This window comes from Salvia splendens, chromosome 20, assembly GCF_004379255.2.
Source record: "Salvia splendens isolate huo1 chromosome 20, SspV2, whole genome shotgun sequence".
Lineage (NCBI taxonomy): Eukaryota > Viridiplantae > Streptophyta > Magnoliopsida > Lamiales > Lamiaceae > Salvia > Salvia splendens.
Genome location: NC_056051.1, coordinates 10,162,816 through 10,234,484, shown reverse-complemented (window position 1 = coordinate 10,234,484; position 71,669 = coordinate 10,162,816). Strand labels below are relative to the sequence as shown.

The 71,669-nt window shown below is 49.9% G+C and overlaps 2 protein-coding genes across 2 annotated transcripts; one reads left to right on the top strand and one right to left on the bottom strand.

The window, feature by feature from the left end:
* Positions 1–33,867: 33,867 nt before the first annotated feature.
* LOC121782523 (eukaryotic peptide chain release factor subunit 1-3-like) lies at positions 33,868–35,409 on the top strand. The gene has a single exon (XM_042180396.1). It carries the CDS (start codon positions 33,954–33,956, stop codon positions 35,262–35,264), a length of 1,311 nt encoding a protein of 436 aa, XP_042036330.1. The 5' UTR covers positions 33,868–33,953; the 3' UTR covers positions 35,265–35,409.
* Positions 35,410–40,806: 5,397 nt separating this feature from the next.
* LOC121781446 lies at positions 40,807–41,907 on the bottom strand. The gene is made up of 2 exons (XM_042179183.1): positions 41,158–41,907; positions 40,807–41,016 (listed from the first exon to the last, which is right to left on the bottom strand). Exons 1-2 carry the CDS (start codon positions 41,905–41,907, stop codon positions 40,807–40,809), a joined length of 960 nt encoding a protein of 319 aa, XP_042035117.1.
* Positions 41,908–71,669: the final 29,762 nt, after the last annotated feature.

Sequence of the window (71,669 nt, the reverse complement as noted above, 5' to 3'; positions counted from 1 at the left end):
TGAGTTCGGCTTCTCCATTCTCGGTGTGGATCTTCTCGGCACCTACGTTTCCGTTGTGTGCCCTTCTCGGCTTTTCCATTCTCGGCTTTTCGGCTTTTTCTTTCTCGGTGTGGATCTTCTCGACTTTTTCCTTCTCGGTGAGGATCTGTTCGGCATCATCCATAGGCGTATCGTTGGGTGTTGGTGTGTCTCTTGTCACTGCAACCATCTCGGCACTAGGCGTGGCCTTGTTCGTCGTCTCGATAAAAGGCTTTTCTCGGTAGACGTTAGGGTTCGACTTCGGTCGCGGCTGGCCGAGCTCCGCACTGTAATGTTCCGAACTAGCCTCAAACGTAGCTCGGAGCTTGCTAGTTCGTCCTCGTTCGAGAGGGGGAAAGTCCTCAAGAGAGGGTCCATTCCCATCCCGAGGTGTGTGTGTGACACTTTGCATGCATCCCGAAGAGTTTAGGGGGAACTCCAGTGGTTTGTGACCGGCCGTAATGAGAGGTTGCGCAACCAATGTGTCTAGCATCTCCGCCGAGTCCAAGGCGGCTAAGTGGATGATTTCGGCCTTTGTTGGTTGCGTTGGGGCCTCCACGACAATCGTCTCACGTGAGCTCTTGGGACGGAAAGGTGTTAGCCCACTTTCGGAAGGAGGTTTTGGTCTCCAAGCCAATTCGGGAAAGTTGGGTTGCTGCAAAAAGGAGCTAGATTTTTGTTGTTTTGGGGGCTCAACGGATGCATTGGGGCCAGCATCACGTGGTGTTCCGAAGTGGCAAGGCGCCAAGGAACTTTCGGAAAGTGATTTTGTTGTTGTGCCCATTTCGGGCAAGTTGACTAGCGCGTCCACCAAGGCCTTTTGACCCATGCTAGAGCCATCTCTCTCCGAGCAGCCATCATGTGGGGGGTTGTGCTCTCCTCCGTCACCGGTCCCCGCGTTTGCGCCGGCCGCAAGGTCATCGGCCGGAGCGTTGTCAACAGTTCTGGCGCCGGCAAGTTCTTCATTAATCTTAGCTTCATCTTCACCGTTGGGATTAGGGGAGGGCTCCATCGACGTCGGGAAGATGGGGCCTTTGCATTTTGGACTTCCGACCGGCGAGCTCCCTTCGGCCCCGAAATCAATCTTCTTCCTAAGTTGCTTGTCCTCCGGCATCGGTGAGGGTACGAACCTTTTCCGACCAGTGCCTTTGGTGGGAGGGGCTGGTGTACTTTTTCGTGCCTTCACCTTCATTTTCAAAGTTTTCCTCGCCACTTTCTTGCAGGGAAAAATTATGGAGGGAGACTCCTCCGACGTGAAAGTCATTGGCTGGTCCGAGAGAGGGTCCTCGGCCGGCCGGAGGACCATTAGCTGGTCCGAGATGGTGCGCGGTTCTTCGGACTCCGGGGGGGGATCCGGCAGGAGCTCCGGCATGATCGAGAGAGTGAGTCGAGTCACCAGCCGCTCCGGAGCTTTGTTCGTGCCTTAGCCAAAGGAGTGGGTTGGTTGGTGAGAATCCGAGGTCGGGAGGGTGGTGGGTGGCTGGTGGAGCGGGGGCGTGAGGGGGACCGTCGACAGTGGTGAGCCGAGCGAGAATGGGGTGGGCGGCGATGTGGGAACTCAAAACGTGGTGGGGGATTCTAGAGAGAAGGGAGAGCGTCTCTCTCTAACTTACAATTTCGTAGAGTTGGGGATAGCCTACAGTCTTCCGTTGCCTCCGCAAAATCAACCATCTCGGCTTGCCGGTTAGTATCACTTCCGACTCTGTCTTGGTGTGATAGGATGGTGTTGAAGTCGCCACCGATGATCCAAGGTGTTCCCTCGAGAGGCCCGGCAATCTCTCTCATCTTGTCCCATAGTTGATGTCGTTCAGCCCTTGTACATTTGGCGTACACGGCTGAAATGGCCACCGGCCTAGCAAGGCGGTGGGACTTGAGGTAACCGTGAAGGATTTGTTCCGAGTCGTTCTCAATATCAAAAGTGGACCCCTCTTCCGCGAACATCCAAATCTTCCCGTTCGTGTTCGAACCAATGAAGGGCAGCCCCAAGGCCTTAGAGAATCGGTCCGGGTCCGGGTGTGTGAGCGGTTCCATTATTGCAAGAAATAAAACATTATGACAATCAATAAGTCTTTTAGAACGTTTTGAGTGGGCGCATTCGCAATCCCCCTCACGTTCCAAAACATGAAATTGTACGACATCATTAACAGGAAGGGTGCGTACCCAAAGAGGCTGAAGACCCTCCTTGGTAGTCAGTGCGGTGTTGCTCTTTGTTCGGGGCAACCTCCTCGGCATCGTCGGCCGAACTGTTGCCTCCTAACCTCTCGACCCCCATGTGCAACTCCATGGGGTCTTCGTCCGCATCCCCACAATTCTCAACATCAAATTCTCCGTTCGCCATGAGAGAGTAATATTGGTTAGTACTCATGTGGTTCTTTGCCGAGAAGAACCCACGCCCCCTTGTCAAGGCATGGCGCGCGCCTCCTCTCGGATTCCCTCGACGAGCTGGTGAGGCCGAGCGCCTCGCATTAGGGGAGCCCCACTCCACGTCCATGTTCCCACGTGGTGATGGTGGTTCGGAGGTGGGATGCAATGGGTTCCCCCGGTTCGGTGGGGACTTCCCAACCTCGGTCCCGGCCTTGAGCCCGGCATTTTGAGTTCCGGAGCTCGGTCCGCTCCCCAAAGCAGAGTCCGGCATTTTAGAGTCCGGCCATGAGCCCGGCATTTTCGAGTTCGGTCCCTCCCAGGAAGTACCACCGATATCCTCCCCATTTGTTTTGTTATTGTTTGGTCGATCACCGGCCTTGCCTTGCTTCTTCCCATAACGTTTCCATTCATTGGGGCTGGGGGCATTCTTCCCCGTATCTTGCTTCCCCTTCTCGGTTTGTCTCTCGGGTTGTGACTGTTTAGGCGGGCCGTTGTGGTAGTTTCTCTTTGGCGGCCGTTCCTTCTTGCCCGTCGCATAGCACACCTCACTTGCATGGCCGACGTGTTTACATTCTTGACAATATGATGGTATCTTGTCCCATCGGACCCGCTGCACTGTTTCTCGCCCACCAAGGTCAAGGATTATCTCTTCGGTAGGCGGTTTTGTGATGTCTATCTCGACGCAAATTCGGGCAAATGAAAGCCGAGTCTTGTTTGCCGTGGCTCGATCAATCTGTATAGGAGTGCCGAGAAGCTTGCCGATGGCGAATAAGGCGGATTGGTCGAAAAGATGAATGGGGAGGCCAATTAGGTTGCACCAAATTGCCGCAATGGGGGACTCGCAGTATGCATCAAAGTCCGCGGACCATTTGAAGACCCTCATCGGGTGACGGTCAATGAGCCATACGGGCGTACCCCTTGGGCCTCCAAGGATTCGGGCATAGTCCGCCAAGTCCTCGCATTGAATGAGAATATGTTTAGCATTAATGTACTTCCAACTGAATCCACACCGGAGTTTAATATTATCGAGAGTCTTTTGGATTTGCAGTCCGGTAGGGATAGAATGAGAGAACTTACCCACAATGGCGTGTCCCATGCTCTCAGCAAGCTTTTGAGTTTCCGCTCCGGAGAAGTAGATGGACGGGATGCCGTCGGACACTGAAGCAAATCCAATGTTCTGAAGCTTATCCGGCTCAAAGGCTTGAGGGCCGTTAGGGTCAGTCGAGCCTTTAAGCATGTCCGCCATCGTTTTCGGCCGGCCGGGGTGGCTTGAAGTGTCTTCACCCCCGCCATGTAGTGTGTTACTCGCCGAGCCCAACGGAGTACCCTTAAGCAAGTCCGCCATCGATTTCGGCCACGCCGAGGTCCCCGGGGTAGCTTCTACCCCCCCATGTTGAGTAACTTCATTTGGCCCTTGTGTTGCGGCATTCGCCGAGGGCTTAGGTGTATTTCCTTTTCTCTTCGGGTTGTTGTGTTCGGCTTTTCCATTCTCGGTGTGGATCTTCTCGGCACCATCGTTGTCGTTGTGTACCCTTCTCGGCTTTTCCATTCTCGGCAGTTCGGCTTTTCCTTTCTCGGTGTGGACCTTCTCGGCCTCTTCATTCTCGGTGTGGATCTTCTCGGCATCATCCATTAGCGTATCGTTGGGTGTTGGTGTTTCTCTTGTCAATACGCCCATCTCGGCACTAGGCGTGGCCTTGTTCGTTGTCTCGATAATAAGCTTTTCTCGGTTGGCGTTAGGGTTCGCCTTAGGTCGCGGCTGGCCGAGCTCCACACAATAATGTTCCGGGCTGGCCTCAAACGTAGCTCGGATCTTGCTAGTTCGTCCTCGTTCGAGAGGGGGGAAGTCCTCAAGAGATGCCCCACTCCCATTCCAAGGTGTGTGTGTGACACTTTGCATGCATCCCGAAGAGTTTTGGGGGAACTCCGGTGGTTTGTGACTGGCCGTCGGTAGGTTTCCGGCACGGAGAGGCTGCGCCGCCGCTGCATCGAGCGTTTCCACCGAGTCCAACGCTGCAAGATGAAGGATCTCATCTAGTTTTGGGTTCCTTGGTGGGGATCCAAACGCTGCAACTCGTGCCATGTTAGAGGGGAAAGGGGGGGGGCACTTTCAAGGGGGGCTTTTGTACTTGCTATCATTTTAGGCAAGTTTGCTTTTGTACCTGATGGCTTAGGTAGGAAAGGTGGATTAGTGCTTTCAAAGTCAACTTTTGTCCCAGCCTCCAGATTAGGTAGGTTTGCTTTTCCACTTTCCATTGGGGCAAGGACAGCACATGGTGCAGCTTGTGCTTCACGTGACCTAGCAAGTCTTGGCTGGGGATTGTGGAGGGAGGGGACTTCACCGGAAACGGTCATAAGCTCGACGGCGGGAGCAGCAGTTTCCGGCGAGCCGCCTCCTTCCGGCACGGTTCTACCGTTGGGGCCATCGAACTCTTCTTCACATTCATTCCAATGCTCCACTTCCTCTTCCTTCTTATGAGGCAAGTCGGGGTCCTCCAACCTGAAAGAGACCCCCAAGTCGAGGGACGGAGTCGCCGGGAACAGGGATCCTTTGCATTTGGAACTACCGGCCGAAGGTCCTTCCTCCTCACCGAAGTCTATCTTCTTCCTTAGTTGCTTGTCCTCGGGCATCGGAGACGGGACAAATCTCTTACGACCATTGCCTTTGGTAGGAGGCGCCGGCGTACTTTTCCGGGCTTTGAGCTTTGCTTTAGCCTTTTTTAGTTCCATGGATTTGGTCGGACGTTGAAGGGAAGCGGCCTCACCAGCTCGGAAGACCATTTGCTGATCGGAGAGGACCCGAGCTTCCTCATCCCCGGGAACAATGTCAGGCAAATGATCCGGATTTAGGGCCGGAGTGTCTCTCTTTTCGTCGGGGTCCGGCGGATGCCCCATTGTTTCGGCCAGCCGGGCGGGCTTCGGCAAGGTATAGCCAAGACGTGGAGTAGAGGTTGACGGGAGCCGCGAGCCAAGTCCGACGTTGAAGTGGCTTTCGTCGGGGATGGGCCGGGGGTGACAGGCGGAGTGGGATTGGGAGGTGGCCGACAGGGTGGTGAGGGTGGAGGGGCGGGTGGCGACGTGAGGGATGGGTGGGTGTTTTCCGGCGATGCAATAGGGAGTTATTTTTGAGAGGGTTTAGAGAGGACTGATCAAAATGTTGGTCGATCACCGGCCTTGCCTTGCTTCTTCCCATAACGTTTCCATTCATTGGAGCTGGGGGCATTCTTCCCCGTATCTTGCTTCCCCTTCTCGGTTTGTCTCTCGGGTTGTGACTGTTTAGGCGGGCCGTTGTGGTAGTTTCTCTTTGGCGGCCGTTCCTTCTTGCCCGTCGCATAGCACACCGCACTTGCATGGCCGACGTGTTTACATTCTTGACAATATGATGGTATCTTGTCCCATCGGACCCGCTGCACTGTTTCTCGCCCACCAAGGTCAAGGATTATCTCTTCGGTAGGCGGTTTTTGTGATGTCTATCTCGACGCAAATTTGGGCAAATGAAAGCCGAGTCTTGTTTGCCGTGGCTCGATCAATCTGTATTGGAGTGCCGAGAAGCTTGCCGATGGCGAATAAGGCGGATTGGTCGAAAAGATGAATGGGGAGGCCAATTAGGTTGCACCAAATTGCCGCAATGGGGGACTCGCAGTATGCATCAAAGTCCGGGGACCATTTGAAGACCCTCATCGGGTGACGGTCAATGAGCCATACGGGCGTACCCCTTGGGCCTCCAAGGATTCGGGCATAGTCCGCCAAGTCCTCGCATTGAATGAGAATATGTTTAGCATTAATGTACTTCCAACTGAATCCACACCGGAGTTTAATATTATCGAGAGTCTTTTGGATTTGCAGTCCGGTAGGGATAGAGTGAGAGAACTTACCCACAATGGCGTGTCCCAGCTCTCAGCAAGCTTTTGAGTTTCCGCTCCGGAGAAGTAGATGGCCGGGATGCCGTCGGACACTGAAGCAAATCCAATGTTCTGAAGCTTATCCGGCTCAAAGGCTTGAGGGCCGTTAGGGTCAGTCGAGCCTTTAAGCATGTCCGCCATCGTTTTCGGCCGGCCGGGGTGGCTTGAGGTGCCATCACCCCCGCCATGTAGCGTGTTACTCGCCGAGCCCGACGGAAGTACCCTTAAGCAAGTCCGCCATCGATTTCGGCCACGCCGAGGTCCCCGGGGTAGCTTCTACCCCCCATGTTGAGTAACTTCATTTGGCCCTTGTGTTGCGGCATTCGCCGAGGGCTTAGGTGTATTTCCTTTTCTCTTCGGGTTGTTGTGTTCGGCTTTTCCATTCTCGGTGTGGATCTTCTCGGCACCATCGTTGTCGTTGTGTACCCTTCTCGGCTTTTCCATTCTCGGCAGTTCGGCTTTTCCTTTCTCGGTGTGGACCTTCTCGGCCTCTTCATTCTCGGTGTGGATCTTCTCGGCATCATCCATTGGCGTATCGTTGGGTGTTGGTGTTTCTCTTGTCAATACGCCCATCTCGGCACTAGGCGTGGCCTTGTTCGTTGTCTCGATAATAAGCTTTTCTCGGTTGGCGTTAGGGTTCGCCTTAGGTCGCGGCTGGCCGAGCTCCACACAATAATGTTCCGGGCTGGCCTCAAACGTAGCTCGGATCTTGCTAGTTCGTCCTCGTTCGAGAGGGGGGAAGTCCTCAAGAGATGCCCCACTCCCATTCCAAGGTGTGTGTGTGACACTTTGCATGCATCCCTAAGAGTTTTGGGGGGAACTCCGGTGGTTTGTGACTGGCCGTCGGTAGGTTTCCGGCACGGAGAGGCTGCGCCGCCGCTGCATCGAGCGTTTCCACCGAGTCCAACGCTGCAAGATGAAGGATCTCATCTAGTTTTGGGTTCCTTGGTGGGGATCCAAACGATGCAACTCGTGCCATGTTAGAGGGGAAAGGGGGGGGGGGGGGGCACTTTCAAGGGGGGCTTTTGTACTTGCTATCATTTTAGGCAAGTTTGCTTTTGTACCTGATGGCTTAGGTAGGAAAGGTGGATTAGTGCTTTCAAAGTCAACTTTTGTCCCAGCCTCCAGATTAGGTAGGTTTGCTTTTCCACTTTCCAATGGGGCAAGGATAGCACATGGGGCAGCTTGTGCTTCACGTGACCTAGCAAGTCTTGGCTGGGGATTGTGGAGGGAGGGGACTTCACCGGAAACGGTCATAAGCTCGACGGCGGGAGCAGCAGTTTCCGGCGAGCCGCCTCCTTCCGGCACGGTTCTACCGTTGGGGCCATCGAACTCTTCTTCACATTCATTCCAATGCTCCACTTCCTCTTCCTCCTCACCGAAGGTCCTTCCTCCTCACCGAAGTTTATCTTCTTCCTTAGTTGCTTGTCCTCGGGCATCGGAGACGGGACAAATCTCTTACGACCATTGCCTTTGGTAGGAGGCGCCGGCGTACTTTTCCGGGCTTTGAGCTTTGCTTTAGCCATTTTTAGTTCCATGGATTTGGTCGGACGTTGAAGGGAAGCGGCCTCACCAGCTCGGAAGACCATTTGCTGATCGGAGAGGACCCGAGCTTCCTCATCCCCGGGAACAATGTCAGGCAAATGATCCGGATTTAGGGCCGGAGTGTCTCTCTTTTCGTCGGGGTCCGGCGGTTGCCCCATTGTTTCGGCCAGCCGGGCGGGCTTCGGCAAGGTATAGCCAAGACGTGGAGTAGAGGTTGACGGGAGCCGCGAGCCAAGTCCGACGTTGAAGTGGCTTTCGTCGGGGATGGGCCGGGGGTGACAGGCGGAGTGGGATTGGGAGGTGGCCGACAGGGTGGTGAGGGTGGAGGGGCGGGTGGCGACGTGAGGGATGGGTGGGTGTTTTCCGGCGATGCAATAGGGAGTTATTTTTGAGAGAGCCGACGAGAGCTCAACCTCCGAGTCCTCGACCAAGGAAGAGTGGGCGCCTCTATCGTCAAAACTAAGGGACCGAAGAGTGGAGTCGCCCACCCAAATGTCATCCCAAAAGTAGATTTCTCCTTTGTCCACCACCCATCTAATGTGAGGGTTCGCCTGATGTCTCGCACGCATGAGTCTTTTCCAAGTTGGGCTGTTGTGCCCGGAGGGGTTGGCCGCAAGGGGGGAAGTCTTTTTGCAATATTTCATTTTCATATATCTAGCCCAAAGCGAGCTTTGCTCTCGAAATCGCCACCATAACTTGATGTTGAAGGCTCGGAGTACTTCTTTGGATTTTCGAACCCCGAGCCCCCCTTCGGAAGTCGGGAGGCAGATCTGATCCCATCCGATCCAATGTGTTTTTTTCCTCTCATTTGTTGACCCCCAGAAGAACCGAGCCATCTGTTGATCCAATTGCTTAAGAGCCCCGGAGGTTGTCTCGATGGCTTGGAAGATGTGGAGGGGCACCGCTTCGAGCGTACTCTTGATGAGAGTAAGCCTTCCTCCAAAGGAGTACGTTGGGACAAGATCCCATCCTATTGCCAAGAGTGCAAACATGTTGGCCACAAGAGTGACGTCTGTTATGCGACGGGTAAGAGGGAACGGCCGGCAAAAAAAACTATAACAACGCTCCCCCAAAACAGGCACACCCCAAGGGACAGGGCACGAAAGGCAAGCAAGACACGGCGAAGAATGATCCCAACCCCAATGAATGGAAGCGCCAAGGAAAGAAAAAGAATTACGAAGGAGATCGATCAAACCTCAAAGCAAGTGGACATAAGTCCGGAGAAACATCATGGCAAGGTCCGGACATCTTGGGAGAATTGCATGGACACAACGAGCCCCCTTCGGGGCTCCACCTCGCGGGAGGAGACCAGCACGGTCGAGAGGCCGCACGACACCATAAAGGATTCAAGCCATTCATCTACCCCCGAGAAGATGCGACGTCGGGTGAAGCAAAGCTTGTGTCTACCAACCGGGACGGGAAGCTTGCACCGCCAACCCAAGGCTCAAAAGACTTTGCGTCCTAGCCCTCTGGGACAAAAGGTTTAGACCAAGTAATGGGGAATCACATGAGCACTAACCAATTTTACTCCCTCATGGGAGAAGAAGAGTATGAGGACGGTGGACATGATGATTTTGAATGCGCTGAGATGGGTGCACGGGCCGACATGGATACGGGTGGCGCCACCAACCTTCCCTTGGAGACCGTGACGAACCAAGGAGTGTATGATCATCAAATCATTGAATTCCAAGGGGGGTCTTCACACCCGCCGGGTACGACTCCTCAATGTTAATTATGTCATGTAATTTCATGTTTTGGAACGTTAGGGGTATTGCAAATTCGCCTACCCAAAACGTTCTAAAGAGATTAATTTTTTTTTTTTTTTTTATTTTTTATTTTTTTTTAATAGGAGGATCGACGATGGTTCCCCATCTACCCTCCGATGTGACTCGGACCCCCGACCTAACAGTTGGAGGTGAAGCGTCTTACCCCGTAGGTGCGCTTCGTTGTCATTCTGGGCCCACAGGCCCAAGGAGAAATTAATCCCCAAATCTGCACTTCCTAGGATTCGAACCTGCGACCTCCTAGGAAGTGAAAGCTCCCTGATATCAACTCCCAAGCCACTAATGGGGTTGGCTTTCAAACGCTCATGTTCATGTTCTTGCAATAACGGAGCCACTCACAAGCCCTAACCCGGAGCGATTCTCTAGGGCTTTGGGGTTGGCTTTCAAACGCTCAAATTCTAACGGGAAAATTTGGATTTTTGTTGAGGAGGGTGCAAACTTCGTCGTGGAGGATGACTCGGACCAGGTGCTGCATGGCCGCTTTTCATCCCCACGCCTCGCAAGCCACATCTTGGTCTCAACCGTCTACGCCAAGTGCACAAGGACGGAGAGACAACACCTCTCGGATAAGCTAAGGGTAATCCCGGCCATCTCTGAGGGCACCCCTTGGATCGTCGGAGGGGACTTTAACACTATCTTATCCCCACAAGAAAGGGTCGGCAGCAACACCAACCGACAAGCCGAGATGATTGATTTCGCCGAGGCAATTGAGGACTGTAGACTCCTCGACCCCGGGTTCGACGGGTTGGCTTACACATGGGCGAAGAATGGCCTCTTGGAAAGGCTTGATAGAGTTTTGGTTAGTGAAGCTTGGCCACAAATCTTTGAGGCGACGCGAGTCACCAACCTTCCACGGATTGCGTCGGATTATGGCCCGGTTCTGGCTAGGGGCTGCGGGACACAACGATATACCGGAGGGAAGGCCTTGAGATTCCAAAATATGTGGATCCGTCATGAGGGCTTCTTGGATCTTGTACGAGAAGCTTGGACGCAAACCACTGAGGCTGTGGGGCTGCTCAACCTCCAGCTTAAGCTTGCGAGAACCAAGAAAATACTCAAGCAGTGGAATAAGAAAGTATTCGGGAACATACATTCCAATCTAAGGGAAATGGAGGACAATGTGGTCGCGGCCCAGTGTGAGTTTGAGGCGAACCCCTCGCCCGCGAATAGAGCCTTGGTGAACAAGCATATTGCTCAATATATCCTTCTCCTCAAAATGGAGGAGGACTACTGGCGCCAGAAAGCGACAAGAACACGAGATTCTACCAGAGCTGGGTCAAACAGAAGAGGATACGGTTACGCATACATAAGGTCTCGGTGAATGGGCACGAAGTCACGGGGAAGAAGAGATCAAGAACACGGCGGTTGAATTCTTTAAAAACCTTCTTGCCCCCACGCCCCCGATCCTAGGTGAGCTAGATCTTGACTTGATCCACCAACTCCCATCCTCGGATCTACTTCGGGATCTCCCTAAGCCACCCGAAGGGGACGAAATTAAGCGAGCTGTGTTTGATAAATCCGGAAATAGTGCGCCAGGGCCGGATGGCTTCACGGCCACCTTCTACTAATCGTGTTGGGATATCATGGGACACGATGTGGTGAAAATTCGGTTAGACAATTCTTCCTTGGGGCGTTCCTTCCCATGAGTGTCACGGTAACGAGCATAGTCCTAATCCCCAAGAAGCTCACACCCGAATCGTGGGGGGACTACCGCTCCATCAGCCTGTGTAATGTAATCAACAAGATAATCACAAAGGTCCTCACAAAAAGGTTAACCCCTTTTCTCCCCCGTGTCATTGCTCCAAACCAAAGTGGGTTCGTGAAAGGACGCCTTTTGAACGACAATGTCCTCCTCGCCCAGGAGATGTTCCACGAGTTACCAAGGTGCGCGCCGGCCCCGAATGTAGCCCTTAAAATCGACATGGCTAAAGCATATGACCGCGTTCAGTGGCCGTTTCTCATCAAGGTCCTACGTCGGATGGGTTTTCTGGAGGCCTGGATTTCCCTCATTGAAAGATGTATCGGCACATGCAGGTTCTCGGTGCTAATCAATGGCGCCCCCTTGGGATTTTCAAATCTACCCGTGGCCTCGGACAGGGTGACCCCATATCCCCGGCCCTGTTCGTGATCGCGGTGGAATACCTCTCAAGGGCGCTTGATAAACTCATTTTGGGGCACAAAGAGATGTCTTTCAAGTTGGCTCGGCACTGCATGGAGATAAGTCACCTAGCCTATGCCGACGACATCATCATATTCACCCAAGCGGCTGCGCCCTCTATTAGGCGCCTTAGATCATGCCTCGAAGATTATGCGGTGGTTTCGGGCCAGCAAATCAACCTAGCCAAGAGCAATTTCTATATTGTCGAGATACATGAAGATTGGGCAAGATCAATTCATTTGGAAGGAGGCTTCACTCAAGGTACCTTCCCTTTCCTTTACTTGGGCTTGCCCATATATCGAGGTGTTAAACGCACCGACATGTTCATTAGTAATCTTTTAAATTCAACTGACCTAATATTTAAAACATAGATGATAAGATTGATCTTAGGAGTAAGTTTGGTAAGAGAAACGTTGGAATTCAGCTCTGGTAAGCTTATAAGACGGTTGGAAAGCCTTATGTCTAGGTGTTCCACGCATAGTGTTCCCCTGCGACCAGTTTCTCCCATCTAAACCAATTCCTAATCCATGTCTTTATCCCTTTTTTTATATATGGCCAGTAGATTTAGAAATCTTTTAAGATCCAGTACTAAAAATAAGAATGACAAAAATATTGTTTAAAGTAGCGAGATTCATGCCCCTATTGATTATTCAAATTGGACTATTCCTAAAGAAAAAGTAGAAAATTTTTATGATATAGGTCTCATTGATTTTAAAACTGCCTTTTCCACAAGAACTCATGAAGAAACTAGAAGCATGTTGCAAAAATCGGAAAGTTTTCCCCTCCTTAATAGAGAATCTATAAAAAGATACAGGGAACAAAAGTATAGATATGCCCATTTTGGTCTTGCTCAAATTGCTGTCAAACCCTTGGTTCACATAGGAGTTGATTCTCCCATATATATTACTCTAAGAGATGGAAGACTCAAAAAATATAAAACATCTATTTTAGCGATGGTTCAAACATCTATATTCTCTGTAGACCTTACAGATCGCATGATTCTTGAGTCTCTCATCCTTGATGTCCAAATACAAGGAGATGAGTTTCATGAATGTAAAAATTTTGCAATTATGTTTAGGGTCTATCTTAGACTTATGTCTTCAAACTTAAATCCTAAATTCAGCAAGAATCCTTTCTCAAAAGGAGAAACCATCCTCTTACAGGTTGATGCTGAACAACCTACCACCTATACTCCTAAAAGACTTAAATGGAATGAGATTACAATTCCAAGTTTGTTTATCATAAAAGGCCCACAAGCCCCTAGAAATATAGAGAAAACTGAACCATCAGATATCATTGAAGAACCTGATGGAACTGTAATAGTCAAATTTGATAGAACAAATTCTTTCTCAAATTCCAGAAATAGCAGGAGTTTTATCTATGAAAGTAGTAGAGCCTCTTGCTCTGATATGCATAGCACTTCAGAATGAAATTGGACTTTCAAAACCCCCATACCTCACCTACTAGAAGTACTATGGTCATAACTTGTAATAAAGAATTTAAACCTGATATCATCCACTCTCCCTCCCTCCCCGTTGAGGGAGGTGAAATGTAATCTTCAGCCACGACTATGGTGAAGGCCGGCGGAGAACCGGCGGTTGAGGCTGCTACAGTTTCATCTCACACGATCCAATCACCCCGCTCGCCAGAACGGAGTCTCCCTTTCATCCCACGGCCAAAGACGAAGAGGGCCGGGACTCCTTTCCCTGAGAGAGGCCGACGTGAGCTGAAACGCACAGGCCGTGAGACTATTTCGGGGATTAGTCGAATCAAGAAAAAAATGATCTTCGAAATGGCCGAGGAGCTACTCACCGGGAAAAATAATGAGGAGACGGCGTCGCCGGAAGGAGAGCAGCCTTCCGATGGGTATACGATGAGAACGTTTGCTCAAATGGCGAGGCCGGGCCCCTTCGAAGCAGCTACGGGTCACTTACTCCTTCTCGACCATGAACGGTATTTTGCTGCCGGAATCTCGGACGATGACCTAGTGGACCCACCAGTCAAATCCGGTATCCGGGAGGTAGTTGAGCCGATGAAGGAGTCGACAGCAAAGATGGAAGAAAAGAAGAAGAAGATTGCAATGGAAATGCTCAACTCCGAGGAGGTGGCCGGAATTTCGCCGGCGCCGGCGAGCCGGAGTGAGCTGGACCACCACCCAACCGGTGCAAGTACAATACATCACATGGGTCCTAGGCTAGATGATGGGGTGGCATGTGATGTGTTGGAATCATGTGACTTGCAAAAAGAGGTAGAGACAAAGACCACTTTGCATGGGGAAGAAGGTGTTGCTCCAAATGGGAAAAATGACAATTTGTACTCACAAGCAATACCATGTGCTACATACCTCCACCTTGAGGCTGATGCACGCATGGAAGACCGTGCCCCCGTGGCACAACCACCGGAGCCGTCACCGGAAAAGCTGGCACCGGCGGAATGGGATAGGACGAAGGACCCGTTGGATATATTGATCCAAGAACCCCACGTATAAGGTTTGGCAGCGGACTCCCTTGATTGATAATCTGGTTTGATCCACTTCCAGAGCTTGGAAAACCTCGACCCGTTGGCTATATGATTAGCCAAGAACCTCGGTATGGTTGAACACCACAAGAACTTGCTCAAAGTATCTTGATAAGTTCCAAATAAGTGAAAAACTCTACAAAGAGAATTCAACTCACAAGACAAAGTCTATTTTCGTATTTGATCAATGGTGTCCTCAAATGACATGCTTACAAGCCTATTTATAGGCTAGAATGGACTCTTGAAAGTCTCATATAATTAGTACAACTTAAGACCTTTAGAATGACTCATAATAAGTGAAAAGTAACTCCTAAACTATTGGTGTGACTTTAGGACATCTAAAGTCACTTATTTAACTCAAAAAGTAACTTAAAATGACTCTTCATTTTGGTTGCTCCAACGAGGGCCTCCCTACCAACTAGAGTGGTCATCAATGTACTCTTCACTATTCTATTACAATTAACATGGTGCAACCTTCACATCACAAAATCCAAGGTCCATCACAAAAGTACTTGACAAAGAAGTGGTTAATTCGTTAGTGGTAAACAAAGACTCTTTGTATATTAAGATGAAAACACTCTTTTCTTTAACTATTGCACTCTTTATTTCTTTTGCTCTCACATAGAAATTCTTTTTTTCTTTTCCCTCATTCTTACTTTTCTCTCGACTCTTTTCACTCGACTCTTTTTCAATGCCCTCGCTTTTTTTTCTCTCAACCTCACGAGCTCTCCTTACTTGAGATAATTTCTGTTGATCTTCTTGAACTTGTTGAGGTGCCAAAGAGACAAGCATGATAGACTTGTTGTTGTGCTTGAAGGTGTAGTGGTTGTGAAATCCATCATAAGTCACTCTACGATCAAACTGCCATGGCCTCCCCAAAAGAATGTGACTAGCATGCATTGGAACATCACAAAGAACATCATCTTTATAATTGCCAATTGAAAACGAAATTAGAACTCGCTTAGTCACTCGAATTTCTCCACATTCATTAAGCCATTGTAGCTTGTACGGATTAGGATGTTTTTCCGTTGTTAAGCTCAACTTTACCACCATTTCAGAACTTGCAACATTTGCACAACTACCACCATCAATAATCATTATGCAAAGTTTACCTTGGACCAAACACCTTGTGTGGAAGATGTTCTCCCTTTGTTGATCATCATTTCTGTTTTGCATGTTTAGAGCCCTTCGAACGACCAAAAGTTCTCCATGTTCTGGTCCAATCTTCTCCAATTGTTTATCCTCCTCCTCATCATCATCATCTTCACGTTCACTTTCAGATTCTATCTCTCCATTTGGCTTCAAAATCATCACCCTTTTGTTTGGACATTGAGATGCAATGTGTCCAACACCTTGACAACGAAAACATTTGATATCTCTAAACATTTGATACCTTTACCCTTCTCAAATTCTTTGGACTTGGATGTCGACGCTTCATTTTGGGGTTTAGAACCTGCCCCAAAATTGGATTTGGATGAAGTCCACTCTTTTGTCCTTGAAGAATGAGAACTTGTTGAAAAATTCTTTTGGATTGTTCCCTTCTTCTTCAATTGTCCCTCCACCTTCATGGCCATATGAACCATGTCCTCCAACTCCACATAGTGTTGAAGCTCTACAATATTTGCAATCTCCCTATTCAGCCCACATAAGAATCCAGCCATAGTTGCTTCTCTATCTTCTTCAACATTTGCCCTAATCATGGCAATCTCCATTTTTTTTTTTTTTTTTTTTTTTTTTTTTTTTTTTTTTTTTTAATCAAACACCTCTACGGTGGAGGGTTCGTGGGTCCCTCATCCCTATATTTCCACAAGAGATAATTACAAGGCGTGGCCACACCCAAAAGTGGTGTGCCGTAACAAAATCAAGAGTAGTATGCGGTCCGATCCCACAAGGTTCGGACCTCATCATACTCCTTTCCAAAATACAATTAACCACAAAGCTAGTCACTATTGTCTCCCATCGTCTCATGATCAACTTTGATGCCCGTCCCCGTCTAGGTTTCGGATGTGCGACACTCCCATCTCGTCCAATCTAACCAAGTCCAATAGTTCTCTCGGTGCTGAGTTGTAGTGCATTCGTAGGCCACTGTCTTGGACTAGCCCCATTTTCGCAAGGAAGTCCGCCGCTTTGTTCCCCTCCCTGTGTATGAAGGTGGCTCGGAATTTGAGTTGGCGTTTGAGAATGGTTAGTTGCGCCACCGCTTGCCGAGCGAGTGCCGGCCCCCATCCCGTCCCATTGACCAATTTGATTGCTTGCTCTGCATCTGACTCAATCCAGATTGGTAGGCCGTATTCCTTGGCTATATTTAGCCCGTGAATCATGGCCAACAGCTCCGCTTCAAACGCCGAGTGGGCTTCAAGGGGTGTGCTGACGGCGACGAGCATCTTACCCGAGTGGTCTCGAATAATCCCGCCAGCCCCTGTACTGCCGTTCGCTTCATTATAGGAGCCATCCGTGTTGAGCTTTATCCACGGCTGATCCGGGGGGTTCCATTTGATTGCCATGGCTAGGGGTAGCGCCCTGATTGCCGCCGCTTGTTGAGGAATATTGATTCCAAGTTTAACTCCCTTCCAATGTTTCGGCTTCAAGCTTCCATTAGACATAGCATTCGAATGAACATGTGGAACCTGCCATACCACGTTTTGTGGTTTAAACTGTGTGCCTTGGTGGCGGGCTCCTGTTTCTCTCCGACCATATAAACCAAAGGATGAGGTATGGAGTGGCTCGGCTAAGATGTTTCTTGTTCGGGCTGTTGGCACCTTCGCGCCCACACTTCGATTCTCGTAGGGATTGTGTCATTGATATGGATGCGTGGGAACGGGCCTGTGAACCAGCCGTCGAACTCACTCCATACTCTGCGAGCTCCATATCCCTGGATGAAGAGGTGTTGGAGTGACTCAGTGTTCGGTCTGTGGGGGCAGCATTGGCACTTAGAGGCTAGCTCAATCTCCCGCCACTGAAGTTTCGTGTCAACCGGCACCCGATTGGAGAGAAGCCTCCAGATAAAGATGGCTATTGAGTTGGTGAGGCCTACCTTCCAAACGTCCCCCAAACCATGGATGATCGGGTTTCGTCCTCGAAGTGTGTCCCATGTCGAAGCCACCGTGAATTCCCCATGCTTAGAGAGGTTCCACCTCGGGATATCCTGTTCGTCATGGAGGATCGGTGTATTAATGATGCCATCGATAACATGCTGAGGGAGGCCGGCCTGATTGTGAAGGAGTTGAAGCTTGGGCACATCCCAACCACCATTTGTAATGAACTCCGAGACCCGGGTGGTTGGTCTTCCCCTATCATCAAGACTAAGTTCCCTCAGAGGGCTATTGCCAAGCCAAATGTCATCCCAGAAGTAGATGTCCCCTTGTCCCACTAGCCATCTCATGTGCGGTTGCGCGAGGGGCCATGCTCTTGAGAGCCTTCTCCACGTAGGGCTACTCCTGCTCGGCAATCTCAAGGTGAGCGGTGTGGAGTTGGAGCAATATTTTGCCATCATGTATCTTGCCCAAAGGGAGTTTTGCTCCCGAAAGCGCCACCAAAGTTTGATATTGAAGGCGTGGAGGACCTCCAAAGTTTTTCGGATCCCAAGGCCTCCTTCATCAGTGGGCCGGCACATTTGTTCCCATCCAATCCAATGGGTCCGCTTCTTTTCATTCGTAGACCCCCAAAAGAATCGGGCCATTTGTTGATCAAGTTGCTTGAGGGTACCGGCCGTGGGCTCGACGGCTTGAAAGATGTGCAAGGGGATCGCTTCAAGAGTGCTCTTAATCAACGTAAGCCTTCCTCCAAAGGATAGGTGACGGTGTTCCCATCCTGAGATCCTTCTTGCAATCTTTTCCCGTAGAAAGAGGAACATGTCCGTGCGTTTGGCACCACGATAGATAGGGACTCCGAGATAGAGAAAAGGAAAGGCCCCTCTAGAGAAGCCTCCTTCCGCCTGGATCGAGTTTGCCCAATGTTCATGGGCCTCGGCAATATAGAAATTACTCTTGGCGAGGCTGACTTGTTGGCCGGAGACTCTTTCATATTTTTCGAGACAGGCTCTTAGCCGGCGCATAGGATTTGCCGCCGCTTGAGTGAAGATGATAATGTCGTCCGCATAGGCTAGATGGCTGATCTCCATGCATCTCCGGGAGGCTTTGAACGTCATGTCCTTTTGGCCGAGGATGAGCTTATCTAATGCTCGGGACAGGTAGTCCGCAGCGATTACGAACAGAGCGGGGGAGATCGGGTCTCCTTGCCGAAGTCCTCGAGTTGATCTAAAGAAGCCCGAGGGTGCCCCGTTAACAAGGACCGAGAACCAGCAACACCCAATACACCTCTCCATAAGTGAAATCCATGAATCCGGGAAACCCATACGGCGTAAAACTTTGAAGAGGAATGGCCATTGGACCCTATCATAGGCTTTAGCCATGTCAATCTTTACTGCCACATTAGGCGCTGGGGAGCATCTAGCAAGCTCATGGAACATCTCTTGAGCCAGAAGTGCGTTGTCGTTAAGGAGCCGACCTTTGACAAATCCACTTTGGTTTGGGGAGATGACCTGTGGGAGGAAAGGAGAGAGTCGAGAGGTGAGTACCTTGGTAATGATCTTGTTTAAAACATTGCAGAGACTGATGGGTCGGTAGTCGGTCCATGACTCCGGCGATGCCTTCTTTGGGATAAGGACTATGCTTGTGGCCGTGATGCTCCTCGGCAGGAAGGCCCCTCTGAAGAACTGTCTGATTGCTTCCACTACCTCCGGCCCCACAATGGGCCAGCAGGCTTGATAGAAGGTGGCCGAGAAGCCGTCGGGTCCGGGTGCACTATCTCCGGAAATGCAAAAGGTGGCACTCCTGACCTCGTCCGCACTTGGAGCATCTGCGATGTCAGCGAACTGCTCGGCTGAGTGGACCTGCTGGATTAGGTCGAGGTCTGGATCTTCAAGTGTCGGATTGTTGGGGGCAAGGAGTTGTTGGAAGAACTCCACTGCGGACTTTTTAATCTCGGCTTCCTCGGTGAGCTCCTGCCCATTGACACGTATTGAATGGATGCGGAGACGAACCCTCTTTTGTTTCACCCAGCTTTGGTAGAACCGGGTATTTTTGTCTCCCTCGGCAAGCCACCTCAAAGCTGCCTTCTGTCGCCAAAAATCTTCTTCCATTCTCAGCAAAAGGATGTACTCGGCAATGTGTTTGTTGATCGCTGTCCTGTGATCCGGAGTCGGCCTTGCTTCGAAACAAGATTGGGCCAGAGCAATTTCTTCCTCCTTTTCTTTTAGATTAGCATGGATGTTTCCAAAAACCTCTTTGTTCCACTCCTTAAGGGCCTTTTTAACTCTGGCCTGCTTGATTTGAATGTTTAGGATTCCACCCGCCCCCGTGGGCTCCTCCCATGCTTTTTGCACTACGGCCATGAATCCTTCATGTCGGATCCACATGTTCTGGAACCTGAAAGCCTTGGCTCCAGCGGATGTGTTCATCTTCGTGCACCTGACAAGAATTGGTCCATGGTCCGAGGCAATCCGGGGGAGGTTCGTAACCCGAGTAGCCTCGAAGGTCTTAGTCCAATCCTCGCTGACAAGCACTCTATCCAACCTTTCAAAAAGGCCATTCTTGGCCCAAGTGAATGCCGCTCCATCAAAACCAGGGTCAAGCAGCCTACAATCTTCCGTTGCCTCCGCAAAATCTACCATCTCGGCTTGCCGGTTGGTATCACTTCCGACTCTGTCTTGGTGAGATAGCATGGTGTTGAAATCGCCACCGATGATCCAAGGTGTTCCCTCAAGAGGCCCGGCAATCTCTCTCAACTTGTCCCATAAGTGATGTCTTTCAGCCCTTGTACATTTGGCGTACACGGCTGAGATGGCCACCGGCCTAGCAAGGCGGTGGGATTTGAGGTACCCGTGGAGAATTTGTTCCGAGTCAACCTCAATATCAAAAGTGGACCCCTCTTCCGCAAACATCCAAATCTTCTCGTTCGTGTTCGAACCAATGAAGGACAGCCCCAAGGCCTTAGAGAAACGGTCCGGGTCCGGTTGTGTGAGCGGTTCCATTATTGCAAGAAATAAAACATTATGACAACCAATTAGTCTTTTCAGAACGTTTTGAGTGGGCGCATTCGCGATCCCCCTCACGTTCCAAAACATGAGATTGTACGACATTATTAACAAGAAGGGTGCGTACCCAAAGAGGTTGAAGGCCCTCCTTGATAGTCAGTACGGTGTTGCTCTTTGTTCGGAGCGACCTCCTCGGCGTCCTCGGCCGAACTGTTGCCTCCTAACTTCTCGGCCCCCACGTGCAATTCCATAAGGTCTTCGTCCGCATCCCCACAATTCTCAACATCAAATTCTCCGTTCTCCATGAGAGTATAATATTGGTTAGTGCTCATGTGGTTCTTTGCCGAGAAGAACCCACGCCCCCTTGTCAAAGCATGGCGCGCGCCTCCTCTCGGATTCCCTCGCCGAACTGGTGAGACCAAGCTCCTCGCATTGGGGGAGCCCCACTCCACGTCCATGTTCCCACGTGGTGTTGGTGGTTCGGTGGTGGGATGCAATGGATTCCCCCGGTTCGGTGGGGACTTCCCAATCTCGATCCCGGCAATGAGCCCGGCATTCTGAGTTCCGGAGCTCGGTCCGCTCCCCAAAGTAGAGTCACCCTTGGAGTTCGGTCCCTCCCAGGAAGTATCACCGGAGTCCTCCCCATTTGTTTTGTTATTGTTTGGTCGATCACCGGCCTTGCCTTGCTTCTTCCCCTGATGTTTCCATTCGTTGGAGCTGGAGGCATTCTTCCCCATATCTTGCTTCCCCTTCTCGGTCTGTCTCTCGGGTTGTGGCTGTTTTGGCGGGCCGTTGTGATAGTTTCTCTTTGGCGGCCGTTCCTTCTTGCCCGTCGCATAGCACACCTCACTTGCATGGCCGACATGTTTGCATTCTCGGCAATATGATGGTATCTTGTCCCATCGGACTCGCTGCACCGTTTCTCGCCCACCAAGATCGAGGATTATCTCTTCGGTAGGTGGTTTTGTGATGTCTATCTCGACGCAAATTCGGGCAAATGAAAGCCGAGTCTTGTTTGCCGTGGCTCGATCAATTTGTATTGGATTGCCGAGAAGCTTGCCGATGGCGAATAAGGCGGATTGGTCGAAAAGATGAATGGGGAGGCCAATTAGGTTGCACCAAATTGCCGCAATGGGGGACTCGCAGTAAGCATCAAAGTCCGGGGACCATTTGAAGACCCTCATCGGGTGTCGGTCAATGAGCCAAACGGGCGTACCCCTTGGGCCTCCAAGGATTCGGGCATAGTCCGCCAAGTCCTCGCATTGAATGAGAATATGTTTAGCATTAATGTACTTCCAACTAAATCCACACCGAAGTTTAATATTATCGAGGGTCTTTTGGATTTGCAGTCCCGTAGGGATAGAGTGAGAGAACTTACCCACAATGGCGTGTCCCATGCTCTCAGCAAGCTTTTGAGTTTCCGCTCCGGAGAAGTAAATGGCCGGGATGCCGTCGGACACTGAAGCAAATCCAATGTTCTGGAGCTTATCCGGTTCAAAGGCTTGGGGGCCGGTAGGGTCAGTCGAGCCTTTGAGCATGTCCGCCATCGTTTTCGGCCGACCGGGGTGGCTTGCGGCGCCTTCACCCCGGCCTTGTAGAGTGTTACTCGCCGAGCCCGACGGGGTACCCCTAAGCAAGTCCACCATCGATTTCGGCCACGACGAGGGCCCCGGTGTAGCTTCTACCCCCCCAAGTTGATTAACTACATTCGGCCCTTGTGTTGCGGCATCCGTCGCGGACTTAGGTGTGTTTCCATTTCTCTTCGGATTGTTGAGTTCGGCTTCTCCATTCTCGGTGTGGATCTTCTCGGCACCTACGTTGCCGTTGTGTGCCCTTCTCGGCTTTTCCATTCTCGGCTTTTCGGCTTTTTCTTTCTCGGTGTGGATCTTCTCGACTTTTTCCTTCTCGGTGAGGATCTGTTCGGCATCATCCATAGGCGTATCGTTGGGTGTTGGTGTGTCTCTTGTCACTGCAACCATCTCGGCACTAGGCGTGGCCTTGTTCGTCGTCTCGATAAAAGGCTTTTCTCGGTAGACGTTAGGGTTCGACTTCGGTCGCGGCTGGCCGAGCTCCGCACTGTAATGTTCCGAACTAGCCTCAAACGTAGCTCGGAGCTTGCTAGTTCGTCCTCGTTCGAGAGGGGGAAAGTCCTCAAGAGAGGGTCCATTCCCATCCCGAGGTGTGTGTGTGACACTTTGCATGCATCCCGAAGAGTTTAGGGGGAACTCCAGTGGTTTGTGACCGGCCGTAATGAGAGGTTGCGCAACCAATGTGTCTAGCATCTCCGCCGAGTCCAAGGCGGCTAAGTGGATGATTTCGGCCTTTGTTGGTTGCGTTGGGGCCTCCACGACAATCGTCTCACGTGAGCTCTTGGGACGGAAAGGAGTTAGCCCACTTTCGGAAGGAGGTTTTGGTCTCCAAGCCAATTCGGGAAAGTTGGGTTGCTGCAAAAAGGAGCTAGATTTTTGTTGTTTTGGGGGCTCAACGGATGCATTGGGGCCAGCATCACGTGGTGTTCCGAAGTGGCAAGGCGCCAAGGAACTTTCGGAAAGTGATTTTGTTGTTGTGCCCATTTCGGGCAAGTTGACTAGCGCGTCCACCAAGGCCTTTTGACCCATGCTAGAGCCATCTCTCTCCGAGCAGCCATTATGTGGGGGGTTGTGCTCTCCTCCGTCACCGGTCCCCGCGTTTGCGCCGGCCGCAAGGTCATCGGCCGGAGCGTTGTCAACAGTTCTGGCGCCGGCAAGTTCTTCATTAATCTTAGCTTCATCTTCACCGTTGGGATTAGGGGAGGGCTCCATCGACGTCGGGAAGATGGGGCCTTTGCATTTTGGACTTCCGACCGGCGAGCTCCCTTCGGCCCCGAAATCAATCTTCTTCCTAAGTTGCTTGTCCTCCGGCATCGGTGAGGGTACGAACCTTTTCCGACCAGTGCCTTTGGTGGGAGGGGCTGGTGTACTTTTCCGTGCCTTCACCTTCATTTTCATTTTCAAAGTTTTCCTCGCCACTTTCTTGCAGGGAAAAATTATGGAGGGAGACTCCTCCGACGTGAAAGTCATTGGCTGGTCCGAGAGAGGGTCCTCGGCCGGCCGGAGGACCATTAGCTGGTCCGAGATGGTGCGCGGTTCTTCGGACTCCGGGGGGGGATCCGGCAGGAGCTCCGGCATGATCGAGAGAGTGAGTCGAGTCACCAGCCGCTCCGGAGCTTTGTTTGTGCCTTAGCCAAAGGAGTGGGTTGGTTGGTGAGAATCCGAGGTCGGGAGGGTGGTGGGTGGCTGGTGGAGCGGGGGCGTGAGGGGGACCGTCGACAGTGGTGAGCCGAGCGAGAATGGGGTGGGCGGCGATGTGGGAACTCAAAACGTGGTGGGGGATTCTAGAGAGAAGGGAGAGCGTCTCTCTCTAACTTACAATTCGTTCAAAGTGATGGACACTTCGATTATAAGCAAACTCATGGCAATCTCCATGTCTTTGTAGTACTCATCAACAGATTTAGTACCTTGTTTCATAGATTGTAATTTTTGATACAATTCACGAAAATAATGAGAAGGTACAAATCTCTTACGCATTATGCTTTTCATTTCTTCCCAAGTCGAAACCGGTCTTCCTCCATATCGCCTTGTACTAGTTGTCAATTGATCCCACCAAACTATAGCATAGTCAGCGAATTCAATAGCAGCAAGTCTAACCTTTTTCTCCTCGGATTTGTGGTTTCCGAGCCCGTCTCGGCACCATTGGCCGACAAAGTGCCGTTTGACCCAGCCCCAACTCCCACTTCTCTACTATGTTGTGGCCCATTCGTTGTGGCTGATGGATTGGACTTAAAGAGGTCGGCCATTACCCCGGATTTAGGGGCCGACGGACTCACCCCATTTTTCGGGACCTCAGGCATGCTGGCTGAAGCCGTGGTGGCTTCTCCCACACCCGGCTTGAAATGGGTGTTAGGGAGTGCGTGCTGACTCGAACATGAACTCGGCGCCATCCCCGCACCTTTCAGCCGGCCGCTCTCGAAGGAATCACGGATCTTTAGAGTCCGGCCATTCTCCAAGGGTGGGAACTCCATTTGATAAGATTGGTAGAAGATTGGTAGAAACCGGCTGCAAATAGTCTCCAACGGCTAGTGCATCATGTGACTCTCCATTGTGGCAAGGAATCAAACTACTTTCCAAAAGCATTTTTGTTCCCATATCCATATCAAGCATGTTGACTCTCTCCTCCCCCAAGGCTCCTTGTAATTTTGCAGCACCAAGTACAATGGTTTTTTCATGGCTCGGTTGAGAGGACTTCATGTCGTGGTCCGCCGTCCCCTCTCCGGCATCTTGGACGGAATCTTGGCCGGATAAAGGCACCAAGTCGGAAGTTCCATCTCGGACCTCAAGTGGGATTACCATTTCATCATGCTCATTCTCCTCCACTTGAGAAGTGTCCTCCATGTCGGGGCTCACAAACGCCGGAAAGATGGCATTTCTACATTTAGGGCTCTCAACCGGGGAGCCATCATCCTCCCCAAAGTCGATTCTTTTCCTTAATTGCTTGTCTTCGGGAAGTGGAAAGAGAACATATATTTTCCGACCGTCCCCTTTAGTAGCCGGGGCCGGAGTGCTCTTACGAACCTTGATTTTTGCTTTGGCAGCCTTCAACACCATTTTCTTAGAAGGCTTCTTTGGAGAGTTTGATTCCTTCGAGGTAAACTTCATTTGATGATCTGAGGGGTTCGCTCTCCCTCGCAAGGGGGTGGTTCACTCGGCGGGTCGTCCGGTATGGCCGGAAGGACGAAAGGTTGCTCGGGAGATAGTTTGGGATCGGAACGGATGTTGAGGAATGATGAGACGGGAGCCGGTGGGGGTGATGGTGGTTAGCGTGGGGCAAGGTGACGGTCGGCCGCCGCCTACGAGTGGTGGGTTGGCGGAAGAAGGAATAAAGTGAGACAAAATTACTTGGTGCATTAGTTAAACCAAAAGGCATTACTAACCACTCATATAGACCAACTTTTGTTTTAAAGGCTGTTTTCCATTCGTCTTCTTCTCTAATTCGAATTTGATGATAACCACTTTTCAAATCGATCTTACTAAACACAACAGATCCATGCAATTCATCAAGCATATCATCTAGCCTAGGAATAGGATAGCGATATTTTACCGTGATTTTGTTGATTGCTCGGCAATCGATGCACATCCTCCATGATCCATCTTTCTTAGAAACAACAATTACCGGAACAGCACATGGACTCATGCTCTCACAGATTTTTTCTTTCTCCAACAACTCTTGCACTTGCAGTTGTAAGTTTTTCTTTAAGGCGATTAAAAGCATAAGTGACTTCTAGAGAGAGATGCTCTCCCTTCTCTCTAGCAATTCTCCCTTTTGAACGATAATCCACCTTTCGACCACCCCCCCCACGCCGACCTTCCATCCATCTCCGACCACCATCCTTGTTCGTCCAAGGCCACAACCACAACCCCGGCTCGCTCCACCAGTCTCGAGCCACACCTCACCAACCCCCGCTCAACTCCCCGGTGCGGCTGGTGTCTTGACTCTCCTTCAGCCATGCCGGAACACCCGCCGGATCCTCCACCGGGGTCCGAGGAACCCCGCACCATCTCGGATCAGCAAATGGTCCTCCGGGCGGCCGAGGACCCTCCCTTGGTCCAACAAATGACGTTCACGTCGGAAGAGGCTTCCTCCACAAGCCTTCCCTCCAAGAAAATGGCGAGGAAATCCTTGAAAACAAACGTGAAAGAGAGGAAAAGTACCCCGGCCCCTTCCACCAAAGGCGATGGTCGGAAAAGGTTTGTACTCTCACCTATGCCGGAAGACAAGCAACTCCGGAAGAAGATTGATTTCGGTGAAGAAGATAGCCCCACCATCGGATCTCCAAAATGCAAGGGTCCCATCTTTCCGGTGAGCCAACACATGGATGAAGTGGGGAACTCCTCCCCTAAGGGCACCATGAATTCCAACACTAATGAAGAAGGCCTCTTGGAGGATGGGTATTCCACCGATGACGGAACAGCCACGGCGGCCGCGGCGGCGCCGGATTCCGACCAGCAAACGGCCGGCGACGGGGTGTGCATTGGTAAAGATAGGGCCAACCAACCACTAGGTCCAAGATGCATGAGAGATAGTCCAAAGGAGGTACAATTGTCCTTGGTGGATGTGAAAGTCAAATTACCCGAAAAGGAGCCAACAACAAACCTACTTTCCGAAAGTTGTTTGGTGGCTTGCCGAACCGAGCCATCACGTGAACTACTAGCCGTTGAAGCCCATGTGCAGCCAAAGAAAGATTCCATCATGCAACTAGCAAACCTTGACATGCCGGAGATGCTAGACGCCATGGTGGTGCAGCCCCTCCTAGGAGACAAGTGGCCGGCGGACCTTGTTGAAAGGGCCGGACCGGACCTCGCCCTCCCATGGTCCTCTGAACCAAACCCCGAACCATCCCTGGTTGCAAATGGCCCATCACTTGAGGATTTCCCCCCCCCCTTGAACGAGGCCGGTTTCGCAAAATCCGAGATGCCTTCGAGAGCGGTCGGCTACGCCCGAGCCAATCCCCACAACCGGACGCCACACCACTTCGAGCCACGACTGGGCCCTCGGCCCCCGACAAGGCTGCTGAGCCAACCGAGAACAAGACCTCGGATGCGGACGGGAGGTCGGCCAATGATGACACGACGATGGCCGACGTGTGCGTGCACCGTGGACCACAAGCCTTGGCTGGATCAGAGCCACTAGGCAACGCGTGGGCGGCGCGACACAAGGCCTCATTGAGTAACTCCCGACCCGAAGGAAATGAAGAAGGCGCGCGGAACACAAGCGCTCCCAAGAGCATGGCGGATATGGTTCGGATGTCGCGGAACACCGAAGGGCCGAAAGTGTTCGAGCCGGATAACATTCCAAATATAGGCTTTGCGTCCACTTCCAATGGCATTCCGGCAATCTACTTCTCCGGAGCGGAAGTTCAAAAGCTGGCCTCGAGTATTGGGCACGCCATTGTGGGTAAGTTCTCCCACTCTATACCCACTTCATACCAAATACAAAAGGCCCTAGATAATATCAAATTTAATAGAGGATTTACATGGAAGTATATTAATGCTAAGCATATATTTGTTCAATTCGAGGATATGGCGGATTATGCCCGTTTGCTAAGTGGACCGAAAGGGACTCCGGTGTGGTTTATTGATCGGCACCCCATGAGGGTTTTCAAGTGGTCCCCGGATTTTGATGCGTATTGTGAATCCCCGATCGCGGCAGTTTGGTGTAACATCATTGGCCTCCCAATCCACCTCTTTGATCACGCCGCCCTCTTTGCAATCGGTAAATTGCTTGGAAACCCGATACAAGTGGATCGCGCTACGGCCAACAAGTCGAGACTCTCGTTTACTCGCATTTTCATTGAAATTGACATTACGACGCCACCTCCCGAGGAGTTCATTCTAGATATTTGTGGCCGTGAGACGGTACTAAAAGTGAAATGGGACAAGATCCCGGCATATTGCATGGAATGTAGGCATGTTGGACATAAACGTGAGGTGTGTTATGCGGCGGGTAACGTTGAACGCCCCCCGAAGAGGAACTACAATAATGTAACGCCGAGACAGCCACACCATGAGAGTCAAGGGGGAAGGGACAAAACGGAACAACCAAAGGAAATGGCTAGCTCTAAAGAATGGAAAAATCAAAAGAAAAACAAAGGGCCGAAAGGGCTGCCAAAAGCCGGATCCTCGGCCATTGGTCCCGAGCCGAGGGAGTGGTCAGGCCCGGACATCATGGGCGAAATGCATGGTAATTCTGACGCGGCTCCGGTGGCAAGTGTCCATGAAAGGGGCGAGAGCTCCTATGGCCGAGATACCTTCGACAAAACCGTCGGAGTGGTGGCTAGTTCTACCCATCATGGAGGTGAATCCCATGGGGCTACGAATGGGTACACGCCCTCCCGACGAGGAGCGTTTTCTAGTTGGAGAGGGGGAACACGGGGAGCGGCACAGGGCCGAGGGTCCCAAGCAGCCCGAAATGTCCTAAGCTCCAACCAATACTTTTCCCTCATGGAGAAGGAAGATTTCCTAGAAGATGATGATGACGTGGAGGGGGATGGAGATAAAGAGGGGAGCCCCCGAACCATCCTTTATGCCGGTGGGGATGATCCCATGATCATGCATGAGGAGGGATACATTGGAGAGGAACGGCTTCAAATGGTGGAATATCAGGGGGACCTCGCACGGTCACCGGGTAAGACTCTTCCCCATTAATCATGTCTGTCAACTTTTTGTTTTGGAACGTTAGGGGAGTTGCTAACGCGCCTACCCAAAATGTTCTTAAAAGACTAATTAAGACTCATAATATTCATTTTCTTGCAATAATGGAGCCGCTCACAAGCCCCAACGCGGAGAAGTTCTCAAAGGCTTTGGGGCTGGTTTTCCAAGGATCGAATAGAAATGGGAAGATTTGGGTGTTTGTTGAGGAAGGGGCCAGCTTCCTGGTCGAGAGAGACACGGATCAGGCCCTATCCGGCCGCTTTGGATCCCCCCGCCTAGCTAGTCACTTGTGTGTCTCGGCGGTGTATGCAAAATGTACAAGAACCGAACGGATTCATTTATGGGATGAATTGAGGGAGTGCTCCATACTTTGGGAGGGCTCACCATGGTTGATCGGAGGGGACTTCAACACCATTCTCCATCCACGAGACAGAGTAGGGAGTGAAACAAACCGCCAAGCTGAAATGGTGGACTTTGCGGAGGCTATTGAGGATTGCAGGATACTAGACCCGGGCTATGATGGGTCGGAGTTCACATGGGCCAAGAATGGTCTCTTCGAAAGATTGGATAGAATTCTTGTGAATGAACGTTGGGCACAAATTTTGGAAACTACCCGGGTGACGAACCTGCCCCGGATTGCCTCGGACCATGGGCCTGTGTTGGTAAGATGCAAAGGGACAGATCATAACAGCGGGGGTAGGCCGTTCAGGTTCCAAAACATGTGGGTTAGACACGAGGGATTCATGGATCTCGTTCGGGGAGATTGGATGCAACCGACGGAATCCGGAGGCCTACTCAATTTCCAAATCAAACTTGCACGGCTTAAGAGAACCCTAAAGGTATGGAACAAGGAGACCTTTGTGAACATCCATCTAAACCTCAGGGATATGGAAGTGAAAATCGCAACGGCCCAAAGTAATTTCGAGGAAAGGCCAACCCCGGAGAACAGGACAGAGATCAATAGATGCATCGCCGAGTACATTCGACTGCTCAAAATGGAGGAGGACTTCTGGCGCCAAAAGGCTACTCTAAGATGGCTAGGGGAGGGCGACAAGAACACGAAATTCTACCAAAGTTGGGTGAAACAAAGAGGATCCGCACGCGCATCCACAAGATCAATGTGGGTGGCCGGGAGATCTCGGACGAAATGGAGATTAGAAGTTCGGCAGTGGAGTTCTTCCAAGATCTACTGGCCCCGGGGCCTATCATTTTGTCCGAGCCAGACCTTGATTTGATTCATCAACTCCCACCCTTGGCTGAAGTGGCGGCACTACCCGAGACACCATCCGCTGAGGAAGTCAAAAATGCTGTTTTTGATATCTACGGGGACAGTGCCCCAGGGCCGGATGGTTTCACGGCCTTGTTCTACCAGGCTTGTTGGGCTACGGTTGGGCCGGACGTGGTGGCGGCTATCGGCCAAGTTTTCGGGGGCGCCTACCTCCCACGTAGCGTCACGGCCACAAGCATTGTTCTCATTCCAAAAAAGCCTGTGCCGGAATTGTGGAGCGACTACCGCCCTATTAGCTTGTGCAACGTCGTCAACAAGATTATCACAAAGATTATGTCGAAGAGAATGACTGGGCTCCTCCCTATGATTATCTCACCAAACCAGAGTGGATTTGTGAAGGGACGGCTCCTTAACGATAATGTCCTTTTGGCACAGGAGATGTTCCACGAGCTCTCGAGATGTGGGCCGGCTCCTAATGTCGCGGTTAAAATCGATATGGCCAAGGCCTATGACCGGGTCCAATGGACATTCCTCCTGAAAGTGTTACACCGGATGGGTTTCCCGGCCCCGTGGGTCTCCCTGATTGAGAGATGTGTGGGATCCTGCTGGTTCTCGGTGCTGGTCAATGGTGCCCCCTCCGGTTTCTTTAAGTCCACCCGAGGCCTCAGACAGGGAGATCCAATTTCTCCGACCCTTTTTGTGATTGCAGCTGACTACCTCTCAAGGGAACTAGACAGGCTCATTTTGAGAAAGAAAGAGATGATTTTCAGAGCCTCTCGCCACTGCATGGAAATAAGCCACCTTGCCTACGCCGACGACATTGTGATTTTCACACAAGCAGCGGAGGGCCCTCTTAGGCGTTTGCGGACTTGCCTGGAGAATTATGCCAGGGTCTCCGGGCAGCAGATCAACTTGGCAAAAAGCAACTTTTACATTGCCGAACAACATGAAGGATGCGCCATCACTATTCAAAATGAAGGAGGCTTCACACGAGGTACTTTCCCGTTCCTTTACCTTGGGGTTCCTATTTACCGTGGTGTCAAACGTACAGATATGTTTATGTTTCTTCGGGAAAAGATTGCTGCCCGAATCTCGGGGTGGGCCCACCGACATCTCTCCTTCGGAGGTAGGCTTACCCTACTCCAAAGCACCCTTGAAGCGGTGCCGCTGCACATCTTCCAGGCCATTGAACCAACCTCCGGGGGCCCTTAAGCAATTGGATCAGCAGATGGCCCGTTTCTTCTGGGGATCGTCAACAGAGAGAAAAAAGACGCATTGGATTGGGTGGGATCAGATCTGCCTCCCCACCTCTGAAGGGGGGTCTCGGCATCCGTAAGACCAAAGAAGTCCTCCGGGCCTTCAGTATCAAACTTTGGTGGAGGTTCCGGGAGCAAAATTCCCTTTGGGCTAGGTACATGAAGGCCAAGTATTGCCACAAAAACTCTCCCCTTGCGGCCTCTCCTTCGGGGAGAAACAGCCCGACATGGAAGCGGCTAATGAAAGTGAGAAATCAAGCGAACCCGAATATTAGATGGGTGATCGGCCAGGACGATGCCTACTTTTGGGATGACATTTGGCTTGGGGATTACCCCCTTCGCGAGCTCTGCCTTGACGATAGAGGCACCCCTTCGACCAAGGTTTCGGAATACATTGGGGGTGAAACATGGGATGAGATTAAGCTACGGCAACTTCACAACCAGGCTGGAATGCCTCAAGAGATTATCACACAAATCCTTGATACCCCAATAGTTGCGGGAGAACCGGATGTCCCCCGATGGAAACTTTCTCGGCTCGGGGAGTTCTCGCTCGCGACGACTTGGGAGACAATACGCTCACAAAGACCAAGCATTCAAGGCCTCGATGACATTTGGAAGGCTGGACTTACAAAATCTATTGCGATCTTCAATTGGCGACTTTTGTCAAACAGGATACCGGTTGATTCCAAGCTCCAGTGGAGGAAAATTGAGCTTGCGTCGAAATGCCAATGCTGCCCACGGAGGCCTAATACCGAGTCCCTCCAACATCTCTTCATTCGGGGGTGGGGAGCAACATGTGTTTGGAAGGAGTTCAACGGCTGGTTCGAAGGCTCGGCCCCACCCCTTAGGGTGAACGACACCATCCCGGACAGGTTGCAAGTATGGTCCGCTAGGACCCAACAACAGGATAGAAGACATCTTAGCCGAGTCATTCCTTACCTCATTTTGTGGTTCCTTTGGGCGGAGAGAAATAGGAGTCGACATGAGCAAATTCAGTTCAAACCGTACAATGTTGTTTGGCAGGTTCACATGTTCATCTACAACAACATGGCCAACGGACACATCAAGCCGAAACATTGGAAGGGGGTAAAAATCGGAATGAGCCTTCCGAACCACCCCGAGACAAGGGGGCCGAGACCGTTTGTTATGCCGGTTAAGTGGCATCCCCCGGAACGCACATGGATCAAGCTTAACACGGATGGGGCGTTCTCTGAGGCAACAAACATGGGCGGCGGAGGGGGTCTGGTTCGGGACCACAATGGGAAGCTGCTTGTAGCTTTTGCAACCCCACTCGCCGCTCACTCGGCTCTTGAGGCCGAGCTTATGGCCATTCACCATGGGTTGGAGGTAGCAAAGGGGTTCAACCTACCCATTTGGGTTGAAGCAGATGCGGAACAAGCCATTAAGTTGCTCAATGGCTCGGCTTGGGGCCCGGCACAAGTTCGCCGCGTAATGGCCCGGCTACATGGCTTTAAGCGTAGACATACCGTCAGGGCCACTTTCATCCCTAGGGAGGGCAACAAGGCGGCCGATTTGCTCGCCAAAATGGGAGCGGAACAAGATCATTTCCAACAAATGTCCTCACAAAATGTTCCAGCAACAATTAGAGCCATCATCCGGATGGACGAAATGGGAGTCCCCAATCTTCGGGTGAGAGATGATGAGCGAGAGTAGCACGAGGCCCGTAAAGTGGCCATCGATCCTGATTCGTACCGGATGTCGTAGAGGTAGAAGTAATGGGCTTTTGTATGTGTTCAATTGTATTTTGGTTTTGAAAGGGAGTAGGATGAGGTCCAGGTCCGGGTATGTGGAACCGGACCGCACACTACTCCTGAGTTTGATCTGGCACATCACTTTTGGGTGTGGCCATGTTCTGTTACCTTTCGTTGTTGATATATAGGGATGAGGGACCCCCGAACCCTCCACCATAAAGGTGTTTGATTAAAAAAAAAAAAAAACGTAGGATCAACTGGAATATGATCGTCAGTAGAATCCATCCTCACAGTTCACTCGTGTATCACACAAAAAATAAACCTCACAAAACACTCGTGTATATCACTCGTTGGCTTTTACCTCCCCTCAAATAACCTCACCTCTCAAGCCTTTTACCACTCTTTCTCTTTTGCAAAGAAAACACAAGTATAAAACAAATCAAGAGCAAATAAGAACAAATAGCAATCAACCAACTTTAGCCCTTGAACGAAGGATGAAAGGAAATGGTCGAGAAAATGATGTGAAAAATGTATTTGGGTTTTTTTTTCTGGTTTTTTTTGTTTGCTTCTTTTTGTAAAGCAAAAAAAATAATGGATAAAAGAAGGTAGAGATGTTTACCAGATGGCTCGTGATACCAAATGATATGAATGGGATTGGGATAGGACGAAGGACCCGTTGGATATATTGATCCAAGAACCCCACGTATAAGGTTTGGCAGCGGACTCCCTTGATTGATAATCTGGTTTGATCCACTTCCAGAGCTTGGAAAACCTCGACCCGTTGGCTATATGATCAGCCAAGAACCTCGGTATGGTTGAACGCCACAAGAACTTGCTCAAAGTATCTTGATAAGTTCCAAACAAGTGAAAAACTCTACAAAGAGAATTCAACTCACAAGACAAAGTCTATTTTCGTATTTGATCAATGGTGTCCTCAAATGACATGCTTACAAGCCTATTTATAGGCTAGATTGGACTCTTGAAAGTCTCATATCATTAGTACAACTTAAGACCTTTAGAATGACTCATAATAAGTGAAAAGTAACTCCTAAACTATTGGTGTGACTTTAGGACATCTAAAGTCACTTATTTAACTCAGAAGACACAAGGACGGTCCCAGTCTGTGTCTGTGTCTGTGTCTATCTTCGTTCCCAAAGGTTTTTGGTGAATATCTGATTATACAAGTCACATGGCAGACGGCCAGGAAAATGATAAGAATATCGAAATATGGAAAATAAAGAAATTGATTAAGGCTCTGGAAGCTGCTAAAGGAAATGGTACCAGCATGATATCCCTTATAATTCCCCCAGGTGATCAAATAGCCCGGGTCACCAAAATGCTTGCAGAAGAGTATGGAACAGCTTCAAATATTAAAAGCAGGGTGAATCGTCAATCAGTGCTAGGTGCAATCACCTCTGCGCAGCAGAGGCTCAAGTTGTACAACAAAGTCCCACCGAATGGCCTCGTGCTCTATACTGGAACTATAATAACAGATGATGGAAAAGAGAAAAAGGTCACCTTCGACTTTGCACCTTTTAAGGCCATAAATGCTTCTCTTTACCTTTGTGACAATAAATTTCATACTGAGCCCTTGTCTCAACTCCTGGAATCTGATGAAAAGTTTGGGTTTATTGTCATGGATGGTAATGGGACCCTTTTTGGAACCTTAAGTGGTAATACAAGAGAAGTGCTTCACAAGTTCTCGGTTGATCTTCCAAAGAAACATGGAAGAGGAGGACAATCAGCTCTTCGTTTTGCTCGTCTTCGAATGGAGAAGCGTCACAACTATGTGAGGAAGACTGCAGAGCTTGCCACTCAATTCTACATTAATCCTGTTACCAGTCAGCCGAATGTATCAGGGTTGATACTTGCTGGGTCAGCTGATTTCAAGACTGAGCTGAGTCAGTCTGATATGTTTGATCCTTGCCTTCAAGCCAAGATACTGAATGTGGTAGATGTATCCTATGGTGGGGAAAATGGTTTCAATCAAGCCATTGAATTATCTGCTGAGATTTTGTCCAATGTTAAGTTCATACAAGAAAAACGCTTGATTGGGAAATTCTTTGAAGAAATCAGTCAAGATACCGGAAAATATGTATTTTCTGTGGATGATACAATAAAAGCTTTGGAGATGGGAGCTGTTGAAACATTGATAGTGTGGGAAAACCTGGATATAAATCGTTTTACACTAAAAAATTCTGTGACCAATGAGATTGTCATCAAATACTTGAACAAGGAGCAAGAGCATGACCAGAGCAACTTCAAGGATGCTGCATCATCCGGAGAATTGGAGGTTCAAGAGAAAATGCCATTACTGGAGTGGTTTGCTAATGAATATAGAAACTTTGGCTGTTCACTTGAGTTTGTGACAAATCGATCCCAGGAAGGATCACAGTTCTGCCGAGGGTTTGGTGGCATTGGTGGAATTCTTCGTTACCAGCTTGACATTCGATCCTTTGATGAGCCATCCGACGAAGGAGAGTTTTATGAGTCAGACTAAGATGGGCCGTTCTGCCTGCTTCTATCAAGTGGAATGATTCCAAATATACCTGACTGCTTGTAAGTCACTGTGGCTCAGAGCCCTCTTTTGTGTCTGTACTTGTTATTTTCACTTGTTGGCTTCTAGTTACCTGTTTTGGATTTAATTTATGCTTTCACCTGAGTCTCTGGGATAGTTCTACGAGTCTGATTGTGCTTGACATTGCTGCTGGCTATTTGTTTGAATCAGAAACACTATGAGATTTATTAAAAAAAAAAAAAAAAAAAAAAAAAGTCACTTATTTAACTCAAAAAGTAACTTAAAATGACTCTTCATTTTGGTTGCTCCGACTTGGACGAAAATGCATCATGTATCTTCAATTTGGGCCTCCAAAATGTGATATATAGTGACTCAAAACTTCATGCATTAGGCTGCCCACTAACTTGAATAATATTCACCATTTGGCCAAATGTAGATTGGTCTTGGAATTGGGCTTTTACTTCATCAACTAAAAGCATCATGGACTCCTTTATCTTCTTAGCTCTAGCTCTTGTAATTGGTCCACTTTCAATGATCAATGGATCCATCTTCTTGTCCTTGTAGATCAGCTTGGGTGTAGCTCCATCATCTTTGCCAGAAACGCTGGCACCGCCGGCGAATGTGTGGAAGGCGGCAACGAATCATTCCAACCGCGGGGGGACCGGGGCCGTGGAGGGTTCATCGGCCCCAAATCGAAAGTCCGAGCCTATCCCCTTGGATGACGGCAAGACCAAGCCTTTGGGTACAGCCGGCTCTTTTGAAGGTACGCCATCGCTCTCCTTTTCCGATTTTGAAACGGATTTTCTCTCGGAGAAGCTAGGGCTAGCTATTGTCGGGAAGTTCTCCCATTCACTCCCGTCCACAACCCAAATTCAAAAAAGTCTTAGTGGCATGGGGCTAGTTGGAGCATTCACATGGAAATACTTGAATGCTAAGCATATTTTACTCCAATTTCAAAAGGTGGCCGATTATGCTAAGGTGCTAAATGGCCCTAATGGGAGTCCCAATTGGTATGTTGATTGCCATCCGATGAGGTGTTCAAGTGGGCGCCGGATTTTGACACGTTCTTTGAGTCGCCAATTGTTGCCGTGTGGTGTAACATATTAGGTATACCAGCTCATCTCAATGAGGAATCGGCCCTCTTGGCAATCGGTAAGCTCCTTGGCAAGCCACTACAAGCCGATCATGCCACAATTCATCAAAGCCGACTCTCCTTCGCAAGGATTTGCGTAGAGATTGACATCTCTACTCCCCCGACGGAAGAGATCATCCTTAATATCCGAGGCAGAGACTCGAGGTACAAAGTGGCATGTGACCGTATTCCATTGTTTTGTGATAATTGTAAACATGTTGGGCATGAGAAAGAGGATTGCCATGCAGCGGGAAGGAAATCTCGGGGTAGAGACAAGGGTCGCCGAGCATCCTTTCAAGCCATGCCGCCAAGATCATCCACCGTGAGTGGCGCCCAAAGATGAATGGCACTCCATCGTCCATTGGACAGTTGGAGAAGTCCAAAGATTGTAACAACTACGCGAAGTACATCGAGGGTACATTGGGTGCGGGATCGTCGAAGTCAAGAGTGGCTAGTAGGAGTCACCCAAATGTGGATGAGGATGGCTTCCAATTGGTGTCGAGGAGGAGGAAAGGAAAAGTGCATGAGGGCGATATGCACACCAAGGCTCCACACGTGGATGATTGGCATTTGAAGGAGAATGTTGCTACGGTGATATTTGGGAGTGTCCCATCGGGTGCGAATGACGCGAGCTTTAGCTCCATGAGTGTCGCTTGTGGGCGCCCCAACCGGGAGATGGAGGGCCACATCGAGGACCTTGATCTAGGAGGGCATGTACCTAGCGGAGGTATCCCTATTGCGGGCCTTAGCTAGGTGATGGACAGAAGTGTTGGGGATACAAAGGTTGTATCAAATGGTAATTGGATTTTGAGAGTATATTGATGACCACCTCTAGTTGTTAGGGAGGCCCTCGTTGTACTCTAATTTGTCATGCCTTGGCGAGTCGTCACTTTTGGGCGACTCGGTGTTGTTTGTTTGTAACCAATGGTTTTGGTAATGCACAGGTGTGGGTCCGCCTCAACCCTCCGCCCTTTGGGGTGTATTTGAAAAAAAAAAGAATTTAAACCTGATATGGTTTATTTGAACGAAGAATTAAACAATCCTGTCTATAAAGAAAAAGAAGAATGGTTCAATAAGTTAAACGATGAAGTTAAAGATAAAATAAAAGATGAGTGGATGAAAGAAATGATGAGAATTAAAACAAATTTCCTTTTCTATGATTTCATGGCAATATACCTATCTTCGGAAGGATGGTATAATAGTTTTAAAAAACCGGCTATTAAAGTCGGCTCAAACCTTATGAGAAAATGGTGTTCTTCTGAAAATAATGATATTTTTACAGTAATTCATCCCCCTCTTCAATCCTTAAAAATACAAACTTCCAAAGGGGAAATTATTGCTGACCCTTTCAAACGAACTAAAGTGAATGACCCTGATGAAAATAGAGAATTCCGAAAAATCATTCAACAAAATAATTATGCAAACCAGATTCTTCATACTATTGCAAATCAATTAGATACTATTTCTTCAAATAACTTTCCTGCTAACAGGCAAAGCATCCTTAATGATACTTCCAAACCTTTTTTCAAAAATAATGAAATTTTAAAAAATAAGAATATTTCTTTTAATTAAAAAATAGAGAACATTCTTAAAAAACTCTCTGAAAATCTTGGTGAATCAATCAAGTCAACTACAAATGTTATTCATAAAAACCATGAGTCAAGTACTGAGCAATCAAGTTACTCTTCCTATGAAAAGGAAGATAATTTTGTTGAAAAATTAGAAGATATTTTCAAAGATTCTAATAACTCTCCTCTCAAAATAAATAAAATTTTCAAAGGGAAAAAATTTAACAACAGTAAACCTTATTATAATAGACCTTCGCCGGCAGACTTACTCTACGAAGAAAGAGGTCAATTTCAAAAATCCAGTTATGACGGAACTTCAATTACCGAGTGGAATATTGATGGAAAACCTGAATATGAAATTCTTAATACTTTACAAGCAATGGGAATGGCAAAGATGGCGTATAGATACGCAGGTATTTCTGAAAAAGAAGCTTGTGTCCTCCTTGTTAATGGCTTTACAGGTCAACTTAAAAATTGGTGGGATAACGCTTTACGTTTGGAAAGCAAAGAGGAAATACTTAATCATGTTGTTAATATTGAAGATCAAGATGGTGATATACAAGAGGCAAGCGATGCTTGTGACTTTCTTGTTGTCACCATTTCTATGTATTTCGTAGGAAATTCTAGGGAAGAGTATAATAGCTCTTCTATGGTTTTAAACAACCTTAGGTGTCCTTCCTTATCTGATTACAGATAGTACAAAGATGTCTTTTTAACTCGTGTCCTCAAAAGAAGTGATTGTAACCAAGCCTTCTGGAAAGAAAGATTCATAGCAGGATTACCTAAACTTTTTAGCGAAAGAATAATACAAAAACTCAAAAATGATATTAACTCTGAAAACATCCCTTTCGAAAATATAACGTTTGGCCAATTATTTGCTTTTGTCAAAAAAGAAGGGCTAGCCCTTTGTATGGAAATAAAAATACAAAACAAATATAGAAAAGACAAACAAAAGGAGAAAAATGAATTAGGATGTTTCTGTGAAATATTCGGGATCGAAAAAATTGAAGCCCCTTCTTCTAAGATCAAAAGGAAAACTAGAAAATTCAAAAAAGAATCGCAAAGGCTAGATAATTACAAACCGCCCCAAGGTAATTTTAGAAGAACAAGGCCTATAAGAAAATTCAAACCAACTAATAATAAAGATAGGAATGAAATAAAATGTTGGTATTGCAAAAAATCGGGCCACACTGAAGACCAATGTTGGAAGAAAAAGAAGAAAAACATCAGGTTATTAAGTAAACAAATTAATAACATGTTAAGAGAAGAAAATAATTCCTCAAACTCAGGAAGTGAGTCTGAGATTGAAGAAATTCAAAACATTTCTGAAAGTAGTAATTACCATAGTAGTGTTGAAAATGAAAATGATATTTGCAAAATTTGCATCAATGTCGTTTCCAAAGAAAATAAAGAAGCTATTCTTGATCTCGTCCACCAAATACCTGACACTGAAACGAGGGATGAATATCTTAATAAGTTAAAAGACTTAATTCTTGGGTAGGCATACCTGGTCCCATCTAATCCAGTGCGTCCTTTTCTTCTCATTACTCGACCCCCAAAAGAAGCGAGCCACTTGCTGGTCGAGTTGCTTGAGGGCGCCACCGGTTGGCTCGATAGCTTGAAAAATATGTAAGGGGATCGCCTCTAGTGTGCTTTTTATCAAGGTAAGTCTCCCCCCAAAGGAGAGGTGCCGATGTGCCCACCCAGATATCCTAGCCGAGATTTTCTCTCGGAGGAACAAAAACATATCCGTGCGCTTCACCCCCCGGTAAATAGGGACACCAAGGTAAAGGAACGGGAACGTACCTCGGGAGAAGCCTCCTTCACTTTGGATTGTGTTTGTCCAACCTTCATGAGCCTCAGAAATATAGAAGTTGCTCTTGCCGAGATTGATTTGTTGTCCGGAGACCTCGGCATAATGATCCAGACATACACGGAGCCTCCGGAGGGGGCTTGCGGCCGCTTGCGTGAAGATGATGATGTCGTCCGCATACGCGAGGTGGCTGATCTGCATGCTGCCTCGGGTAGCGTTGTATGTCATGTCTTTGTTTCCAAGTATGAGTTTATCAAGTGATCTCGAGAGATAGTCCGCGGCAAGGACAAAGAGGGCGGGGGAGATGGGGTCCCCTTGCCTAAGCCCACGAGTGGATTTGAAGAAACCCATCGGGGCCCCATTAATAAGAATCGAGAACCAACATGTCCCAATGCATCTTTCGATGAGCGCCACCCATTGCTCGGGAAATCCCATTTGCTTGAGGACTTTTAAGAGGAACGGCCATTGAACCCGATCGTAGGCCTTGGCCATGTCAATCTTGATAGCAACATTAGGTGCTGGTTTGCTTCTTTGGAGCTCATGAAACATCTCCTGTGCAAGAAGTACATTGTCGTTGAGTAGCCTCCCTTTGACAAACCCGCTTTGGTTAGGTGCAACAACACATGGAAGGAATGGGGCGAGTCGCCTCGTGAGTACTTTAGTAATCACCTTATTGATCACGTTACATAAGCTAATGGGCCTATAGTCTCCCCAAGTCTCGGGTATAGGCTTCTTGGGGATGAGTACGATACTCGTGGCCGTGAAGCTTCGGGGGAGGAAGGCCCCACCAAAGAATTGCCTAACCGCCGTCACCACATCTGGTCCCACAATGCCCCAACTTGATTGGAAGAATAAAGCCGAGAAGCCATCCGGGCCGGGCGCACTATTGGCCGAGATATCAAACACTGCTCGCTTCACCTCCTCCGCATCCGGGGGATTAGGGAGGGCCGCCAATTGCTCCGAGGGAGGGAGTTGGTGTAAGAGGTTAAAGTTCGGTTCCGCGAGCTCCGGTTAGCTTGGGGCAAGGAGGTTTTGAAAGAACTCGACCGCCGAATCTTTGATGGCCTTGTCGTCCGTGAGTTCACATCCATTAGTGGTGATCTTGTGGATACGCAGCCGAATCTTCTTCTGCTTCACCCAACTTTGGTAAAACCTTGTGTTCTTATCCCCATCGTCTAGCCAACGGAGGGCAGCCTTCTGACGCCAAAAGTCTTCCTCCATCTTAAGAAGGAGGATGTACTCAGCAATTTGTTTGTTGACCTCCATTCTATTCCGGGCCGAGGGATCTTCTTCAAAATCTGCTTGGGCCACTGCAATGTTCTCTTCACAATTTTTGAGATTGGCGTGTATATTTCCAAAAACCTCTTTGTTCCACCTCTTAAACGTTTGTTTGATCCTAGCCAGCTTGATCTTCAAGTTGAGGAGGCCCTCCGCCTCCGAGGGAGCTATCCAATCTTCACGCACCAACTCGCCAAATCCCTCGTGCCGGACCCACATGTTTTGGAACCGAAATGCTCTACCACCCCCGTGGGTGTTGGGCAGCCTGCTTCTGACCAGGAGCGGGCCATGATCCGAAGCAATGCGGGGGAGGTTCGTGACTCTTATTGCATCAAACATTTGGGACGTCGTCTCGCTAATCAGCACCCTATCCAACCTTTCCATGAGGCCATTCTTAGCCCAAGTGAATTCTGACCCATCATAGCCTGGGTCCAATAGTCTGCAGTCCTCAATGGCCTCGGCAAAATCCACCATTTCAGCCTGTCGGTTCGTGTCACTCCCCAACCTATCTCGAGAGGAGAGGATTGTGTTGAAGTCCCCTCCAATAAACCAAGGCAATCCTTCCAATACTTGGGTAGTGTCCCTCATCTTCTCCCAGAGTGCATGCCGCTCCCCTCTCGTGCATTTAGCATATACGGCCGAGATCAAAATAGGGGCTGGGATCCGAGGGCAGGTGAACCTCCCATGCAACAGCTGTTCCGAGTCATCCACCACGTCAAAATCCATCCCTTCCTCCACGAAGATCCATATTTTCCCATTGATGTTCGACCCCTTGAAAGATAGCCCCAGCATTCTCGAGAATTTGTCCGGGTTAGGGGTGGTAAGCGGCTCCATTATTGCAAGAAAGCAAATATTATGAGATTTAATTAGTCTTTTTAGGACGTTTTGGGTTGACGCGTTCGCGATTCCCCTAAATTTCCAAAATAGAAAATTTAATGACATGATTAACAAGAGGGTTTCGTACCCGGTGGGATTGACGTCCCCCCTTGGAATTCTATGATTTGAAGATCATTCCCTCCATGGGATGCCCCGGCCTCCAGAAGGGCTGGATTGGCTCCATTATCATTTTCATTGTGAGAATTGGAATCTTCCCAATGTTCTTCGTCTTCACTATCATTCTCCATGAAGTTCTCTCGAGCCATGAGGGAGAAATAACGATTGGTGCTCATGTGGCTTGATGAGCCATGTGCCTCGGGTTTCTCAAGATCAAAGGGTTTAAAATGGCCTGTGGGTTGCACAAGGTCATCCGAGGCCGGGATCACATCACGCCGCGCCATGTCCGCTCCAATTGGCTTACCCCCGCGCCCACGTCCATAAAATGGGGGCTTAGCGGGTGTCCCTTTTGGTTGATTGAAGTTTTGCGCATCATGTGCAATGGTCATGTCCTTACTCCCCACATCTTGCAAATCTCCCAAAAAGTCCGGGCCCGACCACCCCGCCCCCGAATGCACGTTGGCTTTCGGGTTCTTTCGGGTGTTGCTTTCCTTTCCCTTATGCTTCCCTTGTTGTTTCCATTCCATGTTATTATCGGTTTGCCTCGGTTCAGCATTGTTCTTCTTAGGTCCAGTCCCTCCATGTTGTGGCTGTTTTGGTGTTGCTATGTTGTAGTTTCGTTTTGGAGGTCGATCCACCTTCCCGGATGCATAGCAAACTTCACTCTTGTGTCCCACATGTTTACATTCTCCACAGTAGGACGGGATCTTATCCCACTTTACTTGCTGCACCAAAGGTCGCCCACAAATGTCAAGGATGATCTCGTCGGGCGGTGGCTTTGTGATGTCGATTTCGATGCAAAGCCGCGCAAAGGAGAGTCTCGATTTGTTGGCCGTAGCTTTATCTACTTGGATCGGATTACCAAGGAGTTTCCCAATGGCGTAGAGGGCCGAATGGTCATATAGGTGGATCGGGAGACCAATTAGGTTGCACCATATCGCCGCAATTGGGGACTCACAATATGCGTCAAAATCCGGAGACCATTTGAAGACTCTCATCGGATGCCGATCAATGAACCACACCGGTGTCCCTTTGGGACCCACTAAGGAGCCGAGCATAATCCGCCATGTCCTCAAATTGAACAAGAATATGTTTGGCGTTAATATATTTCCAAGAATAACCGCGCCTAAATTTAATATTGTCAAGAGCCTTTTGGATTTGGGAGGAAGCCGGGATTGAGTGTGAGAACTTACCAACAATAGCGTGGCCGAGAGATGAGGCCAACCGTTGGATTTCCAACCCGGAGAAGTAGATGGCTGGCACTCCGTTTGACATGGAAGCAAAGCCGATGTTTTGGATGTTCTCCGGGACAAAGACTTGCGGGCCTTCTTCAGCCGACGTCTCCCGCACCATCTCGGCCATGGATTTTTGCTTAGTGGGGCTACGTACACCCGTCACCCCTTCACCTCCTAAGAAGTTGTTTATCGGATTGCCTCTCGGTTTAGCCCCAAGGTTTGTTTCGGTTTGGGATCTTTCTACCGGTTCCCTCTCGTACATGGGTTCATCGGGTGGCCTCGGTGTTTCCATCTCCATCTCGGTCCGCTTCGGGTCCATCACATTCATATCCGAGGCCGAGGTCGCGGGCGTGTCTCGGGGGGGCTTCAGTCCCCCCGGTCTCTCAAACGTCGAGCCGGTCTCGAATGATGCTCGGATCTTCTGAGTCCTTCCTTTTTCGAGGGGTGGGAAATCTTCAAGGGATGAGTCATTTTCAATACGAGGTACATTTGACTCGATCTCTTTGTCTCCCCTATTTAGGAGGAGGTTATCCTTCAACGTGTAGACCATGGCCGGAGGTGGACCGGCGAGGAGAGGCTGCGCCGCCGTTGCATCGAGTGTCTCCGCGGCAGCCAAATCGATGATATGGAGGATATCATTCTTTTTTGGCTCCATGTGCTGCATTGGGTGAGATGAGCAAGGCTCCACATGTGCCTTCCGGTTTTGGAAAGGAACAAAAGCACTTTCCGAAAGGTGGTTTGTTCTTGAAGCCATTTCGGGAAAGTTGACTAGCTCATTCCCCAAAGTACTTTTTGGCTTGCATGCAGCGGTCAAATCCTCTTGGGATACGCCTAGGGTTCCACCAACATCACCTTCAACGGTCATCTCGTCCATGGCGGTTCCATGGTCGAGGGGTGGCGCCGCCTCTGCTGCCGGAGCGTCTCCGTGAACCACCACCTCCATGTGGGCTTCATCCTCGGGGTTAGAGACCTTAGGAATGGTTCCCGAGCCTTGTGCATCATGGCTATCGATAGGGCATGTAGGAAATAATGTTACCTTGCATTTGGGGTTATCTATGGCGGAGCTCGTGCCGGGGCCGTCAGCCTCGGAAGTCTCTTCGTCTCCAAAGTCAAGCTTCTTCCTAAGTTGTTTGTCCTCCGGAAGAGGGGAGGTACAAATCTTTTCCGGCCAAGACCTTTGGTGAGAGGTGCCGGCGTGCCCTTCCTAGCCATCCTCCTATTCTTCTTGTTTTGCAATTTCACTCCTTTGGCCGGATGCCTCGGTGTTGGGTCTTCGCTTGAGTGAAAGACCATGAGGTGGTCCGAGATATGCCTAGCCTCCTCGGGGTCCGGTGGGGCCGGAGTGGGGTTCGGGGGGGATCCGGCATGGCCGATCTAGAGAGTGACCGGCCAAAGGCTGACCTTGAGGGCCGGTCGTGGGGGCTCACGATTGAGAGCGCCAACCAGGTCTGGTGGAGGGTTGACGACGCCGTACAAGGATTGAGAGTCGTCGGGGTTGGCAGCGGGTGGGGCGCCGACCGGCGTGGGAAGGGTCTCGGCGGGCTGTGGGGTGGGGGGCGAGTTGTGGTGGTCGGCGGGCAAGAGTAGCGGCAGTTCGGGTGTGTATGAGGGGTGGCGGGCAATCAAGATGGGGGTATTGCTAGAGAGAAGTGAGAGCGTCTCTCTCTAGAATCAACAAAATCCATCCCTTCCTTCGACACGAGCCCTACTTACTCTTGTGGTGACTTCTTTTTTGATAGTTCTTGTTTTCTGGTTGTAATAGTTATTTGTATCCGTTAGTCTTGTGCTAGGGCAAATGTAACCGAGAACTATTTTTTGATATATAGGGATGAGGGAACCACGAACCCTCCATCGTGAAGGTGTTTGATAAAAAAAAAGTACTTTCATGAGATTGATGCACCATGTTTTGAGAAAATTCATTGGAAAATTTGTGGTTGTTTATTTTGATGATATTCTTGTCTATAGCAAAAATATGGATGAACATCTTAACCATGTGCGTGCAGTTTTGGATACCTTACGAAAAGAATCATTGTATGCAAATCTCAAAAAGTGTTCTTTTTGCATGGATAAAGTTGTTTTTCTGGGTTTTGTTATAAGTGCTAATGGGATTGAAATGGAAAAGGAGAAGGTGAGAGCTATTTTAGAATGGCCAATTCCTCAAAATGTAGCACAAGTTAGAAGTTTTCACGGTCTTGCAAGTTTTTATAGGAGGTTTTTTTTTTTTAAAAAAAAGCACCACGAGGGTGGAGGGTTAAGGAGGACCCACTCCTGTGCATTACCAAAGTCAATTGCAACGGACAATCAAAACACCGAATAGCCCGAAAGTGACAATTCGTAACAACCAATTAGAGTACAACGAGGGCCTCCCTATCAACTAGAGTGGTCATCAATGTACTCTTAGCAATCCTATTACAATTAACATGACGGAACCTTCCCATGACAAAACATAACTTCATCCCTCAATTGAGACCCGCAATAGGGATACCCCCGCGATGGATAATCCCTCCCGGATCAAGTTCCTCGATGAAGCCTTCCTTCTCCCGGTCGGGGAGCCCACATGAGACACTCATTGAGAAAGTTCTTGGCTCGTTCGCGCTAGATTCATTTCGATCAAATGAAACCATAGCCACATTGTCCTTTGAGCGCCAATGATCAATGTGTTGAGCCTTGGAGTGCGTTTCTCCCTTACGATCCTTGCCTTTCCTTTTCCGTGACACCAATTGGAACCCATCCTCATCCACACTTGGTTGACTCCCAAAGGACGCTCTTGAGCTCCGCGGATCAGCATCCATTGTGGCCTCCTTGCTCTCCTCTTGGTTGTCACTTTCGTTCTCCTTTTTCGTGTGGTCACTATTCGGTAAGGTGCCAACCCTAGTCGCCGCTTTTGGACGCCACTCTCAGCGAATGGTCTTGGGGACATGGCTAGGATGGAACACCTTTGTTGATGCTCGGTGGACCTTGCCTCCTGCTCGTCCCTTCCTTCCCAATGCAAAACATTCATCAATGACGTGCCCAACATGCTTACAATTCTCGCAAAACAATGGGATACGATCCCATGCCACTTTGTGTCTTGATTCTTTGCCTAGGATGTTTAGAATGATCTCCTCCGTCGGGGGGTTGGAGATATCAATCTCCACACATATCCTAGCAAAGGAGAGCCGGGTTTGATTGATTGTGGCATGATCCGCTTGCAACGGCTTGCCTAGGAGCTTGCCGATCGCCATGAGGGCCGATTCCTCAAATAGGTGGGCCGGGACTCCCATGATATTACACCACACTGCAACGATCGACGACTCGAAGAACGTATCAAAATTCGGTGCCCATTTGAACACCCTCATCGGATGAATATCAATATACCATACCGGATTTCCATTAGGACCGTTTACCACCTTGGCATAATCAGCCACATCTTGGAATTGGAGTAAGATATGTTTAGCATTCAAGTATTTCCAAATGAAAGAGCCAACTAACCCCATGCCCCCGACACTCTTTTGAATTTGAGGCGTAGTAGGGAGCGAATGGGAGAACTTCCCGACTATGGCTAATCCTAGTTTTTCCGAGAGATATTCCGTTTCTAAATCGGTAAAGGAGAGAGATGGGATATTCCAAATAAAAGAGACTTACTTAATAGGCTTTATTCAAATTGTAAGTTAGAGAGAGACGCTCTCCCTTCTCTCTAGAATCCCCCACCACGTTTTGAGTTCCCACATCGCCGCCTACCCCATTCTCACTCGGCTCACCACTGTCGACGGTCCCCCTCACGCCCCCGCTCCACCAGCCACCCACCACCCTCCCGACCTCGGATTCTCACCAACCAACCCACTCCTTTGGCTAAGGCACGAACAAAGCTCCGGAGCGGCTGGTGACTCGACTCACTCTCTCGATCATGCCGGAGCTCCTGCCGGATCCCCCCCCGGAGTCCGAAGAACCGCGCACCATCTCGGACCAGCTAATGGTCCTCCGGTCGGCCGAGGACCCTCTCTCGGACCAGCCAATGACTTTCACGTCGGAGGAGTCTCCCTCCATAATTTTTCCCTGCAAGAAAGTGGCGAGGAAAACTTTGAAAATGAAGGTGAAGGCACGGAAAAGTACACCAGCCCCTCCCACCAAAGGCACTGGTCGGAAAAGGTTCGTACCCTCACCGATGCCGGAGGACAAGCAACTTAGGAAGAAGATTGATTTCGGGGCCGAAGGGAGCTCGCCGGTCGGAAGTCCAAAATGCAAAGGCCCCATCTTCCCGACGTCGATGGAGCCCTCCCCTAATCCCAACGGTGAAGATGAAGCTAAGATTAATGAAGAACTTGCCGGCGCCAGAACTGTTGGCAACGCTCCGGCCGATGACCTTGCGGCCGGCGCAAACGCGGGGACCGGTGACGGAGGAGAGCACAACCCCCCACATGATGGCTGCTCGGAGAGAGATGGCTCTAGCATGGGTCAAAAGGCCTTGGTGGACGCGATAGTCAACTTGCCCGAAATGGGCACAACAACAAAATCACTTTCCGAAAGTTCCTTGGCGCCTTGCCACTTCGGAACACCACGTGATGCTGGCCCCAATGCATCCGTTGAGCCCCCAAAACAACAAAAATCTAGCTCCTTTTTGCAGCAACCCAACTTTCCCGAATTGGCTTGGAGACCAAAACCTCCTTCCGAAAGTGGGCTAACTCCTTTCCGTCCCAAGAGCTCACGTGAGACGATTGTCGTGGAGGCCCCAACGCAACCAACAAAGGCCGAAATCATCCACTTAGCCGCCTTGGACTCGGCGGAGATGCTAGACACATTGGTTGCGCAACCTCTCATTACGGCCGGTCACAAACCACTGGAGTTCCCCCTAAACTCTTCGGGATGCATGCAAAGTGTCACACACACACCTCGGGATGGGAATGAACCCTCTCTTGAGGACTTTCCCCATCTCGAACGAGGACGAACTAGCAAGCTCCGAGCTACGTTTGAGGCTAGTTCGGAACATTACAGTGCGGAGCTCGGCCAGCCGCGACCGAAGTCGAACCCTAACGTCTACCGAGAAAAGCCTTTTATCGAGACGACGAACAAGGCCACGCCTAGTGCCGAGATGGTTGCAGTGACAAGAGACACACCAACACCCAACGATACGCCTATGGATGATGCCGAACAGATCCTCACCGAGAAGGAAAAAGCCGAGAAGATCCACACCGAGAAAGAAAAAGCCGAAAAGCCGAGAATGGAAAAGCCGAGAAGGGCACACAACGGCAACGTAGGTGCCGAGAAGATCCACACCGAGAATGGAGAAGCCGAACTCAACAATCCGAAGAGAAATGGAAACACACCTAAGTCCGCGACGGATGCCGCAACACAAGGGCCGAATGTAGTTAATCAACTTGGGGGGGTAGAAGCTACACCGGGGCCCTCGCCGTGGCCGAAATCGATGGCGGACTTGCTTAAGGGTACCCCGTCGGGCTTGGCGAGTAACACTCTACAAGGCCGGGGTGAAGGCGCCGCAAGCCACCCCGGTCGGCCGAAAACGATGGCGGACATGCTCAAAGGCTCGACTGACCCTACCGGCCCCCAAGCCTTTGAACCGGATAAGCTCCAGAACATTGGATTTGCTTCAGTGTCCGACGGCATCCCGGCCATTTACTTCTCCGGAGCGGAAACTCAAAAGCTTGCTGAGAGCATGGGACACGCCATTGTGGGTAAGTTCTCTCACTCTATCCCTACGGGACTGCAAATCCAAAAGACCCTCGATAATATTAAACTTCGGTGTGGATTTAGTTGGAAGTACATTAATGCTAAACATATTCTCATTCAATGCGAGGACTTGGCGGACTATGCCCGAATCCTTGGAGGCCCAAGGGGTACGCCCGTTTGGCTCATTGACCGACACCCGATGAGGGTCTTCAAATGGTCCCCGGACTTTGATGCTTACTGCGAGTCCCCCATTGCGGCAATTTGGTGCAACCTAATTGGCCTCCCCATTCATCTTTTCGACCAATCCGCCTTATTCGCCATCGGCAAGCTTCTCGGCAATCCAATACAAATTGATCGTGCCACGGCAAACAAGACTCGGCTTTCATTTGCCCGAATTTGCGTCGAGATAGACATCACAAAACCACCTACCGAAGAGATAATCCTCGACCTTGGTGGGCGAGAAACGGTGCAGCGAGTCCGATGGGATAAGATACCATCATATTGCCGAGAATGCAAACATGTCGGCCATGCAAGTGAGGTGTGCTATGCGACGGGCAAGAAGGAACGGCCGCCAAAGAGAAACTACCACAACGGCCCGCCAAAACAGCCACAACCCGAGAGACAGACCGAGAAGGGGAAGCAAGATATGGGGAAGAATGCCTCCAGCTCCAACGAATGGAAACATCAGGGGAAGAAGCAAGGCAAGGCCGGTGATCGACCAAACAATAACAAAACAAATGGGGAGGACTCCGGTGATACTTCCTGGGAGGGACCGAACTCCAAGGGTGACTCTACTTTGGGGAGCGGACCGAGCTCCGGAACTCAGATTGCCGGGCTCATTGCCGGGATCGAGATTGGGAAGTCCCCACCGAACCGGGGGAATCCATTGCATTCCACCACCGAACCACCAACACCACGTGGGAACATGGACGTGGAGTGGGGCTCCCCCAATGCGAGGAGCTTGGTCTCACCAGTTCGGCGAGGGAATCCGAGAGGAGGCGCGCGCCATGCTTTGACAAGGGGGCGTGGGTTCTTCTCGGCAAAGAACCACATGAGCACTAGCCAATATTATACTCTCATGGAGAACGGAGAATTTGATGTTGAGAATTGTGGGGATGCGGACGAAGACCTTATGGAATTGCACGTGGGGGCCGAGAAGTTAGGAGGCAGCAGTTCGGCCGAGGACGCCGAGGAGGTCGCTCCGAACAATGAGCAACACCGTACTGACTATCAAGGAGGGCCTTCAACCTCTTTGGGTACGCACCCTTCTTGTTAATAATGTCGTACAATCTCATGTTTTGGAACGTGAGGGGGATCGCGAATGCGCCCACTCAAAACGTTCTGAAAAGACTAATTGGTTGTCATAATGTTTTATTTCTTGCAATAATGGAACCGCTCACACAACCGGACCCGGACCGTTTCTCTAAGGCCTTGGGGCTGTCCTTCATTGGTTCGAACACGAACGAGAAGATTTGGATGTTTGCGGAAGAGGGGTCCACTTTTGATATTGAGGTTGACTCGGAACAAATTCTTCACGGGTACCTCAAATCCCACCGCCTTGCTAGGCCGGTGGCCATCTCAGCCGTGTACGCCAAATGTACAAGGGCTGAAAGACATCACTTATGGGACAAGATGAGAGAGATTGCCGGGCCTCTTGAGGGAACACCTTGGATCATCGGTGGCGATTTCAACACCATGCTATCTCACCAAGACAGAGTCGGAAGTGATACCAACCGGCAAGCCGAGATGGTAGATTTTGCGGAGGCAACGGAAGATTGTAGGCTGCTTGACCCTGGTTTTGATGGAGCGGCATTCACTTGGGCCAAGAATGGCCTTTTTGAAAGGTTGGATAGAGTGCTTGTCAGCGAGGATTGGACTAAGACCTTCGAGGCTACTCGGGTTACGAACCTCCCCCGGATTGCCTCGGACCATGGACCAATTCTTGTCAGGTGCACGAAGATGAACACATCCGCTGGAGCCAAGGCTTTCAGGTTCCAGAACATGTGGATCCGACATGAAGGATTCATGGCCGTAGTGCAAAAAGCATGGGAGGAGCCCACGGGGGCGGGTGGAATCCTAAACATTCAAATCAAGCAGGCCAGAGTTAAAAAGGCCCTTAAGAAGTGGAACAAAGAGGTTTTTGGAAACATCCATGCTAATCTAAAAGAAAAGGAGGAAGAAATTGCTCTGGCCCAATCTTGTTTCGAAGCAAGGCCGACTCCGGATCACAGGACAGCGATCAACAAACACATTGCCGAGTACATCCTTTTGCTGAGAATGGAAGAAGATTTTTGGCGACAGAAGGCAGCTTTGAGGTGGCTTGCCGAGGGAGACAAAAATACCCGGTTCTACCAAAGCTGGGTGAAACAAAAGAGGGTTCGTCTCCGCATCCATTCAATACGTGTCAATGGGCAGGAGCTCACCGAGGAAGCCGAGATTAAAAAGTCCGCAGTGGAGTTCTTCCAACAACTCCTTGCCCCCAACAATCCGACACTTTAAGATCCAGACCTCGACCTAATCCAGCAGGTCCACTCAGCCGAGCAGTTCGCTGACATCGCAGATGCTCCAAGTGCGGACGAGGTCAGGAGTGCCACCTTTTGCATTTCCGGAGATAGTGCACCCGGACCCGACGGCTTCTCGGCCACCTTCTATCAAGCCTGCTGGCCCATTGTGGGGCCGGAGGTAGTGGAAGCAATCAGACAGTTCTTCAGAGGGGCCTTCCTGCCGAGGAGCATCACGGCCACAAGCATAGTCCTTATCCCAAAGAAGGCATCGCCGGAGTCATGGACCGACTACCGACCCATCAGTCTCTGCAATGTTTTAAACAAGATCATTACCAAGGTACTCACCTCTCGACTCTCTCCTTTCCTCCCACAGGTCATCTCCCCAAACCAAAGTGGATTTGTCAAAGGTCGGCTCCTTAACGACAACGCACTTCTGGCCCAAGAGATGTTCCATGAGCTTGCTAGATGCTCCCCAGCACCTAATGTGGCAGTAAAGATTGACATGGCTAAAGCCTATGATAGGGTCCAATGGCCATTCCTCTTCAAAGTTTTACGCCGTATGGGTTTCCCGGATTCATGGATTTCACTTATGGAGAGGTGTATTGGGTATTGCTGGTTCTCGGTCCTTGTTAACGGGGTACCCTCGGGCTTCTTTAGATCAACTCGAGGACTTCGGCAAGGAGACCCGATCTCCCCCGCTCTGTTCGTAATCGCTGCGGACTACTTGTCCCGAGCATTAGATAAGCTCATCCTCGGTCAAAAGGACATGACGTTCAAAGCCTCCCGGAGATGCATGGAGATCAGCCACCTAGCCTATGCGGACGACATTATCATCTTCACTCAAGCGGCGGCAAATCCTATGCGCCGGCTAAGAGCCTGTCTCGAAAAATATGAAAGAGTCTCCGGCCAACAAGTCAGCCTCGCCAAGAGTAATTTCTATATTGCCGAGGCCCATGAACATTGGGCAAACTCGATCCAGGCGGAAGGAGGCTTCTCTAGAGGGGCCTTTCCTTTTCTCTATCTCGGAGTCCCTATCTATCGTGGTGCCAAACGCACGGACATGTTCCTCTTTCTACGGGAAAAGATTGCAAGAAGGATCTCAGGATGGGCACACCGTCACCTATCCTTTGGAGGAAGGCTTACGTTGATTAAGAGCACTCTTGAAGCGATCCCCTTGCACATCTTTCAAGCCGTCGAGCCCACGGCCGGTACCCTCAAGCAACTTGATCAACAAATGGCCCGATTCTTTTGGGGGTCTACGAATGAAAAGAAGCGGACCCATTGGATTGGATGGGAACAAATGTGCCGGCCCACTGATGAAGGAGGCCTTGGGATCCGAAAAACTATGGAGGTCCTCCGCGCCTTCAATATCAAACTTTGGTGGCGATTTCGGGAGCAAAACTCCCTTTGGGCAAGATATATGATGGCAAAATATTGCTCCAACTCCACACCGCTCACCTTGAGATTGCCGAGCAGGAGTAGCCCTACGTGGAGAAGGCTCTCAAGAGCATGGCCCCTCGCGCAACCGCACATGAGATGGCTAGTGGGACAAGGGGACATCTACTTCTGGGATGACATTTGGCTTGGCAATAGCCCTCTGAGGGAACTTAGTCTTGATGATAGGGGAAGACCAACCACCCGGGTCTCGGAGTTCATTACAAATGGTGGTTGGGATGTGCCCAAGCTTCAACTCCTTCACAATCAGGCCGGCCTCCCTCAGCATGTTATCGATGGCATCATTAATACACCGATCCTCCATGACGAACAGGATATCCCGAGGTGGAACCTCTCTAAGCATGGGGAATTCACGGTGGCTTCGACATGGGACACACTTCGAGGACGAAACCCGATCATCCATGGTTTGGGGGACGTTTGGAAGGTAGGCCTCACCAACTCAATAGCCATCTTTATCTGGAGGCTTCTCTCCAATCGGGTGCCGGTTGACACGAAACTTCAGTGGCGGGAGATTGAGCTAGCCTCTAAGTGCCAATGCTGCCCCCACAGACCGAACACTGAGTCACTCCAACACCTCTTCATCCAGGGATATGGAGCTCGCAGAGTATGGAGTGAGTTCGACGGCTGGTTCACAGGCCCGTTCCCATGCATCCATATCAATGACACAATCCCTACGAGAATCGAAGTGTGGGCGCGAAGGTGCCAACAGCCGAACAAGAAACATCTTAGCCGAGCCACTCCATACCTCATCCTTTGGTTTATTTGGTCGGAGAGAAACAGGAGCCGCCACCAAGGCACACAGTTTAAACCACAAAACGTGGTATGGCAGGTCCACATGTTCATTCGAAATGCTATGTCTAATGGAAGCTTGAAGCCGAAACATTGGAAGGGAGTTAAACTTGGAATCAATATTCCTCAACAAGCGGCGGCAATCAGGGCGCTACCCCTAGCCATGGCAATCAAATGGAACCCCCCGGATCAGCCGTGGATAAAGCTCAACACGGATGGCTCCTATAATGAAGCGAACGGTAGTACAGGGGCTGGCGGGATTATTCGAGACCACTCGGGTAAGATGCTCGTCGCCGTCAGCACACCCCTTGAAGCCCACTCGGCGTTAGAAGCGGAGCTGTTGGCCATGATTCACGGGCTAAATATAGCCAAGGAATTCGGCCTACCAATCTGGATTGAGTCAGATGCAGAGCAAGCAATCAAATTGGTCAATGGGACGGGATGGGGGCCGGCACTCGCTCGGCAAGCGGTGGCGCAACTAACCATTCTCAAACGCCAACTCAAATTCCGAGCCACCTTCATACACAGGGAGGGGAACAAAGCGGCGGACTTCCTTGCGAAAATGGGGCTAGTCCAAAACAGTGGCCTACGAATGCACTACAACTCAGCACCGAGAGAACTATTGGACTTGGTTAGATTGGACGAGATGGGAGTGTCGCACATCCGAAACCTAGACGGGGACGGGCATCAAAGTTGATCATGAGACGATGGGAGATAATAGTGACTAGCTTTGTGGTTAATTGCATTTTGGAAAGGAGTATGATGAGGTCCGAACCTTGTGGGATCGGACCGCATACTACTCTTGATTTTGTTACGGCACACCACTTTTGGGTGTGGCCACGCCTTGTAATTATCTCTTTTGGAAATATAGGGATGAGGGACCCACGAACCCTCCACCGTAGAGGTGTTTGATTAAAAAAAAAAAAAAAAAAAAAAAAAAAAGGAGAGAGATGGGATACCTTCTTGGCAGCTAGCCGTCCCCATAGGCTTGGCCTTGCCGGCGTCAAGAGTGATTGGCTTGGCCTTACAAGAAATGTGTGGGTTTGGAGCCCCCACCATGGACCCCGTCCCCCCATGTGAGAAGAGGTCTTTGGCCTCCTTCCAAGCGTTCGCCGGCGAGACCAGGTTTTCCGGCGAGAACTCCGGCGGCCATGTGTCGGGGGTGCGATCCCCCTTGCCTCCATCGTTGCCAAAAGGGAGATGGATAGCACAAGGTGCTGATTTTGAATTCAAAATGGCACCTTCCACAAATGGACCATCATATTCTTTCCCATATAAAGTGGCCTTTCTCTTTTTCTCCTTGTGTGAGTCACATGCATCCAAACCATCACATGCCAACCCATCCCAAGCCTCTTCACGTGGGAGATTGTACTTGCAATGTCCACATTGTTGACCAACTCACACTCCAAGCGTGGATCCTCATGACTCCGACCAGCCGGCGCCGGTGACATTCCCGGCCACCCCCTCGCCGGCAGTTCTATCCCTTCCACCCGCCGGCGCACTCCCATCCTTTGCCATTTGAGCTAAAGAGCTCAACATCTCCCCAATGAGGGCTTGCTCATTTTCCGGCGGCCTCTTATCTTCTCCATGGTGTTTGGCGAAGAGACAATCAGCCATTTCAAAGACCATCGTTTTCTTAGCCCTACTAACCACCGAACTAACTTCTAGCCCGGCGCGTATGAGAGCGCGTCGTGACTTCTCCGGGTGCGGTGTGCCAACCCGTTTTGTTTTTGGCCGTGCAAGTGAGTGGAAATTCCATTCCGGCTAGTTGAGGGGCTGCGCCGTGTGAACCAAGGCCGCGGCATCCCCTTCCGTTGACTTATCACCGGACTTCATCATTTGTGGGATGCAACAATCACATTTCACCTCCCTCGAAGGGGAGGGAGAAAGAGAGGGCGAATTCTAGAGAGAAGGGAGAGCTTCTCTCTCTAAGCAACTTAGAGAATTTACCTACGATGGCGTGCCCAACGTTCTCAGCTGCACAACTGGGAGGTGACACCCCTACGGCTAAATTTGTATAGGAGGTTTGTCAAGGATTTTAGTACAATTGCTGCATCTTTGAATGAAATTGTGAAAAAGGATATTTGTTTTTATTGGGGAGAAAAACAAGAGCATGCTTTTAATCGCCTTAAAGAAAAACTTACAACTGCACCAATTCTTTCTTTGCCTAACTTTGATAACATGTTTGAGCTTGAATGTGATGCATCTGGAGTAGGCATAGGAGCTGTTTTGTTGCAGGATGGAAAGCCAATCGGCGGAGGGTTGAGGCGGACCCACACCTGTGCATTACCAAAACCATTGGTTACAAACAAACATACACCGAGTCCCCCAAAAGTGACGACTCGCCAAGGCATGACAAATTAGAGTACAACGAGGGCCTCCCTAACAACTAGAGGTGGTCATCTATATACTCTCAAAATCCAATTACCATTTGATACAACCTTTGTATCCCCAACACTTCCGTCCATCACCTAGCTAAGGCCCGCAATAGGGATACCTCCGCTAGGTACATGCCCTCTTGGATCAAGGTCCTCGATGTGGCCCTCTATCTCCCGGTTGGGGCGCCCACAAGCGACACTCATGGAGCTAAAGCTCACTGTAGCAACATTCTCCTTCAAATGCCAATCATCCACGTGTGGAGCCTTGGTGTGCATATCGCCCTCATGCACTTTTCCTTTCCTCTTCCTTGACACCAATTGGAAGCCATCCTTATTTACACTTGGGTGACTCCTACTAGCCACTCTTGACTTCGACGATCCCGCACCCAATGTACCCTCGATGTAATCCGCATGGTTGTTACAATCTTTGGGCTTCTAACTGTCCAATGGACGATGGAGTGCCAGGCCGAGCATTCGCCTTTGGGCGTCACTCATGGTGGATGATCTTGGCGGCATGGCTTGAGAGGTTCTCCTTGTATGGTGCTCGGCGACCCTTGTCTCTACCCCGATTCCTCATAGAGATGAGCCGGTATACCCAATATGTTACACCACATGGCAACAATTGGCGACTCAAAGAACGTGTCAAAATCCGGCGCCCACTTGAACACCCTCATCGGATGGCTATCAACATACCAATTCGGACTCCCATTAGGGGCATTTAGCACCTTAGCATAATCGGTCACCTCTTGAAATTGGAGTAAAATATGCTTAGCATTCAAGTATTTCCATGTGAATGCTCCAACTAGCCCCATGCCACTAAGGCTTTTTTGAATTTGGGTTGTGGACGGGAGTGAATGGGAGAACTTCCCGACAATAGCTAGCCCTAGCTTCTCCGAAAGAAAATCCGTTTCAAAATCGGAAAAGGAGAGCGATGGCGTACCTTCATAAGAGCTGGCTGTCCCCAAAGGCTTGGTCTTGCCGTCGTCCAAGGGGATTGGCTCGGGCTTTCGATTTGGGGCCGATGAACTCTCCATGGCCCCGGTCACCCCGCGGTTGGAGTGATTCATTGCTGCCTTCCACACATTCGCCGGCGGTGCCAGCGTTTCCGGCGAATATTCCGGCGTGCCAGCTTTTCCGGCGACGGCTCCGGCGGTTGTGCAATAGGGGCACGGTCTTCCATGAGTGCATCAGCCTCAAGGTGGAGGAAAGTAGCACATGGTGTTGCTTGTGAGTACAACTTGTCATTTTCCCCATTTGGAGCAACACCTTCTTCCCCATGCAAAGTGGTCTTTGTTTCTACCTCTTTTTGCAAGTCACATGATTCCAACACATCACATGCCACCCTATCATCTAGCCTAGGACCCATGTGATGCATTGTACTTGCACCGGTTGGGTGTTGGTCCAGCTCACTCCGGCTCGCCGGCGCCGGCGAAATTCCGGCCACCTCCTCGGTGTTGGGCATCTCCATTGCAATATTGGGAGGCATGGCAGCATTACTTGTGTCCTAGATAGTTTGTAATTCATACGGATCATGAATCTCTCAAGTACTTGAAAGGTCAAGGTAAGCTTAGTAAGAGACATGTTAAGTGGGTGGAATTCATTGAATCATTTCCCTATGTAATCAAATACAAAAAGGGAAAAGAAAACATTGTAGCTGATGCATTGTCTCGGAGGTACCTTTTGATCACTACTTTGAGTTCTAAGTTGCTTGGTTTTGAGTTGATTAAGGAAATGTATGATAATGACCCGGACTTTTCTTCTATCTATTTAGCTTGTGAGCATGCTGCATTTGACAAGTTCTATAGGCATGATGGCTATTTGTTTAGAGAAAATAAACTGTGCATTCCTAAAGGTTCTATGCGTGAATGGATGGTGGTGGTTTAATGGGGCATTTTGGAGTCCATAAGACAATGGATGTTTTGCATGAACATTTCTTTTGGCCTAAAATGCGCGTGGATGTTGAAAGAATTTGTAAAATATGCATAACTTGCATGCAAGCCAAGTCTAAATCACACCCACATGGTTTGTACAAACCGTTACCAATTCCTAGTGCACCTTGGGAGGATATTTCAATGGACTTTGTCGTTGGTTTGCCAAGAACAAAAAGAGGTAGAGATAGAGTACGAGGAGAAAGTGAGAGAAACTCTCCCTTCTCTCTACTAATTGTCCCGTCGGAATTGCTACCCCCGCCACCCAACACCTCACTCCGCACCACCAGCCGACGTTGATGCCCATCTCGAACCACCCCTTCACCACTCCTCACTCCGATTGAATTTCTCGGTCTTCCACCACATCATCCCGTTGCCTCCACCGCTCTCAACACTCCGCCTCCCGAGCCACACCTCACCAACCTCCGTACAACTCCCCGGTGCGGCTGGTATCTTGACTCTCCATCAGCCATGCCGGAACACCCGCCGGACCCTCCACCGGGGTCCGAGGAACCCCGCACCATCTCGGACCAGCAAATGGTTCTCCGGGAGGCCGAGGACCCTCCCTCGGTCCAGCAAATGACGTTCACATCGGAAGAGGATTACTCCACAAACCTTCCCTCCAAGAAAATAGCGAGGAAAACCTTGAATACGAATGTGAAAGAGAGGAAAAGCACCCCAGCCCCTTTCACCAAAGTCGATGGTCGGAAAAGGTTTGTACTCTCACCTATGCCGGTAGACAAGCAACTCCGGAAGAAGATTGACTTCGGGGCCGAAGGTAGCTCACCGGCCGGAAGCCTAAAATGCAAAACTACCATTTTCCGGCGAGTCCCGGCCGCGACACGAAGGTGGCTCCACCCGAGAATGAGGTCGCTACCGTCACCTATGATGAAGGGGATGAGAGAATCACCATTGTTCTAGATTCTAGCGACAATGCCGGCGAGATTCCGTCCTCCGGCCTCCCCGGCGTCGGCCGATCGATCGTCGGAGCAAGTGACGAGCCAGCCGCTCACGCATCTTGTTGGACCACGTGATGCACAACTCTCCAAGATGGTTGGTGTAATCAACTTGCCAAATATGGATAAAGGAACAAAATCACCTTTGAAAAGCTTCGTTGTCCCTTACCATCCTAATAAAGGTGTCACATGTGCTGCAAAGAACACCTTGGTAGAAGGTGTAGTCAACTTGCCCGATATGGAGTTAGGAACAAAATCACCTTTTGAAAGTATTTTGGTGGCTTACCACAATGGGGGCTCACGTGATTTGCTAGCCGTTGAGGCTCTAATGCAGCCACAAACCCATGAACTCATCCACCTCGCCACTTTGGACTCGGCGGAGACTCTCGACACAATGGCAGCCCAACCCCTCCTCATTGCCGGACCACCGGAGACCGAAAGTAAGCTATACGAGGCGCGCGCCACCCGGGTGGCGAGACTCGAGCCACCGAGGCCCTCACCCTCGACGAACTTTACCGCCTCACTTGAGGAGTTTCCCCCCCTTGAGAAAGGAAGAATACTCAAAATTCGGGACACTTTTGAAAGTGGAGCGCCGAATCGGAAGGGGGACTTGGCCATGACGAGACCAAAGTGGTGTAGTCGTGTGTACCAAGGGGCGCAAGCAAAGTCGCCCCACCCCCTATGAATGGGGGAGTTGGAGTCTAGCATGGATGCGATCATCTCGATGGTAATAGAAGAAAATGAGTCGGAGCCGAGCATCAATGGCAAGCCGCCGGACACGATGGGGCCGAACCATCTCCACTCCGGCTCGGGGGATGGCACTAGCTCGGACCCTTCCTTCGCTAGCCAGCCCAAGAATACCGAGATTCCCCCGGGCCATGCCGGGAAACCGATAACGATGGCCAACATGCTTAAAGGCAACCCCAACCCCAACGGACCGGAAGCATTCGAGCCGGAGAAGATAGCCAACATTGGTTTTACTTCGGCTTCAAATGGCATTCCGGCCATATACTTTCTCCGGCGCGGAGACACAAAAGCTGGTCAAGAGCATCGGACATGCAATTGGGTAAGTTTTCTCACTCCATCCCAACGGGGCACCAAATCCAAAAGGCCCTTGATAACATCAAATTTAATTGTGGCTTTACTTGGAAGTATATTAATGCGAAACATATCTTAATTCAATGTGAGGACCTTGCGGATTACGCACGTCTTCTCGGTGGTCCGAAGGGCACTCCCGTGTGGTTCGTGGATCGACATCCTATGAGGGTTTTCAAATGGTCCCCGGAATTTGATGCTTTTTGCGAATCTCCGATCGCAGCAATTTGGTGCAACTTAATTGGTCTCCCAATCCACCTCTTGACCAATCGGCCTTATTTGCCATCGGCAAGCTTCTTGGCAACCCAATCCAAATTGACCGTGCAACGGCCAACAAATCAAGGCTATCCTTCGCGCGCATTTGCATCGAGATAGATATTACAAGGCCGCCCCCCGAGGAAATCATAATAGACATCTCTGGACGGGAGACGGTGTAACAAGTACGTTTTTTTTTTAATCAAACACCTTCACGGTGGAGGGTTCGTGGGTACCTTATCCCTATATTGCCTGACAAAATTTGTTACAATCGGGGGAGTACAAGAAGGCTAATCCGACTATGTCTAGGGAACCAAAAACATTTACAAAAACCACAAGAACAAATACACTATAAGAGTAGGACGGGGACATGCCCAGGTTGGCCCGACCCCATCGTACTCTCCAGAGTCCAATGATCTCAAGATCAGTCCTTCCTTCCGCGGCACCTGTACTAGTCATGGTCTTCGCACCTGCCTCGGATATTGGGTATTCCCATTTCTTCCATTCGAATGATGTCCTTAAGGGGTCTTGGGGCTGTTTGGGTGGAGAACCGGAGGAAACTTTGATTGTCAAGGCCCATCTTTGCAAGCATATCTGCCGCTTGGTTCCCCTCCCGGGGAATAAAGGAAGCGCGCATGGACTTGCCACACCACGTTGTACGGTTTGAATTGGACAAGCTCATGCCGGCTTCTGTTTCGTTCCGCCCAGATGAACCACAGGATGAGGAACGGCATGACTCGGCAGAGGTGCTTCCTATCTTCTTGTTGCATCCGTTGCGACCAGACCTCGAGCCTATCCGGAATGGTGTCATTTATCCGAAGGAGAGGGGCCGAACCCCCGAACCACCCGTCGAACTCCCGCCACACACTGGTTGCTCCCCGGCCTTGAATGAAGAGGTGCTGTAGGGATTCGATGTTCGGGCTCCTGGGGCAGCATTGGCATTTTGAGGCCAGATTAATCCTCCTCCATTGGAGTTTGGTATCGACCGGGATGCGGTTCGACAAGAGGCTCCAGTTAAAGATTGCAATAGAGTTGGTTAGGCCGGCCTTCCAAATGTCCTCGAGCCCCTGAATCCTTGGCCAATGTGTACGAATGGTGTCCCAAGTTGTTGCTAACGAGAACTCTCCGAGTCTAGAAAGGGACCACCTCGGGGTGTCCGGCTCCCCTGAAATGACCGGAGTATCGAGAATCTGAGATATTACCTGCTGTGGTAGTCCAGCCTGGTCGTGGAGTTGTTGGAGCTTGGCTTCATTCCACTCGCCATCCATGAGAAAGTCCTCGACCAAGGAAGAGTGGGCGCCTCTATCGTCAAAACTAAGGGACCGAAGAGTGGAGTCGCCCACCCAAATGTCATCCCAAAAGTAGATTTCTCCTTTGCCCACCACCCATCTAATGTGAGGGTTCGCCTGATGTCTCGCACGCATGAGTCTTTTCCAAGTTGGGCTGTTGTGCCCGGAGGGGTTGGCCGCAAGGGGGGAAGTCTTTTTGCAATATTTCATTTTCATATATCTAGCCCAAAGCGAGCTTTGCTCTCGAAATCGTCACCATAACTTGATGTTGAAGGCTCGGAGTACTTCTTTGGATTTTCGAACCCCGAGCCCCCCTTCGGAAGTCGGGAGGCAGATCTGATCCCTTCCGATCCAATGTGTTTTTTTCCTCTCGTTTGTTGACCCCCAGAAGAACCGAGCCATCTGTTGATCCAATTGCTTAAGAGCCCCGGAGGTTGTCTCGATGGCTTGGAAGATGTGGAGGGGCACCGCTTCGAGCGTACTCTTGATGAGAGTAAGCCTTCCTCCAAAGGAGTACGTTGGGACAAGATCCCATCCTATTGCCAAGAGTGCAAACATGTTGGCCACAAGAGTGACGTCTGTTATGCGACGGGTAAGAGGGAACGGCCGGCAAAAAAAACTATAACAACGCTCCCCAAAACAGGCACACCCCAAGGGACAGGGCACGAAAGGCAAGCAAGACACGGCGAAGAATGATCCCAACCCCAATGAATGGAAGCGCCAAGGAAAGAAAAAGAATTACGAAGGAGATCGATCAAACCTCAAAGCAAGTGGACATAAGTCCGGAGAAACATCATGGCAAGGTCCGGACATCTTGGGAGAATTGCATGGACACAACGAGCCCCCTTCGGGGCTCCACCTCGCGGGAGGAGACCAGCACGGTCGAGAGGCAGCACGACACCATAAAGGATTCAAGCCATTCATCTACCCCCGAGAAGATGCGACGTCGGGTGAAGCAAAGCTTGGGTCTACCAACCGGGACGGGAAGCTTGCACCGCCAACCCAAGGCTCAAAAGACTTTGCGTCCTAGCCCTCTGGGACAAAAGGTTTAGACCAAGTAATGGGGAATCACATGAGCACTAACCAATTTTACTCCCTCATGGGAGAAGAAGAGTATGAGGACGGTGGACATGATGATTTTGAATGCGCCGAGATGGGTGCATGGGCCGACATGGATACGGGTGGCGCCACCAACCTTCCCTTGGAGGCCGTGACGAACCAAGGAGTGTATGGTCATCAAATCATTGAATTCCAAGGGGGGTCTTCACACCCGCCGGGTACGACTCCTCAATGTTAATTATGTCATGTAATTTCATGTTTTAGAACGTTAGGGGTATTGCAAATTCGCCTACCCAAAACGTTCTAAAGAGATTAATTAAGTACCATAATGTTCATGTTCTTGCAATAACGGAGCCACTCACAAGCCCTAACCCGGAGCGGTTCTCTAGGGCTTTGGGGTTGGCTTTCAAATGCTCAAATTCTAACGGGAAAATTTGGATTTTTGTTGAGGAGGGTGCAAACTTCGTCGTGGAGGATGACTCGGACCAGGTGTTGCATGGCCGCTTTTCATCCCCACGCCTCGCAAGCCACATCTTGGTCTCAACCGTCTACGCCAAGTGCACAAGGACGGAGAGACAACACCTCTCGGATAAGCTAAGGGTAATCCCGGCCATCTCCGAGGGCACCCCTTGGATCGTCGGAGGGGACTTTAACACTATCTTATCCCCACAAGAAAGGGTCGGCAGCAACACCAACCGACAAGCCGAGATGATTGATTTCGCCGAGGCAATTGAGGACTGTAGACTCCTCGACCCCGGGTTCGACGGGTTGGCTTACACATGGGCGAAGAATGGCCTCTTGGAAAGGCTTGATAGAGTTTTGGTTAGTGAAGCTTGGCCACAAATCTTTGAGGCGACGCGAGTCACCAACCTTCCACGGATTGCGTCGGATTATGGCCCGGTTCTGGCTAGGGGCTGCGGGACACAACGATATACCGGAGGGAAGGCCTTGAGATTCCAAAATATGTGGATCCGTCATGAGGGCTTCTTGGATCTTGTACGAGAAGCTTGGACGCAAACCACTGAGGCTGTGGGGCTGCTCAACCTCCAGCTTAAGCTTGCGAGAACCAAGAAAATACTCAAGCAGTGGAATAAGGAAGTATTCGGGAACATACATTCCAATCTAAGGGAAATGGAGGACAATGTGGTCGCGGCCCAGTGTGAGTTTGAGGCGAACCCCTCGCCCGCGAATAGAGCCTTGGTGAACAAGCATATTGCTCAATATATCCTTCTCCTCAAAATGGAGGAGGACTACTGGCGCTAGAAAGCGACAAGAACACGAGATTCTACCAGAGCTGGGTCAAACAGAAGAGGATACGGTTACGCATACATAAGGTCTCGGTGAATGGGCACGAAGTCACGGGGAAGAAGAGATCAAGAACACGGCGGTTGAATTCTTTAAAAACCTTCTTGCCCCCACGCCCCCGATCCTAGGTGAGCCAGATCTTGACTTGATCCACCAACTCCCATCCTCGGATCTACTTCGGGATCTCCCTAAGCCACCCGAAGGGGACGAAATTAAGCGAGCTGTGTTTGATAAATCCGGAAATAGTGCGCCAGGGCCGGATGGCTTCACGGCCACCTTCTACTAATCGTGTTGGGATATCATGGGACACGATGTGGTGAAAATTCGGTTAGACAATTCTTCCTTGGGGCGTTCCTTCCCATGAGTGTCACGGTAACGAGCATAGTCCTAATCCCCAAGAAGCTCACACCCGAATCGTGGGGGGACTACCGCTCCATCAGCCTGTGTAATGTAATCAACAAGATAATCACAAAGGTCCTCACAAAAAGGTTAACCCCTTTTCTCCCCCGTGTCATTGCTCCAAACCAAAGTGGGTTCGTGAAATTACGCCTTTTGAACGACAATGTCCTCCTCGCCCAGGAGATGTTCCACGAGTTACCAAGGTGCGCGCCGGCCCCGAATGTAGCCCTTAAAATCGACATGGCTAAAGCATATGACCGCGTTCAGTGGCCGTTTCTCATCAAGGTCCTACGTCAGATGGGTTTTCTGGAGGCCTGGATTTCCCTCATTGAAAGATGTATCGGCACATGCAGGTTCTCGGTGCTAATCAATGGCGCCCCCTTGGGATTTTCAAATCTACCCGTGGCCTCGGACAGGGTGACCCCATATCCCCGGCCCTGTTCGTGATCGCGGTGGAATACCTCTCAAGGGCGCTTGATAAACTCATTTTGGGGCACAAAGAGATGTCTTTCAAGTTGGCTCGGCACTGCATGGAGATAAGTCACCTAGCCTATGCCGACGACATCATCATATTCACCCAAGCGGCTGCGCCCTCTATTAGGCGCCTTAGATCATGCCTCGAAGATTATGCGGTGGTTTCGGGCCAGCAAATCAACCTCGCCAAGAGCAATTTCTATATTGTCGAGATACATGAAGATTGGGCAAGATCAATTCATTTGGAAGAAGGCTTCACTCAAGGTACCTTCCCTTTCCTTTACTTGGGCTTGCCCATATATCGAGGTGTTAAACGCACCGACATGTTCATTAGTAATCTTTTAAATTCAACTGACCTAATATTTAAAACATAGATGATAAGATTGATCTTAGGAGTAAGTTTGGTAAGAGAAACGTTGGAATTCAGGTCTGGTAAGCTTATAAGACGGTTGGAAAGCCTTATGTCTAGGTGTTCCACGCATAGTGTTCCCCTGCGACCAGTTTCTCCCATCTAAACCAATTCCTAATCCATGTCTTTATCCCTTTTTTTATATATGGCCAGTAGATTTAGAAATCTTTTAAGATCCAGTACTAAAAATAAGAATGACAAAAATATTGTTTAAAGTAGCGAGATTCATGCATGCACTCCGACTTCTAGAGAGAGATGCTCTCCCTTCTCTCTAGCAATTCTCCCTTTTGAACGATAATCCACCTTTCGACCACCCCCCCCCCACGCCGACCTTCCTTCCATCTCCGACCACCATCCTTGTTCGTCCAAGGCCACAACCACAACCCCGGCTCGCTCCACCAGTCTCGAGCCACACCTCACCAACCCCCGCTCAACTCCCCGGTGCGGCTGGTGTCTTGACTCTCCTTCAGCCATGCCGGAACACCCGCCGGATCCTCCACCGGGGTCCGAGGAACCCCGCACCATCTCGGATCAGCAAATGGTCCTCCGGGCGGCCGAGGACCCTCCCTTGGTCCAACAAATGACGTTCACGTCGGAAGAGGCTTCCTCCACAAGCCTTCCCTCCAAGAAAATGGCGAGGAAATCCTTGAAAACAAACGTGAAAGAGAGGAAAAGTACCCCGGCCCCTTCCACCAAAGGCGATGGTCGGAAAAGGTTTGTACTCTCACCTATGCCGGAAGACAAGCAACTCCGGAAGAAGATTGATTTCGGTGAAGAAGATAGCCCCACCATCGGGTCTCCAAAATGCAAGGGTCCCATCTTTCCGGCGAGCCAACACATGGATGAAGTGGGGAACTCCTCCCCTAAGGGCACCATGAATTCCAACACTAATGAAGAAGGCCTCCTGGAGGATGGGTATTCCACCGATGACGGAACAGCCACGGCGGCCGCGGCGGCGCCGGATTCCGACCAGCAAACGGCCGGCGACGGGGTGTGCATTGGTAAAGATAGGGCCAACCAACCACTAGGTCCAAGATGCATGAGAGATAGTCCAAAGGAGGTACAATTGTCCTTGGTGGATGTGAAAGTCAAATTACCCGAAATGGAGCCAACAACAAACCTACTTTCCGAAAGTTGTTTGGTGGCTTGCCGAACCGAGCCATCACGTGAACTACTAGCCGTTGAAGCCCATGTGCAGCCAAAGAAAGATTCCATCATGCAACTAGCAAACCTTGACATGCCGGAGATGCTAGACGCCATGGTGGTGCAGCCCCTCCTCGGAGACAAGTGGCCGGCGGACCTTGTTGAAAGGGCCGGACCGGACCTCGCCCTCCCATGGTCCTCTGAACCAAACCCCGAACCACCCCTGGTTGCAAACGGCCCATCACTGGAGGATTTCCCCCCCCCCCCCTTGAACGAGGCCGGTTTCGCAAAATCCGAGATGCCTTCGAGAGCGGTCGGCTACGCCCGAGCCAATCCCCACAACCGGACGCCACACCACTTCGAGCCACGACTGGGCCCTCGGCCCCCGACAAGGCTGCTGAGCCAACCGAGAACAAGACCTCGGATGCGGACGGGAGGTCGGCCAATGATGACACGACGATGGCCGACGTGTGCGTGCACCGTGGACCACAAGCCTTGGCTGGATCAGAGCCACTAGGCAACGCGTGGCGGCGCGACACAAGGCCTCATTGAGTAACTCCCGACCCGAAGGAAATGAAGAAGGCGCGCGGAACACAAGCGCTCCAAGAGCATGGCGGATATGGTTCGGATGTCGCGGAACACCGAAGGGCCGAAAGTGTTCGAGCCGGATAACATTCCAAATATAGGCTTTGCGTCCACTTCCAATGGCATTCCGGCAATCTACTTCTCCGGAGCGGAAGTTCAAAAGCTGGCCTCGAGTATTGGGCACGCCATTGTGGGTAAGTTCTCCCACTCTATACCCACTTCATACCAAATACAAAAGGCCCTAGATAATATCAAATTTAATAGAGGATTTACATGGAAGTATATTAATGCTAAGCATATATTTGTTCAATTCGAGGATATGGCGGATTATGCCCGTTTGCTAAGTGGACCGAAAGGGACTCCGGTGTGGTTTATTGATCGGCACCCCATGAGGGTTTTCAAGTGGTCCCCGGATTTTGATGCGTATTGTGAATCCCCGATCGCGGCAGTTTGGTGTAACATCATTGGCCTCCCAATCCACCTCTTTGATCACGCCGCCCTCTTTGCAATCGGTAAATTGCTTGGAAACCCGATACAAGTGGATCGCGCTACGGCCAACAAGTCGAGACTCTCGTTTGCTCGCATTTTCATTGAAATTGACATTACGACGCCACCTCCCGAGGAGTTCATTCTAGATATTTGTGGCCGTGAGACGGTGCTAAAAGTGAAATGGGACAAGATCCCGGCATATTGCATGGAATGTAGGCATGTTGGACATAAACGTGAGGTGTGTTATGCGGCGGGTAACGTTGAACGCCCCCCGAAGAGGAACTACAATAATGTAACGCCGAGACAGCCACACCATGAGAGTCAAGGGGGAAGGGACAAAACGGAACAACCAAAGGAAATGGCTAGCTCTAAAGAATGGAAACATCAAAAGAAAAACAAAGGGCCGAAAGGGCTGCCAAAAGCCGGATCCTCGGCCATTGGTCCCGAGCCGAGGGAGTGGTCAGGCCCGGACATCATGGGCGAAATGCATGGTAATTCTGACGCGGCTCCGGTGGCAAGTGTCCATGAAAGGGGCGAGAGCTCCTATGGCCGAGATACCTTCGACAAAACCGTCGGAGTGGTGGCTAGTTCTACCCATCATGGAGGTGAATCCCATGGGGCTACGAATGGGTACACGCCCTCCCGACGAGGAGCGTTTTCTAGTTGGAGAGGGGGAACACGGGGAGCGGCACAGGGCCGAGGGTCCCAAGCAGCCCGAAATGTCCTAAGCTCCAACCAATACTTTTCCCTCATGGAGAAGGAAGATTTCCTAGAAGATGATGATGACGTGGTGGGGGATGGAGATAAAGAGGGGAGCCCCCGAACCATCCTTTATGCCGGTGGGGATGATCCCATGATCATGCATGAGGAGGGATACATTGGAGAGGAACGGCTTCAAATGGTGGAATATCAGGGGGACCTCGCACGGTCACCGGGTAAGACTCTTCCCCATTAATCATGTCTGTCAACTTTTTGTTTTGGAACGTTAGGGGAGTTGCTAACGCGCCTACCCAAAATGTTCTTAAAAGACTAATTAAGACTCATAATATTCATTTTCTTGCAATAATGGAGCCGCTCACAAGCCCCAACGCGGAGAAGTTCTCAAAGGCTTTGGGGCTGGTTTTCCAAGGATCGAATAGAAATGGGAAGATTTGGGTGTTTGTTGAGGAAGGGGCCAGCTTCCTGGTCGAGAGAGACACGGATCAGGCCCTATCCGGCCGCTTTGGATCCCCCCGCCTAGCTAGTCACTTGTGTGTCTCGGCGGTGTATGCAAAATGTACAAGAACCGAACGGATTCATTTATGGGATGAATTGAGGGAGTGCTCCATACTTTGGGAGGGCTCACCATGGTTGATCGGAGGGGACTTCAACACCATTCTCCATCCACGAGACAGAGTAGGGAGTGAAACAAACCGCCAAGCTGAAATGGTGGACTTTGCGGAGGCTATTGAGGATTGCAGGATACTAGACCCGGGCTATGATGGGTCGGAGTTCACATGGGCCAAGAATGGTCTCTTCGAAAGATTGGATAGAATTCTTGTGAATGAACGTTGGGCACAAATTTTGGAAACTACCCGGGTGACGAACCTGCCCCGGATTGCCTCGGACCATGGGCCTGTGTTGGTAAGATGCAAAGGGACAGATCATAACAGCGGGGGTAGGCCGTTCAGGTTCCAAAACATGTGGGTTAGACACGAGGGATTCATGGATCTCGTTCGGGGAGATTGGATGCAACCGACGGAATCCGGAGGCCTACTCAATTTCCAAATCAAACTTGCACGGCTTAAGAGAACCCTAAAGGTATGGAACAAGGAGACCTTTGGGAACATCCATCTAAACCTCAGGGATATGGAAGTGAAAATCGCAACGGCCCAAAGCAATTTCGAGGAAAGGCCAACCCCGGAGAACAGGACAGAGATCAATAGATGCATCGCCGAGTACATTCGACTGCTCAAAATGGAGGAGGACTTCTGGCGCCAAAAGGCTACTCTAAGATGGCTAGGGGAGGGCGACAAGAACACGAAATTCTACCAAAGTTGGGTGAAACAAAAGAGGATCCGCACGCGCATCCACAAGATCAATGTGGGTGGCCGGGAGATCTCGGACGAAATGGAGATTAGAAGTTCGGCAGTGGAGTTCTTCCAAGATCTACTGGCCCCAGGGCCGGATGGTTTCACGGCCTTGTTCTACCAGGCCTTGATCTTAGGAGTAAGTTTGGTAAGAGAAACGTTGGAATTCAGGTCTGGTAAGCTTATAAGACGGTTGGAAAGCCTTATGTCTAGGTGTTCCACGCATAGTGTTCCCCTGCGACCAGTTTCTCCCATCTCCATGTCTTTATCCCTTTTTTTATATATGGCCAGTAGATTTAGAAATCTTTTAAGATCCAGTACTAAAAATAAGAATGACAAAAATATTGTTTAAAGTAGCGAGATTCATGCCCCTATTGATTATTCAAATTGGACTATTCCTAAAGAAAAAGTAGAAAATTTTTATGATATAGGTCTCATTGATTTTAAAACTGCCTTTTCCACAAGAACTCATGAAGAAACTAGAAGCATGTTGCAAAAATCGGAAAGTTTTCCCCTCCTTAATAGAGAATCTATAAAAAGATACAGGGAACAAAAGTATAGATATGCCCATTTTGGTCTTGCTCAAATTGCTGTCAAACCCTTGGTTCACATAGGAGTTGATTCTCCCATATATATTACTCTAAGAGATGGAAGACTCAAAAATATAAAACATCTATTTTAGCGATGGTTCAAACATCTATATTCTCTGTAGACCTTACAGATCGCATGATTCTTGAGTCTCTCATCCTTGATGTCCAAATACAAGGAGATGAGTTTCATGAATGTAAAAATTTTGCAATTATGTTTAGGGTCTATCTTAGACTTATGTCTTCAAACTTAAATCCTAAATTCAGCAAGAATCCTTTCTCAAAAGGAGAAACCATCCTCTTACAGGTTGATGCTGAACAACCTACCACCTATACTCCTAAAAGACTTAAATGGAATGAGATTACAATTCCAAGTTTGTTTATCATAAAAGGCCCACAAGCCCCTAGAAATATAGAGAAAACTGAACCATCAGATATCATTGAAGAACCTGATGGAACTGTAATAGTCAAATTTGATAGAACAAATTCTTTCTCAAATTCCAGAAATAGCAGGAGTTTTATCTATGAAAGTAGTAGAGCCTCTTGCTCTGATATGCATAGCACTTCAGAAAGAAATTGGACTTTCAAAACCCCCATACCTCACCTACTAGAAGTACTATGGTCATAACTTGTAATAAAGAATTTAAACCTGATATCGTCCACTCTCCCTCCCTCCCCGTTGAGGGAGGTGAAATGTAATCTTCAGCCACGACTATGGTGAAGGCCGGCGGAGAACCGGCGGTTGAGGCTGCTACGGTTTCATCTCACACGATCCAATCACCCCGCTCGCCGGAACGGAGTCTCCCTTTCATCCCACGGCCAAAGACGAAGAGGGCCGGGACTCCTTTCCCTGAGAGAGGCCGACGTGAGCTGAAACGCACAGGCCTTGAGACTATTTCGGGGATTAGTCGAATCAAGAAAAAAATGATCTTCGAAATGGCCGAGGAGCTACTCGCAGGGAAAAATAATGAGGAGACGGCGTCGCCGGAAGGAGAGCAGCCTTCCGATGGGTATACGATGAGAACGTTTGCTCAAATGGCGAGGCCGGGCCCCTTCGAAGCAGCTACGGGTCACTTACTCCTTCTCGACCATGAACGGTATTTTGCTGCCGAAATCTCGGACGATGACCTAGTGGACCCACCAGTGATAATCTGGTTTGATCCACTTCCAGAGCTTGGAAAACCTCGACCCGTTGGCTATATGATTAGCCAAGAACCTCGGTATGGTTGAACACCACAAGAACTTGCTCAAAGTATCTTGATAAGTTCCAAACAAGTGAAAAACTCTACAAAGAGAATTCAACTCACAAGACAAAGTCTATTTTCGTATTTGATCAATGGTGTCCTCAAATGACATGCTTACAAGCCTATTTATAGGCTAGAATGGACTCTTGAAAGTCTCATATCATTAGTACAACTTAAGACCTTTAGAATTTTTTTTTTTTTTTTTTTTTTTTTTTTTTTTTTTTATCAAACACCTCTACGGTGGAGGGTTCGTGGGTCCCTCATCCCTATCATTCCAAAGGCGGTAATTACA

What these genes read in the sequence shown, in the direction of transcription:
- LOC121782523 (XM_042180396.1), top strand. Translation starts at nt 33,954, where the DNA reads ATGGCAGACGGCCAGGAAAATGATAAGAATATCGAAATATGGAAAATA.
- LOC121781446 (XM_042179183.1), bottom strand. Translation starts at nt 41,907, where the DNA reads ATGGAGCCGCTTACCACCCCTAACCCGGACAAATTCTCGAGAATGCTG. An exon ending in TTAAGAGGTGGAACAAAGAG is followed by an intron (nt 41,017 to 41,157) that starts GTTTTTGGAAAT and finishes CTCCTTCTTAAG; the next exon opens with ATGGAGGAAGACTTTTGGCG.